A 72,089-nucleotide genomic window follows, 5' to 3' on the forward strand; every position below is an offset into this window, starting at 1 on the left:
AATAAAGTTAGCATTGACAGACAATAATACTCAGATCAAATATGACAGTCAGACGTTAATGTCTTACTATTGAAGTTAAATAATCCATCCTTTCTATTTTCAGTCAGTAAGCTAACTTCTCAAGGAACAGACATTATAGTGATTGTCTAATGGTTGATTGTCAAAAATCTGTGATGTTAAAACAAACAGCAGCAAAATTTTAAAGTTCAACCACTAATGATTCATTTCTTTGATGTTAAAGATTTTCTATTCTTCTAAAAAATATGGTAGTTTCTTTAAACTGCTGGGAGTTAACTTTTAGGTAAACTTTTATTTTGGAATGAGTGATAACCATCTCAAAACCATATAACTGGGGGAAGTAGGAAGGAAGAAGTAAGGGTATTGAGTCTCTGTAAACATGAAAACTCTTTGAAAGTTGCTTTATTTTATTTTACCATTATTCTAACTCTGTCAAGAGCAATAACAGCAAGTTCCTGAGTCATTTCCATAGACGAGCTAGCTTAGCTGAAGTAACAAGGCATTCTGAGAGAACATGTGCCAGGCAGCTCAAAACACAGTCACTACTTCAGTTACCATCTCCCCTCATTCTCTAGGACAGTGTTGGCAAACCTTTTAGAGATCACATGCCCAAACTGCAGCTTCAATCTGCCTGTGAGCCCCCTGCATTACCCCAGACAGTGGAGGGAGGAAATGCTCACACTGGGCTGCTGAGTGGAGAGGCAGGACATATGAACACTGTCCCTAGGCATGATGGAGAGGGGCAATGGAGCAGCTCTCTCTGGCACTCCAGGGCAGGTGTGCCATGTCTTCACCAACATGGCTCTAGGACCTGGCACCCAAGAGTCCTTGGTAAAACAGTATCCCCACCCCACCCCACCCTAGGTTATTTGCCTTGTTTCTAGCCTGACCCTTGTAGATGTCATCTAGTGGAACAACCTCTGAAGAAGGGGCCCTTTATCTTTGTCACCACCAACTCCAGTTGCCACTAATGGGCAAGAAAGCCCAGGAACTTAGGAATAGAGAGTAGTGCCGGTTTCACTATGGGAAGAATATGTGGTTAATGGCACTCTTTGGTCCCATGTCCCAATATTACTAGGAAAGGGGGCAATAGGAGGGCTATGTAACCTGGATCTTAAGAAATAAGAGTATGTACTATCAGGTAGCCACATAATTGGATTTTTTACCTAACCTAAACAGCATCAGGATCCTAGGATTTAGAGTTGGAAGAGACCTTGGAGATCATTTAGTCCAATACCACATAATTGCTTGTAGATCCAGAATTCTTGGGCCTTCCTTATAAATAAACAAGGGTGCATATTACCAGTTTTTAGCAGAGCATCCATTTGCAAACATAGGTGTTAGCCTGAGTATGAGCTATGCTAAACTCTGGGATGAAGGTGTTTTGGTTGTGATTTTTTTGGTCGTTGGGATATAGCTCTTCTTCCTATTAGCAGTGCATAAGGACTCTTGATATGATTTCATTTCCCATGACACTTGGGATTGAGTGTCCTCATTTCTAAAATGAAGGGGTTAGACAAGGTGATGACTAAGGTCCCTTCCAGGTCCAGGTCAATGATCCTACAAGAGCATCTTCTAGATGACTGTGTTTGAGCTCACAGCGTGTAAATCACCAAGTGAAAACTCCACTTGGGGAGAGGGTCCACGAAGTAGGGCATTTAATAAATGGTGCTGTGATAGCTACAGGGAGTGAGTGGACAAAATAGCAAAAGTTGGACCTACAGATGTATTAAAGAAAGGGGAAGACACTACATGGGGAAGAAATAGTGACTTGTTAAATCTTGTCATCTCCTTTGGCCATAAAGACTAATATAGTCCTTATCCAAGCACTTTCAGTTATTCTTTGCTTTGAGGGACTTCTGGGAAAAATTCCAAGAAGAAGACAGCCTCATGCTCTCAGTTTCTACCATCTAGAGTATGTTTGCAAAATCTTGTGCCCTCCTGCTGCTTAGAGGGATTGAAGGAGAATTAAGTTGTAACTCCTCTGGAGGATATATGCACCAACTTGAATATGTATTCATAAAATATTTTGCCATTGATTCCGTTTTTGTTTGGCCTTCATGTTTATTTATTTGTTTGTTTTCACTTTAATTTTGAATATTTTCCCATAATTACATGTTTCATGTTCTTTCCCTCTCCCCCAAACCCCCACCCCCACTCCTCCATAGCAGATGCACAATTCCACTGGGTTTTACATGTATCATTAAGACCTAATTCCATATTATTGATAGTTGGACTAGAATTATGATTCAGTGTCTACATCCCCAATAATATTCCCATCAGGCCATGTGATCAAGCAGTTGTTCTTCTTCTGTTTTTCCTACTACTCTTGTTTTTCTACTCCCACAGTTCTTCCTCTGAATGTGGCTACTTTTCTTTCTCATAAGTCACTCGGTCTTGCTCTGGATCATTGCATTGCTGCTAGTAGAGAAGTCCGTTATGTTCGATTGTGCCACAGTGTATTCATCTCTGTGTACAATGTTCTCCTGGATCTGCTCCTTTCACTCTGCATTTCCATTTGGATTTGCACATCCAATTCCTGGAGGTCATTCCAGTTCACATGGAATTCCTCCAGTTCATTATTCCTTTGAGCACAATAGTATTCCATCACCAACAGATACCACAATTTGTTCAGCCATTTCCCAATCGAAGGACATTCCCTCATTTTCCAATTGGCCTTCCTGTTTAAATGAAATGCTTTGCTATTGGATTTATATATTTAGGGTCATAATTAGGAATTCCAGCACCTGGGGCAATTCAGTTGGTTTAAGAGGATATTCATGGTGCCCTAAGGACAGTATGTGTCCCTTATGACATGGGTCCCTAAGCCAGGTGTTTGCATGGACAATTTACCCCAGTCTAGTTCTGGCACATGATAGAATGCCATCCTGGGATGAATCTGAGGCCACCATATTTCATTAGCACTGATGATTCTGTCACTGATACTGGGCATCCTATAGAGCATAAGTCCCTGGTCCAGGCAGTAAACCAACCATTCATTCCAGTAGGATGCAGTCACATCAGTGCTATGGTAGGAGAAGGTAGGCCCTGGATACATTTCCAGAAGTACATGCTCATTCTCCGTGGTAGATTTGACCATGTTTCATGGAATTTGGCCATGCTCCACACTAGCTACCATGATTACAATGGGAAAGAAATCTCCCCTCTCTTCCCCACAATAGCATGCTAACGTCCTGAAACCAAGCACCAGTGGCCTTACTCTAGTTACAGTTCTCACTGGATGCTTACCAATAGAGTGATCCATGGGTTGGAGGTGAAAGCTGGAGGTAAATGCTATTACTACCAAAACAACCATGTTGAACTTGGAGTACTGTAAAACTAAAACTATAGAAAGAATATACAATAGCATCAAATTCAGAACTGGGAGTCAAGTCCCAGCTCTGCCGCCAACTTATGAGGCCTTGGGTGAGTCATTTCTTCCATGAGTCTTTGTTTCCACACAGGTAAAATGATTTCACTGCAAACATTCTATGAGTGTTGGTCTACTACTGAGTTCAGCCAAGCAGTCAGGAGCTAGCTATTCAATTAGGTTTCCCGTAATGGTGCTGAGCTGTGAAAAAATTTATGATTCCCACCCCACCACACACACCCCCTCTGCTTGCAGCTTCCCCCTCAGCAGAATCTCTCCCTGCTCACATAAGAGAATCTACAAGGGTGTGAGCTACCTGCTGATGCGTGGAGCAGCTTTAGAATATCAGATTTCTCTGTGGCAAGGGATGGATAAAGAAGCTAAGGAGGAGTCAGAGAACAATATCCCAGTTTGCTGTAGTTCAGACCCTCACCCTCTCTGAAGCTTTGCCTGTTGTCTTGCCAGCCCTGCCTTTCATTGATACTCTCAGTTTTTCCCTATGCTGGTATCCAATGAATGTGTAATTTGAGTGCAGGCAGTGCTGGTGGGATTGAAATTGGCAGCTAAATCTCTATGTGAGTTCCTTAGCTTTGCCTTTTGTCTGAAGTAGCTGGGTGGTCTAATGGGATAGTGTCAGATTTGAAGTCAAGAAGCTCTGAATTCAAATCTTACCTTAGAAACTTGCTACGTGATCTGTGGCAATTTTCTTATTTTCTCCATCTGTAAAATGAAAATAATAATAACAACAAGAATAATAATGGCATCCAACTCACAGAGTTCTGGTGAGAATCAAAGAAAACTCTCCACCTTCCATCTGCAGTTCTGCCTGATTTGGACTCCTTAGAATATAATGTTTCCATGCTTGGATACCTTCTGGCATACCTTCCCCTTTTCTAGCTTTCTTTTGTGTGTTGTCTACCCCAATTAGACTGTAAACTCCTTGAGGGTAGAGATTGCCTTTCTTTTTCTTATTTGTAACATTGGGATTTAGTCCAGTGTTTGCCGCATAGAAGCACTAAATAAATATTTATTGAATTGAACTGGAAAGGGCTTTGCAGGCCTAAAGCATGATAGAAGTGCTAGTTATTATTATTTTATGGATACAGATTACACCCTGAACTCGAGCTAATGGGACGTCCAAAAGGGTGCCTTTTAATTCAACATTTCAACTCAGCTCCCATGGATTAAGTTCCTTAGGCACTGTACCCCAGGTGATAAGTGGAACCAGGCAGAGAATCTTGCATGTTCAGCACAAATGCAGATCCTACCAGCCTGGAAACAAGAAGTCAGGGTATTTCATACTGATGGAGTTAGTAGCATCATCTCTGTATACAATGGGGAGTGTTTTCACACAGTTTTGATGTGCAGTAAGTAGCCCTTCTGTAAGACTGAAAATTTATGAGACTATTTTTGGAGCATCGTGTCCAGTTTGGGTGCCTGTCATTTATAAAGAACGTGAAGAAATTGGAGTGGTTCCACAAATGAACAATAAACATGATTAAAGATGTCGGCTAAGAGGAAAGACTAATAGAACTGGGGATATTTAGTCTAAGAGATGACTGAGGGGTAATTTCAAGTATATAAAGTGTTATTATAAGGGGGATGTTCACCAGCTGTTTTGTTTCCTCAGAACAAAAAACCAGAAAGGAAATGTGCTTAAATTGTAATGATACAGTAATATTAATAACTAACATTTATATAGCATTTTGAAATTTGCAAATTATTCCCCTCCCAGTTATGCTTCTGACGCTTTGGGCTTTGCCACTATGACTCAGCTGTCTTTTCATCCTGGAAATTCCCTCCATGTCTGGGGCCTTCTCAACTTGGAACTTTCCACCTCCATGCTTGGGGAATTCATTTGGATGAAAGGTCCAGGTCATCCATGCTTTATTCTTCTCCTAGCTGTGTTACCGACGCTCCAGACCACTCGTGTGTGTGTGTGTGTGTGTGTGTGTGTGTGTGTGTGTGTGTGTGTGTGTGTGTGTTTGTACACATGTGCACATGGTGCCATACTTTTTCCATCCATTCACCTCACTTTTTATGTGTTGTCTTATCTATTAGAATGTAAACTCCTGGAGCAGCTGGGTGGCTCAGTGGATTAAGAGCCAGGCCTAGAGATGGGAAGTTGTGAGAAGTTGTGGGAAGTTGTGGGTTCAAATCTGACCTCAGACACTATCTAGCTGTGTGACCCTGGGCAAGTCACTTAACTGCCATTGCCTAACCCCTACTACTCTTCTGCCTTGATACCAATACATGGTATTGATTCTAAGACAGAAGTTAAAGGTTTTTTAAAAAAAAAAAGAATGTAAACTACTTGGAAGCAGGACTGTGTTGTTGTTTTTTTGGGGGGTGGGGGAGTTGTTGCTTATATCTGTATCCTTGTCCTTAGCACAGTGCCTATATCTATATAAAAAGCATTCATCTGCATCTGGAGACTGACTGGGAAGAATTTAGAGGTAAGCCAGAAATTTAGGTCTAGGACAGACTTAATGACACCTTTATCTTGTCATTTGCTAATTTAACGTCCCATTAAGGATAGGGTTTCTCATTCAAATTTCCAATAAGCTATGGCTACATTGATAGTAGCCATCTGTAGAGGAGTGGGCTCCTTCTATCCAGCAAAATATTTCCCAGATCCCCAAAATGAAACTAGTCTTCTTCATTTCTAAGGGCTCTAGGGGCAGTGACTAGTAGAGAAAACAGGAAATATCTGTCTTCTCTGGTCCTAAATCTGTGCTTTGAGATCTTTGTTGAGGAGGCACAGGAGAAAAAAAAATAAAGGGAGAAGAGTCCATCCCACACCATGATGGATTCTGCAAATGTATTAAACTTGTTTTCATTTTTGGGATCTGGGAAATATTTTGCTGGATAGAAGGAGCCCACTCCTCTACAGATGACTACTATCAATGTATTGGTTGCAAACTGACTTAGAGAACCACAAATTAACACCATCTTTGTGCTATTATATTATTTATTTATTTTGATGAATATTTCCCAATTATATTTAATCTGGTTCAAGCCTTACTAGGGAATGCTGTGGGTTTACATGTATTGTATATTTGACACCTTTGTACTAGATCATTCCCTATTATCTACAAACATGCCCAGATCTTTCCTATATTAAAAAATCCTTCACTTTATCCTACCATCCCTTCAGGATGTCTTCCTCTGTCTTCCTCTTCAGAGTCAAATTTCTCAGGAAAAGCTGTCAGTAATCAGTTCTATTTCTTTCATCCCACTCACTTCTCAATCCCTTGTGGTCTGGCTTCCAAACTCATCACACAACTGAAAATTCCTTCTCGAAGGTTACCAGTGACTTCTAGTTTGCCAAATCCAGTGACCTTTTCTCTATCATCCTTCCTTTTTATCTCTACCACAATTGATATTATTGAGCATCCTCTCATCCTAGATCAAGGATCACCTTTTTGTATCATGGATTTTTTTGGCAGACCCCTTCTCAGAACCGTGTTTTTATTTATCTGTTTTAATTTTTATTATATCTTTCTTTTCCAGATTATATGCATAAATAATTTTTAATAATAATTTTCTGACATTTTATAATCCATGTTCCCTCCCCAAGACAGCAGTTAATAATACCATATAGGTTATACATGTGTTATCAATTTCTGTTTGTTATGTTGTGAAAGAAGAGAAGGAAAAAAATCATGAAAAAAAGAAAATGAAAAATGGTGTGTTTCAATCTGCATTCATACTCCATCAGTTTCTTCTGTGGTAGTGGGTAGCCTTTTTTTAGCATGAGTCTCTTGCATAGTCTGGCTCCAGACTACTATTCTAATCTTATACATTGCACCCTTCTTCACACTTTATCATCTGGCTAAACTGACCCACTCACTGCACCTTATGTAGGTTCCTCCATTTCTTGTGTTCCTGAACTCACAGACTGCTCTCCCCATGCCTGGAATTGTTTCCTCCTCAGCTCTGCCTCTTAGAATCCTTACATTCCTTCAAAGCCCAATTCAAATGCCATCTTCTACTTTGAGGCCTTTCTCAGAAGCTTATGCTTTCCACCCTCTGAAATGTCATTTATTTATTTATTTACTTATTCATTCATTCATTTATTTATTTGTTTATTTTAAACCCTTACCTTCAGTCTTGGAGTCAATACTGTATATTGGCTCTAAGGCAGAAGAGTGGTAAGGGTAGGCAATGGGGGTTAAGTGACTTGCCCAGGGTCACACAGCTGGGAGTGTCTGAGGTCAGATTTGAACCTGGGACCTCCCATCTCTAGGTCTGGCTCTCTATCCACTAAGCCACCCAGTTGCCCTCTGAAATGTTATTTATAAAATGTCCGCAGTGCATTTTCCCAATAGAATGTAAGCTCCTAAAAAGGCAGTTTGTCTTTGAACCCTGACCTGGCACCAACCCTGGGACTAGTAGGTGCTTAATAAATGCTAGTTAATTGATTGATTAAAAGATTCAGTTTAGAAGTGGATATGCATAGGTATTCTTCTCTCCCTTTCCTTTTCCTTCTTGATTGGGGGACCATTTTCATTAGCCTATATAGAAACAGCCTAGAGGAATCTGACTTTCAGTGCTTGCTCTTGGGATATTCAAAAACAAAGACTTGTTATCTCCTGATCATAGGAGACTTTAACTGAAAGAGTAGAGGGAATACAGGGTGTGTGTCATCTCTTCCCTTCAAATGCTATGGGATGCTTTGTTCGGCCTGTTTCTTTTTCTGGTTATCCAGAAAGAACTGCCACAAGTTGGATTCTGAAGAACTGAAAGAAGGTAGGAGAGTCCAGTAAAGCATGAACTGCTCTGAGGTCAGAGGATGTGGGTTTGAATTCTCCCTCTGACCTTTACTAACTGGGTTATCTGAAGCAAATCACTTAACCTCTCTGTGCCTGTTTCCTCATTTATCAAAATAAGGAGTTGGACTAGATGGTCTCTGGGTTCCCCTCTGACTCTCAGTCTATGAGCCTGAGTGGAAAAGAAATGGAAGGGTATGCCAAAGCACAAAATTCAGAGTACAAGCCTGACTCTTCCTTTTGTGGACACTTTTATTGGGAACAAACCTTTACTAAGCAACTACTATCTGCCAGGCACTTTACAAACCTTCAAACCACACTGAGAGATAAGCATTATTATCTCTCTTTTACAGTTAAGGAAGCTGAGGTTAAGTGACCTGCTTAAGAGTCACATAGCTAAGAAGTATCTGAGGCCAGATTTGAATCCAATTTTTCCTGACTCCAGGTCCAGCCCTCTATCTTTGGTACCACCTAGCTGTCCTTTTGGGTCACAACACGAAAACCCCAGTTTTTCTCCCCTCTCTCCTTAGTGCCTTGTTATCTCAAGATCATAAGTTAAAGTTTGGCCTGAGTCATGAATCAGAGTTGCTTAGGAAGGAAAAGTTTGAGGGGTTGAGATGCTTCATTCTCATTTTTCCAAATTACTTTGTGTTTATTAATTTGGATATATGTTTCCCCCTTCTCAATCCTAGGCTTGAATACAGGGACTGCATAATTTTTTTCTTTGCATCTCCATTGCTTAATTTAGCACCTGAACATATCACATGAGCTTAATAAATTCTCAATAAATTTAATGGAGACAGAAGCAGGAAAGGGGAATCAGAATAGGGTTCAAGAGATCAAGAGGCCTGCTACCTAATGTATTGGGGAAAAGAATATTGATCTGTGCAATATTCCTCCTTAAATGTCTTATCACCATAATGAGCATTCCCCACCTGCACAATACTTTGATTGACCGGTCCTTGTCCACTGTTATCTAGTGACATAGTAATAGAAGATGGTCATGGGACAGTTCCATAGTTTCCTACTCTACCCTTTTCCCTTTCACTTTCCTCTCAATTTCACAATCCAAGAACTATACCTGAATTCCCTACTTGAGCACCTCTAGTGAAGGGAGCTTGCTATCATTTTTTCCAGGCTGGTCATTTTTTCCTGAGGTATTTTAGATTTTCTTCTATTTTTTCATTTTTTAGATTTTGTTCTATTGTTTTTTTTTTTTTTAAATTTTTTTTTTTTTTTAAACCCTTGTACTTCGGTGTATTGTCTCATAGGTGGAAGATTGGTAAGGGTGGGCAATGGGGGTCAAGTGACTTGCCCAGGGTCACACAGCTGGGAAGTGGCTGAGGCCGGGTTTGAACCTAGGACCTCCTGTCTCTAGGCCTGACTCTCACTCCACTGAGCTACCCAGCTGCCCCGTTCTATTGTTTTTTGATGTCTTATGTTTTTTTTTTAAACTCCTATTTGTCCAATTCTAGTTTTTAGAATATTATTTTCTTCCTTGAGTTTTTGAGTTCTTTAAAGAATTGTTTTCTTCTGTGGTTTTTGTTTGTTTGTTTTTTGGCCTACATTTCCATTTGGTCCATTCTATCCCTTCAGGAGTTGTTTTCTTCAAAATATTTTTGTGTCTCATTTTCCTTTCTACCTATTCTAATTTTTAGGAAGTTCTTCAGTGAATCCTGCCACCACCTCGCCCAGCTATTGAATTTTTCTCTCAATTCTATTATTATTATTTTTTAAACTTCTTTTCAAGTTCTTCCAGGGGTTTTTTCAGGCCTGACATCCTTTCACACTTTCCTTTGAGACTTTACATGCTTCATTTTGACACTATTATACTCTTCTGAGTTTGTATTTTGGTCTTCCCTTTTACTAAAGTAACTTTCTAAGGTCAGGTTTTATTTTGCCTTTTGGTCATTTTTCCAGATTTATTTTTCTGGTTACCTTATCTATTTGTTGAGGTTCTTCTCTGTTCCTGGGGTAGAGGGCTCACTGCTCCAAGCTTACAGAGTACTCTTCTCTTATACTAGGGGAAGACCCCACTGTTCTTGTTAGTCTCAGTCTTTCTGCTGAGGAGGTGACCCTGCTGGCTTGCTCTGGGGAGGTTTGCAGCTATATGAACCCTGTGCTACCAATTCCACTGTTGTTTTGTGGGCTGCCTCCAACCCGACCCTACTTTGCTATTTCTCTCCCCTTGCCAAGTGGCCTGGCCTTGGCAAGTCCCTTACTCTGGGCTCCACCTCTGCTGCCATGAAGGAGTGTGTAGGTTATTGTAGTTCCAGATGCCCTTCTCTGTTGCCTTGTACCCCCTGTACTCTGCTGCTATGTGGATGTGAAAACAGAGGTTCTAGTTCTCCTTCTCTGCTACCTTTTGGCCTCAGGGCTCCATATGAAAGTTTATGTGTTCTATGCCTGTGTGGAATGGCTCACGTTGGGCGCATTCTGTTCTGCAGCTTTGTTGCCTCTGGTAGAGTTGCCATTTGTGGGGCTGCTCCAAATTTTGCTGATTCTTACAGATGCTATGCTGCCTGGGATGTTCTCTCCTCTTACCCCAGTGAGACATATTTCTCCAGCTTTCCTTTGTCTTCAGGCGATTTATTTTCTTTGTGTGTGACTGTGTGTAGAAATTGGGGGGCGGGGCAGAGCATCCTTTAGTGTGCCATCCTAGCTCCTAGCATATAACTATGAGAAGCTTACCATCTTTTAAGTGGCGATGGGAAAGGCACAATAATTTTTTAATTGAATATTATGTAACAGGCACTGTGTTAAGCACATTTAAAATATCTCATTTGATCCCCACAACAACCCTGGGAGGTAGACACTATTTTTTGTCTCCATTTAACAGTTAAGAAAACTAAGTCAAGCAGAGATTAAGTGACTTGTCAGGGTCCATTCAATCTTTTGATTTTCCTTGATCTTCTATTATTTGCACTTATTTTGGCACTCTGAGTCCATTTGAACAAGTCTAATCCTTCTTTTATATGATGGACCTTCAAAGACTTGAAGTCAACTAGTTGGAGATAGGATTTTTAGGGGGACAGTGGTAAGCTGTGGAAGCCTCCACCAGGTGGCAGCAAAAATAGGGCCCTACCACGATTTAATTAAAAACAAACTGGGGAACTAGTAAAGAGATATATGGGGGGGGGGAGGGGAGAGAGGAAAGAGGAGTCAGATTGCCTGTGACCTTTAGGGCTAGTGTTTTAAATTTAGGTAGAAGAGGCAATCACCAGGGAAGGTGGAAAGGATTGTTCCCCTCTTCTCAGATGTCCTACAGTGATTCCCCAGATTACACTATCAGGAATTTATTTGTTTGAATAAAAAAAAAAAACATTTAAGCCTTCTTTTAAAAAAAACAAATATTGGGGGCAGCTGGGTGGCTAAGTGGATTGAGAGCCAGGCCTAGAGATGGGAGGTCTTAGGTTCAAATTTGGCTTCAGACACTTCCCAGCTGTGTGACCCTGGGCAAGTCACTTGACCCCCATTGCCTACCCTTACCACTCTTCTGCCTTGGAACCAATACACAGTATTTACTCCAAGACGGAAGGTAAGAGTTAAAAAAAAAAAAAAAGTACACACCTACTCACCAATACATGAGTGAGACTGGGTTATATGGAGTTTTTGTCCTCCAAGAGAAATAAGACAGGGACAGGGAATTAAGGCTAATAAAAACTTTGGTTTAGAGCAGTGATTCCCAAAGTGGGCGCCACCGCCCCCTGGTGGGTGCTGCAGCGACACAGGTACATTTGAGGGCAGTGAATAACTGTAAGGGGGTGGTGATAGTATGTGACAGGGGGCGCTAAGTAATATTTTTTTCTGGAAAGGGGGCGGTAGGCCAAAAAAGTTTGGGAATCACTGGTTTAGAGAAAAGAAGAAATGAGAAGTTTCAGGAGTCTCTGAAGATCCATTTTGCCTAGAGTTGGCCTGATGACCTTGAACCTGAGGCATGAGAGTTGGCAGTTTCTTGCCCTTGAGAAATAACAGTGGGTAATCTCAGAAGCCAGACCCTGAACATAGTTAGGAAATTGAAAATGGAACTCGACTGGGCATCCCTGTACCTCTCGGTCTGAGCTCTTGTGAAAGCAGGAAATTAAATAGAGGGAAAGCAGACAGCATAATAACTCTGTGGTTTGAGTCAGGAAAACAATGACCCCTAGGTCAGGTGGGGACGTGAACAGCCTCCAATTGTGACGCTCCCTGAGTCATGCCTCAGAGAGAAAAACCATAAGAACAAGGAAGGAGCAGAAATCACTACTAGTTGAAGCCTCCTGCATCTAAGAATTGACAGAAGGATGAGCTCAGACCTACGAAGTCTTAAAAGCTTCATGACCCGGTAAGAATCAGGAAGGTCAGATGGTGGATGTTTTTGGAAGCCGAGGATCGGGTTAGGGGGAGGGTGCCTGCAGCAACCCTCTGTCCGTCACTGTAGGAGACAGATGCCAGCATCGATTTTTTCTCAAAAACCTCTGACGAAGTCTTACAATTCTAAATGAACAGAACTGGGCATCATAGCCTGCACAATTTGCTAGTCACTGTTTCTAATGTTCCTTTTTTTCTCACTTCTTTCCTTTAAAGCCTTATAAAGGGGGGCAGCTGGGTAGCTCAGTGGATTGAGAGCCAGGCCTAGAGATGGGAGGTCCTGGGTTCAAGTCTGACCTCAGACACTTCCCAGCTGTATGACCCTGGGCAAGTCCCTTGACTCCTATTGCCTAGCCCTTACTGCTCTTCTGCCTTGGAACCAATACACCGTATTGACTCCAAGATGGAAGGTAAGGATTTAAAAAAAAAAGCCTTATAAATCCTTTCTTCTAAGACGTGTTGGTTTTTTCAGATTCTTATGAGAAATATACTGTGGCAATAGTAGTACTTTCTGGTCAACTGCTCAACATTTTACCTGGTTCTATTGTGTGAGCTCAGAGCTGCGTCTCAAGGTTCAGGGGGGGTGGGGTTAAAACTGATTGAATCGAATGCCTTTAATTGAAAATGAATGCTTTAGCAGTTTATGTACTCAAGAAAATGTTGTTATGCCATTCACTGAGAGTCAGATAGCTGGTATTGTTGCCCGTCTTCTGACTAGATCTACCATCTCTTCCTACTTGTTTCTTTCAGTGTATTTTTTACAAAAAGCATTATGAAGGGTGGGATTCTTGGAGAACAAGAAAGGCAGGGAGCATGAATGAGTACGGTAAAGTACCAGTTTTGGAATGTCTGGTTTTGACGCTGTCACTTTAACTGTTAACACCCTAAATAGGAGGGATTAGAGTACCTTCTCAAGTTACACTGTCTACAAAGTTACTCCTTTTCCCTTGCTTGAATTTCTAGACCAGAATTCTCCCGTCCTCCTCTTTTATGACCACTTTGTCTAACCTTATAAGGCCTGGGGATTCTTTTTTTTTTAAACCTTTATCTTCCATCTTAGAATCAATCTGTGTATTGGTTCCAAGGCAGAAGAGTGGTAAGGGCTAGGCAGTGGGGGTCAAGTGACTTGCCCAGGATCACACAGCTGGGAAGTGTCTGAGGTCAGACTTGAACCCAGGACCTGGCTCTCAATCCACTGAGCTACCCAGCTGATTCTTAATCCAACTTCCACCCATACTATGAGTTGGGTGCCCCATGGAAGGTGATAACTTGTAAATAAATACAGAACTACCAAATAGTCAGAAAAACCACTCTTCAATCAGGAAAAAGGAACAGGCTCATCATTTTGGCTACCATAGAGAGCTCTGGGAGAAAGCACTGTGCTAAGTCCTAACTCTTCTCAGAGAAGACACAGCTCTTAATACCAACTCTGAAGAGATACTGAACCCAATGAGTCTCTTTATGCCTTTTGGGAAGCCTACAAAGACTAACCACATATAGGTGTGTGTAGACCGCCTAACATTTAGCAGCTATGGTATTAGGGAACAGTCAGCTGTCACAAATTAAATCCAAAGGTCAAACTGGGCTTCCTGAGAAGAAACTTTAACCCAATAGAGAAGCCTCAAAAGCAAACAAAAGTACTTAACATTTCATTTTTTACAAAACAGGGTTGTCTGGCACTGGGGGTTTTTCAAAAGTAAGGTAAGGGTAAACTGAGTCATCGAAAAATCCACATTGACAAAGGTTTTCCCCATTGTGTCCCAATGGTATCTCTGAGGGGTTTGGAGTATCTTTATTGCTAGTGATTCAAGTCCCTATTCTATTCTCACTAATATCAATTACCAGTAATTAGTGTCCCAGCATCATTTAGCCGATTGACATCAGCTGGTTTTTACAAAGGGCTATTTGCTGAGAAAATACAGCAGAACAGAAGTAAATGCATTTTTCTCCCCAGCACCCAGAGATGCACACTCCCCTATACTACCATGGTCCTTATGGTGAGTGGGCTCAAAACTTAAGGCAGTTTTTTGTTTATATTAAATATATACATATGTATTTGATATTTCCCCAGTTTAATGTAAAAACAGTTTTTAACATTTGAATTTTTAAGTTGATTCCTAAATTTTCTCTCTCCCTTCCTTCCCCTTTTGCTGAGACAGTGAGTAATCTGATATAGCTTTTACACGTGTAATCACACATTTTTCCATATTTTCCTTTTGTGGAAGAAAACTTAAACAAAAATATGAAGAAAGAAAGTGAAATATAGTATGCTTTGGTCTGGATTCAGACTCCATCATTTTTGTCTCTGGAAGTAGATGCTTTTTTTTTTTTTTTTATCATGAGTCCTTTGGGATTATCTTGAATCATTATCTCGCTGAGAATAGCTAAATTATGCACAGTTGTGTATCGTATAATATTGTTGTTATTTCTGTGTACAATGTTCTCCTGGTTCTGCTTACTTCAATCTGCATCAGTTCATCTAAGTCTAAGCAGGTTGTTTTTTTTTTAAATCCCCCTGATCATTTTAGCACAATGGTATTCCATTACAATCATATATCACAACTTACTTAACCATTCCCCAGTTAGTGAATATCTCCTCACTTTCCAATTCTTTGCCACCTCAAAAAGAGTTGCTATGAATTTTTTCTTGCATATAGGTCCTTTTCCTTTTTTGTTTTTAAGTCTTTGGACTATAGATGTAGTAATAGTATATTTCTGGGTCAAAGGGTATGTATGGTTTTATAGCCCTTTGGGCATAAATCCAAATTGTTCTCCAGAATGATTGAATCAGTTCACAACTCAATTTTCCCACATTCCCTCTGATTTTTGTCATGTTCTTTTTCTGTCATACTAGCTAATCTGATAGATGTGAGGTGATACCTCAGAATTGTTTTTATTGGGCATTTCTCTAATTAATATTGATTTAAAGTCCTTTCCATATGACCATAAATAGCTTTAATTAACTCCGTCTGAGAACTGCCCATTCATATCCATCACCATTTTTCAACTGGTCAATTACTTATATTCCTATACATTTAACTAATTTCTCTATGTATTTGAGAATAAAGCCTTTATTAGAGACTTGTAAATTTTTTTCCATCATTATGATTACTGAATATTACCCTCAGTCCTATTTCCTCCCACATTTACTTTAATCTCTCTCCTTAATCCTGCTTATCCTCAAAAGTGTTTTGCTTTACCTCCCTCAATGTACCCTTTCTTCCATCAGTCCTCTACCCACCTAACTTATTCCCTTCCTCTCCTGCTTTACTGTTTTTTTTTTTGTTTTTGTTTTTGTTTTTTTTTTATCCTGGGACTCCATTCTAGGAGCATAGGGCCACAACCAGTAGGCAATAGGTCACACAGTTGCTCGGGGTCACCCAGCTGGGAAGTGTCTGAGCCCGGATTTGAACCTAGGACCTTTCGTCTCTAGGCCAGGCTCTCAATCCACTGAGCTAGCCCAGCTGCCCCTACTTTGGGTTGCAGTTTCTTTAGCAGATGTAGTTTTTACAGGGTGGGGTTGCTAGCCCCACGCCCAACCCTCCTCCTTTTTCATCTGGGCTAGGGACAGTCTTTGGCCCAGGAGTGGTAAGGGTGGGCAATAGGGGTCAAGTGACTTGCCCAAGGTCACACAGCTGGAAGTGTCCGAGACCGAACTTGAACCTAGGACCTCCAGTCTCTAGGCCTGGCTCTCAATCCACTGAGCCACCCAGCTGCTTTACTGTAGGGTAAGATAAATTTCTATACCTAATTGAGTGTGTAAGTCAGTGGTTCCCAAACTTTTTTGGCCTACCGCCCCCTTTCCAGAAAAAATATTACTTAGCCTCCTGGAAATTAATTTTTTTAAATTTTATAGCAATTAATAGGAAAGATAAATGCACCTCTGGCCATCACCCCACCCTGGATCGCTGCAGCACCCACTAGGAGGTGGTAGTGCCCACTTTGGGAATCACTGGTGTAAGTTCTTCCCTCGTTGAGCCAGATCTGATGAGTGAGGTTCAAACACTTCTCTCATCCCCCCCATCTTTACCTCTAACTATAAAAGCTCTTTCATACCTTTTTTAGGTGAGATAATTTACCCCATTCTACCTCTTTCTTCCTCTTTCTCCCAATGCATTCTTTTCTCATCCCTTAATTTTATTTTTTTTAGATGTCATGTCATCATATTCAACTTATATCCTTGCCCTTTATCTATGTATATTCTTTCTAATTGTCCTAATAATAAAACATTTCTTAGGAGTTACAAGTATCATCTTCCTATGTGGGAGTACAAACAATATGACCTTACTGAATCCTTTAGAATTTCTCTCTCCTGTTTATCTTTTTCTGCTTCCCTTAAGTCTTGTATTTGAATGTCAAATTTTCTATTCAGCTCTGGTCTTTTCATGAGGAATGCTTGAAAGTCCTCCATTTCATCGGATGCTCATTCTTCCCTTTATTATACTCAGTTTTGCTAGGTAGGTGATTCTTGGTTGTAGTCCTAACTCCTTTGCCCTCTGGAATATTATATTCAAGGCCCTTAAATTCTTTAATGTAGAAGCTTCTAAATGTTATGTTATACTGACTCTGGGTACATGGTATTCAAGTTGTTTCTTTTTGGCTGTTTACAATATTTTTTCCTTCACCTGGGAATTTGGAATTTAGCTATAATGTTCCTAGGAGTTTGTATTTAGGGAATTCTTTCAGCAGTTTCCCCCAAGCATTTGCCCCACCAAGTTCACTTCTGAATTTGTCATAGTTGGTCAATAGAGTCATTCCCTAGTTTGTCGTATTTAGCATCTTAGAATTGGGGACTCACTCAGTACTGAGTTGTGCTGATAGCCTCAAGCTTGGTTAGTCCCACAGTCTAGCTTGGATTTTGGCCCTTGGACCTCTGATGGCTCACCATTTTGACTTTTTAAAGATCAGAAGGTTGGAGCCTTTGAAGCCTTGGAACTATCTTCAATTCTCTTTTATCTAGAAAAACAAATACAAAGAAAAAAAGAATGGAGACCAACATTTATGGGCCACATTTTGATTCTCCCCCTTCCCCCCAATTCCCACACTCTCCCTATTCCCAGAGAGGAAGGGAGGAGTGAGTCTTCCCATTTAGAAGATTATAGCATGTTTCTCTTACTCAAATGCAATCAGGCTGGGCTCATCACATTTGTTTGGTAGGCATGACAAATATTTTTTTCCTCTTTTTGCAGATGAGGAAAATGAAGCTGAGAGGTTAGGCCAAGCAGCAGTGTAGTATAGGAGAAAAAGCACTGACTCTTGAATCAGAGGATCTGGGTTCAAATCCAACCTCTTGAATTTATTCCATGGGCAATCTTAGACTTCATTTTCCTGAAGTGTAAACTTAAATGGTTGGACTGGATGGCTTTTGGAGGCCCTTCCAACTTCCATAATAAATGCCTACTAATTAAATTTCCTATTAACATGAAAATATTATTTTCTTAGATATTCATTCTTTTCATTTAAATTTTCTATTTTGTTGGTACATTATTGGGAAAAATAGTTTCTAATTTTATTTATTCTTCATTTCTGGTGACTATTCCTTTTTTACTTTTGATACTGGCAATTTACTTTTCCTTTTCTCTTTAGTCAGAGGAGCTAGTTTATCCATTTTACTTTTTTTTTTTAAACTGCTTTTGGGTTTATTTATCAATTAAGTGGATATTTTTGCTTTTGATTTTGTTAATCTGTCAGAATTTATATTTTGACATTTAGTTGAGTTTTTAAAATTTACTGTTTTTTTTTTAAGGTTTTTAGTTCTATGCTCAATTCATTGATCTAGTCTGTCTCTTTTTCATTAATGAAAATGTTTTGATATATTAAAATTTCCCTTAAAATATCTTTGACTGCATTTCATTCATTTGGCAAAGTTGTCTCATTAATATAATTTTCTTTAATGATGTTCTTTATTATTTCTATAATTTGTTCTTTGACCACCAATTTTTTAGAGTTGTCTTTTTCTTTTTAGTTCATTTACTTCTCTCTTTCTGTCTCTCCGTTTCTGTCTGTCTCTTTATTTATTGAGACTGGGTCTTCCTATCTTGGCCAGGCTGTAAATGTAGCGGCTATACATTATTTCAGTCCCAATACTGATCGTCCTGGAAGCTTTAACTTACTCTGTTTTTCCAGCCTGGGCCTATTCATTCCTCCTTAGAGTGGCCTGGTGGCCCTTTGCTCCTGAAGGAAGAGAGTTAAGATTTATTAAATGTCTATGACTACTTTGTGCCAGGCTCTGTGCTAAGTGCTTTACAAATTTTATCTCGCCAAATTGGTGCCAGATCCAATATGTAGAGACTCAATAGGCCCTAGTCCTACTAAAGCTCAAAATTCCTGAACTCAGTAGATCCATCCGCCTCAGATGACTTAGCAATAGGGACTAATTCTTAATTCTTTCTTCAAAGTTTCGTTATTGATCTTTTAAAGGTCCTAATAGGATTTTTGTTACACCATAGTCAATAAAGAATATGTTTAATATTTCTGCTTTTTTCTGTATTCATTTGTGAGGTTTTTATGCTGAAATACATGGAAAATCTTTGGAAAGGTGCCACGCACAGCTGAGAAACATATATTCTTTTTTTTGTTACAATTCAATTATCACCAGAGATCTAATCTAGCTTTTCTAAAAATTCTACTCTGGGCTTTAATTTCTTTCTTCTCTTTAAAATATTTAGGTGCATGTCACTTAGCATATACATATGTGTACCTTTTATATACCATATACATATGTGTACATATATCACATATAATATTAATTACCTAAAGTGTGTAATCTGAGATCATGATTACTACCCATGATTCCTTTAATTCAGCTGAAGCATAATAGAGTTTACGCCAATCCCTTATTTTAACTCAAAGATATGAATCTTTCTGTTTTCAAGTGTGTTTTTTGTAAAAAAAATATATATATATATATGTTATTAGATTCTGCTATCTAATTCATACTGTTAGCCTCTGTTTTATGGGTGTGTTCATCCCATCCATAAATAATAGATCCTAAGGTATTTTTGCCTTAGAAGCTTCTCCCATCGTTACCACATCCCCCTTTGGGGGATTGAACTCAGCACCTTCAGCTTATGAGACTGATGAGTGACTCTTTAGCACAGTCTCTTAAACTGAAGGTCCTGAGTTTGATCCTCAAAAGGAGGGTGTGATACAGTGGGAGAGGCTTCTGGAGACAAGAAGTCAATTGGCTTGGGCTTGGCCCCACCTGAAGGGTCTTTACCTTAGGGTCCATTATTCAGTCTGAAACTTCTAGCCTGAGATTCCCTTCAGGGTGTATTCTCACAGGAACAGGGAACAAGTACAAGCTTCGGGGCCTCCAACTTAGAAGCTAGTCCTAAAACTTGGGGTTCATCAGATCTTACTAGGCTACAAGTTTGGGGTTTCTAGATTCCATGTTGACAAGAGAAGATGTGCTCAACACTTCTCATATATATTTTATCCAATCTGATTCCAGTTCACTATTCCTCTTTTTGCCCAGTTTCTGATCATGGGTTCTTTCCTTTGACTTTTCCCTTCAAACTCTACCTTCCATAGGTGGACTTTGTGACTTCTCTAAAGCCACCCTTTTTAGTCTCCCCCTCTCTCCACCTGATTTCCTTTTTCAGTTGAATGTATTTCTACATCAAACTTAGTATGTATATATATTCAACCTTCCTTTGTTCAGTTAAGATGGAAATAAGGTTCATGAGTAGCTCATTTCCCTCAATCTTTTTTCTATGTGTATATAGTCTTTTTTCATACCCTAGTTACATGAGATAATAAATTCCTCCCTTCATCTTTCTTCTTTTGTAAATTCCTTTTTCTTCTTTTCTCCTAAAGTAATCAAAATAGAGCAAAATTGTTCCCAGGTGCTTTGTCTTATTTGCTCCCTCTAAGACCCCTGAATACATTAGAGATCCAAGGGAAAACTTGTTTCTTAACTCCTACTAGAATATATATATATAATTATATATATACTTTATAATCACATAACTCCTTCCAGTTACTCATATGTAAATCAAATCTTTTTGTTTTTCTCTTGACTTCTTTGTTTTCATTTTAGTTTCTACTCAGCTCTGGTCTCATCAGGAATATTTGAGAGTTCTCTGTTTCCCTAAAGATCTATTCCCAGCCACTTGCCAACCGCACCCCCTTCATTCTCCTCCTCCGTTCCCCCCCACCATCCCCTCTAAGATTTTACTCAGGGTTGTCAAGTAAGTCGTTTTTGGTTTTGAGCCTTTATGTTTTTCTTTCTGAAATATATTGCAAGCTCTCCTCATCTTTATTATTTAGCTGCCAGGTCTTGTTCAAACCTACTGTCCTTGTTACTTGACTTCTTTCTTTTTAAATCTTTCAGTAGTTTTCTTTTTGACTTGAAAAGTTTTGTATTTTAGCTATTACAATCCCCAGTGTTTTCACTTTGGGGCTTCTTTCAGAGGGTAATGAGTACCTTTTTTTTTCTATTTTCACTTTACTCACTAGTTCTAATAGGTCCAGGAGGTTTTCATTTGCAATTGTTTGAAATAAATATTTAGGCTTTTTTGTTATCAAGGTCTTTGGGAAATCCAATGATTCTTAGACTATCTCTCCTTGAATCATTTTCCAAATCTGTCATTTTTGGTAGGAAATATCTTACATTTCTGGTATTTTTTCAGAGTTTTCGTTTTTTTTCTAAAAATTTTTATGGATTCGTTGATCTTTATCAATTCGATCTGATTTTCAAGAAGTCTATTTATTACTTGAGTGAGATTTTGTACCTCCTATACCAAGCTATTCCTTCTCCTTTCAAATTTTTCTCATAGAACTCTCATTTCCTTTCCCATTTTTTCCTCTAGCTCTCTCATTTTAATTATATGATTGCTTTTAAATTCTTGCTTAATTTTTTTTCTGGAAATCTCAAGAGAGCATGGAGTAAATTTGTAATTTTCTCTGCTTTAAGACCCCAAATCCTAGAAGTACTTCAGGTCAAACTGTAAGCAGGAAAATTCCTTTCCTTCCTTGTTATTCTTGTAATGCTGAGGAAAAGGTGACTTTGGGCCTCAGAGACTCATGATAAGAAAAGACCCCCTGAGAGGAATCTTCTCCTTGGATTCTCCCCTAGATTTTGAGTTGGACACAAGATACACCTCCAGGCCATGTTTTGATACCATCAGGTTGTAATTAAGACATCTACTCATCCCCTAAACTATGATGGTCACTCTGGGACACAAACCTCAGTCAGATAACAAACATCCCCCAATCCTGCCTAACCTCATTCCATTACTTCTTCCTTTGGCATGTAGCCCCCTGGTATTGTAAGACAATAAAAAGTCCAGAACACGTCTCCAATAGGAGAGGCAATATCCCATTTTTGTTGTCTTCTCTGTCATTTCAACATGAATTCCAAATTAATAAATTTCTCTTTTTATTTCTAAGCTAAGTTATGGAGCCTTGCATTCTTGCAAAGGGTACCTGTCCCAAATCCCAGGGATTCACTTCAAGCCCCCCCACAACAATATGATAGAATTTGTCTATGTATCTTTAGCATTCCTGGTTCTATTATATTTCTTTATTGTTGGTGTTTTTTTTATATTTACTAATTTTTTTTCAGCCTTACATCCTAAATGAGGATTTTTGCATTGGGGCCAGACTCTGTGTACTTCTAGAAGGAATAGCAGGCCTTCTTTGGTGTTGATACAGATGATCTGAGTAATAAGGTTTCCTTCTTAAAGTACCCTAGAAGCAATTGGCCAACTCAGGTGGTAAATGTGGGGTAAGGTGGCCTACATTGGAGTAGTCTGACCCAGGTCATGTCCTAATAGTAAAAAAAAAAAAAGTCAATAAACATGAATTAAACATTTAAATTAAATGTTGGTGCTACAAATACAAAAAAGACAGTCTCTGCCCTCAAGCAGCTCACAATCAAACCCTTCCCATCTGATTCAGTGACTCGGACTGGTCTGATTTCCCATCTCCTTGCCTCTGGTCTAGAGCTTTAATCTTTAGATTTCAGCTAAAAGGTTTCCATGAGCTAAAGTCCCCCAGCTGGGTGGACTTTATGTGGACCCAGCCTGGTAAAATGCATGGATGTCTTGATCATTTCTTAGTATCAAATGCATTTTTTTTCTTTAATTCTTGCTCAAATAGTTATGAGAGAGCTGAGGCTGCTCTGCTTTCACTCACTTCACCTTCTTTTTTTTTTTTTATTTTTTAAACCCTTAACTTCTGTGTATTGGCTCCTAGGTGGAAGAGTGGTAAGAGTGGGCAATGGGGGTCAAGTGACTTGCCCAGGGTCACACAGCTGGGAAGAGTCTGAGGCTGGATTTGAACCTAGGACCTCCAGTCTCTAGGCCTGGCTCTCAATCCACTGAGCTATCCAGCTGCCCCTCACTTCACCTTCTTGATGAAAGTCATTTGATTAAGGAGCTTTCTCCTTAAAAATTCTCCTTAAAATTGTTAGTTTTCAACAGAACCCTGTTAAAATAAATGTGTTCTTCAAATACAAACATGTTACCAAGACAGTAATCCATTAGCACCATTAGATAAATTTAACGCATGAACGAGAAGTAGTTTATGAGTGGAGCTCGGGGCCTTCTGAGTGGTACTGAGGCTAGGTAGGTTTTAATGGGGAAAGGGGTCAGGAAAGGCTAAGGGCATGGAGTGCTTCTGGAAGCAGAATGGTTTAGCTGGAGAACTGGAGTGGGGAGGGATGGGAGAGTAATACCTTGAGTTTGGAGTATAACAGGAATGACAATAATAGCTAGTGTGTATTAGAGTACTTAAATATTTACAAGGTTATATATGCGTGTATGTATGTGCGTAGATATAATTTGTACATGTATATGTGTATGTATATAATTTTTGTTTATTTTTAGTCATTTCACTTGTGTCTGACTCTTCATGACCCCATTTGGAGTTTTGGCAAAACTACTAGAGTGGTTTGTCATTTCATTCTCCAACTCATTTGACAGATGAGGAAACTGATGCCAACAGGGTGAAGTGACTTGTCCAGGGCCACACAACAAGTCTGAGGTCAGAGTTGAATTCAGAAAAACAAGTCTTTCTGAGACCAGGCTTGGTGCTCTATCTATTGTGCCACCAGCTGCCCCATATGTGTATATGTACATATATACACATATAGATTAATATGTATATACATATTCTATATATGTATAGATACATTTATAGATATACATAGATTCATGTATATGTATTCTATATGTATATATGTATAAAATTTCACTTGATCCTTATAGCAATCTTATGAAGAGATGCTATGATTATCCTCATTTTAAGCATGAGGAAACTGAGGCTGTGAAATTATTTGGCTAATGTCACAGAGCTAGCAAATACCAACGGCAGGATCTGAACTTGTCTTCTAAAGTATGTGAATTCTACCTACTCTTTTAAACTGCTTTTCAAGCAATATGGGATTTTAAAGTCAGAGAGGAAGTCAAAGTCATAATAATAATATTGGCAGGGGTCGGCTGGGTGGCTCAGTGGATTGAGAGCCAGGCCTAGAGATGGGAGGTCTTGGGTTCAAATTTGACCTCAGACACTTCCCAGCTGTGTGACCCTGGGCTAGTCACTTAACCCCCATTGTCTGTCCCTTACTACTCTTCTGCCTTAGAACCAACACTTAGTATTGATTCTAAGAGGGATGGTAAAGGTTTAAAAATAATAATAATATTGATTATAATAGCTGACATTTATATAGAGCTTGTTATGTGCCAGATACTGTGCTAAAAGCTTTTCAATCATTATCTCATTTGATCCTCATGACAATCCTGGGAGGTAGGTTTCCTTGTTACAGATAAGGAAACTGAGGCAGATAGAGGTTATGTGACTTGCCAAAGGTCACAAAGCTAGTAAGTGTCTAAGGTTGTTTTTTAACTCAAGTCTTCCTGTCTCCAGGAAGTAAAAGATAAATTTTACCATTTCAGCCTCCTCTAGCATGTCAAAGTTTTTGTTCTAAACAAATATTTACTTATTAAAATGCCCATTCCTGAAATACTGTAATTTCATGACTGGAAGTTATGTTCCTTGAGATCTGAATGACATCATAAACTTCAGGAGAAAGAAAATGAGCCTTCCTGACTCCTATGGGGTTTGTTTCCCCCAAATTGGAAGGTTTTGACATGTTCCATCTATTTGGGAAAACTGTGGTCAGGCTGATTTTGGGAGCTCCATCTGAGTCCTTCCCTAGGAATGTGACATCAACTCTCTCAGGGCTGCTCCAGGAAATAGATTCCTGATGTGTTCCAAAGGCACGAAGGCCTCAAGTGGACAACCATGGACCAGGGGAGATGTCTGTGCACAAATAAAAGAATGGAGGGTCTGGAGCAGGAGGTGGGGGAAGGCTGGGCAGAGATCTCATTTCTAGCTTCCCGCTTCTCTCCACTTTCAAACCAGGAACTTCTCTCTAGGCCCAGCTTTTCTGGCAAAGTCTGGTCTCCTGGAAATGCTTGGACAAAGGCTTATGCTGAAGCAAACTTCTCACCCTCCACCCATCCAGCTGGGCCCTGTCCTAGGGATTGAGCCAATAAATTTCCTCTCCTCAATGTGATTCCAAGCAGTTCCCTTATCTATAAAACAGGAATGGTAACCCTTTCCTGGTCATCTTCACTGGGATAATAATATGAGGCTCAAATGAGAAGGACTTTGGAATTGTGAAAGTTCCCAGTAAATTGGAACTATTAGTAGCAGTAAAACAACTGGGAGGTAAAAGCCTCAGAAACCACAGATGAGGTCTTGTCAGAGACCTGAGGTTCCCCAGGCTGGATAATCTGGAGCCATAACTGCCAATATTATGACATGAATTGCTGCCTTTTTAAGGAAGAGGCCCCGGGTAAACACCAAAAGCATTTTTAAAAAAGTTTTTTATTTTATTGATTTTTATTAAAAATTTTAGTTTTTAATTGTCATCCAATATCTCCATATTTCCCCTCTATTCCCCCAGTGTTGACTTGAGATTTTAGAGGTGTGCATGGCTCTCAATGACAAAACAACAACAACAATAACAAAAACCCACTTAAGTTTATAGACCTCAGAATGCTGACAATTTTTTGATACTATTGTTTATCCTCAGTCCTTCTTTGGACACACTCCTTACCCAGAGTTCCCAGTATGGCCTTTCTTCTGACCTATTGGAATCACAGGATTTTAGCGCTAGAAGCCACCTTTTAGGGATGCTTGGAGGAAATGACTGGTGAGTCCAACCCCTTTATTTTCTAGATGCAGAAACTGAGGCACAGAGGGGATATCTTTCAGATATTTCCCAGTCAGTGGCATAGCTGGATTTCCTGATTCTCACTCGGGAGCATTCTTAGGAAATGTGTTGTTGAAAGAAGCACCACTCCCTCAGCTTTTCCCACTAAGCCAGAAAACCTTTATTTATAAATTAATATGCTGCAATCTCTGTAGGCTCCCTAAGACTTTGTGCTTATCACAGTCATTGAAGTGCTTCCAAGGTAATTCTTGTTCTTTAGGGATGCCACCATTACCGCTTAGGGGCATCTAATAGGGACCCTTCTGCAGTCTTTTGCCCCTAGGGGAGAGGCTGGAAAGGATCTTTCTTCCTCCTGCCACTGTTTTGCATACTCTTCTCTGGAAAGAGGCCCTCAGGGTTCAGAGGAGTAACAACACACTTAGGGAAACATTGGGGGTTGGTGGCCCTCATAGCTCAGGTGTGGCCAACTTCTCTTTGGGTGGGCCAGAGAGTTCAGCCTCTCCCAATTTCAAACCATTTAAAAAGCTGCCTGATCTGCAGCAGATACAAGAGGAGAATAAGCTGGCCGGGGATTCTTGGCAAAAACAATTGTTCTTTTTCTTAAAGGGACCAAGAGGTCAGACTTATTAAGGAGAGAGGCTTCAGTAGTGGAGAAATTGTACATGTGTGTGAGAGAAAATGGACATTTATGAGACGCTAATAATTCCCCATTATGGAATCGATAAAATTTTAGGTTTTTAATTGCCATCCAACACATCCCTATTCTCCCCGCCCTCCCCCCCCCCCCCAAGTGTTGACTTGGGATTTCAGAGGTATACATGGCTCTCACCGATTAATACAATTCAACCAAGCCCTAAGTCTTAGGGTGCCTGGTCTGCAACTTAAATAAAGTCAGTGAGCTGCCTGGGGTCATGGAGAAGTTAAATGTGTCGCTAGGGGCGTGGGTTAGAGATGGACTCAACCCAAGGTCTTGCTGACCCTGAGGCCTGCCTTTTGAGTCTGCTTTTCCATAGTAACGGGTGACCTTCTCTAAGAGAACCAAGAACAAGTGGTGTGGGCTTCCCCAACGCCCCGCACCCGCCATTGCGGGGGGCTTTGCAGGTAGAGTTGACCGGACCGCGGGCGGGGTGCCTTCCCGTTATTAACCCTCCTTTGATGAAGGAAGGCTAGCAAGGAGAGCTAGGTGCGAGCCCTGACCAGCTTTGGCTCCAGGTTCTGCCTAGCAACAAAACGACCAATCACAGGGCGACCAGGGGTTTCCTGGGGCCCAGAGCAGGGCCAAGGGGGTATATTAAGGGAAAGGGAGGCAACCACTTGGCTCCGTGAGGTGAGGTTTCTCCTGGGTTCGGTTTTCCAACTCTTGGTCTGCGTTTTAGGGGCTGAGATCAATGAATAGGTAGGTGACGTTGGGCCCTGAGGAGAGTGGGTCAGGTGGACTGCCGTGGGGGCCAGCCTTTGTCGGCTAATGAGAACTTCATGACTTATGAGGTGGGGGCGGGGCGGGGCCGGATAGCTTAGGAGCCGCAGGGGTGATTGGGGCTGAAAACTTTCTTGTACAGAAAGGGAAACTAAGGCAAGAATGCGCATCTGATTAGCCCGTAGTAAAATGGAGCCCCAAATAGAAAATTAGATATCCAAAATAAAATATAGGGGCAGCTAACTTATTCAGTGTGGAGGCCTTAATTAAGATGTGGGTGTGTGACCCTGGACAAGTCACTAACCCCATTTGCCTCGGTTTCCTCATCTGCAAAACGAGCTGGAGAAGGACAACCAAATTTGGTATTTATTTTGGTATATATTTGGTATATATTTTTGAAACCCTTACTTTCTGTCTTAGAATCAATAATACTGTGTATCGGTTCTATGGCAGAAGACTGGTAAGGCAGTGGGGGTTAAGTGGCTAGGCAGTGGGGGTTAAGTGACTTGCCCAGGTCACACAGGAAATATCTGAGGTCAAATTTGAACCCAGGACCTCTCATCTCTAGGCCAGGCTCTCAATCCACCGAGCCACCCAGCTGCCCCAAAATTCAGTATCTTTGCCAAGAAAACCTCACATGAGGTCACAAAGTCAGATGTGACTGACAAAAAAATATTTATTTACATATAACATATCTTGTATACATTTATTACATATGTGTGTGTGCATATATTTCTGTCTCTATATTTTATTGACAAATCCCAGCATTCCAGTAGATTCTGTTTCTTTACCCATGAAAGTAGAGATTGGACAAAATCTCTCACACACAATTATTTTGTCTAACTTATACATTTTGTATATGAAGAAAATGACATCCATGGAGAATGTTGGGACTTCCTTTGTTTTTGTGTATGTATGTGTGTGTGTATACATATATATGTATGTGTGTGTGTGTGTGTGTGTGTGTGTGTGTGTATTAAACTGATCGGTGGCCTGGACAGGTGTAGGGGAGATGGGGACAGGTGAACAATGCATCCGACCAGAAAGACTATGAACTTTGATTCTCCCTTCTTCCCCCTACTTGTCAGAGCCTTTGAAGTGGCTTTTACCAGAGGAATATTGATTACTGAGCATCTGCTGTACCCTTTCATATTATTCATAAGACCACAGATTTAAGACTGGAAGGGACTTTAGAGGTTACCAACTCTGTTCACCCTGTAACATTGGAAAGTTACTTAATGGCCTGTAAAATTGAGAGAGTTGGGCTAAGATCTCCAAGGTCCTCTTCCACTTTGATTCTGCGATTCTAGAATTTAGAGTCTGAAGGGACTTTCTCTGGATCATTTTGTTCAATCCTCTTATTATACAGAGGAGGAAGTAAGATCCACAGAGAATGTTAGGACTTGCCACTGATTTACTTTGGCAAAGCCAGCTAGAAAGAATATTCTATCCTTGCCCTCAAGGAGTTCGGAATCTAGTGCAGGAAGCAGAACAAGACAGGACAGTGAGCCCTAGCTCCCACTCCCACTCCCTTTTGCTGCAGTGTCTTTTCTAGGTAATAGCTGGGTCACCCTTACTTCCTCAAATCATTTTCTGTTAAAATTGTACCTTGAGGGGAAGGAAAGGAGGCATTTTAGGAAAACTCTTTTGCATCCCTTTAGTTAGAGCACAGGAGCTAGGAGGAAAGACCCTGCCAAGCCATGGCCCACAAAGTCTCTGGAGAGGTCCCAGAACACTTCACTAGTAGGATCTAAAGCCCTCAGTTTGGCCAGTGATTTGGTTTCCCACCCTGTTGGTCTAGGAAGGCATTCCCTTGTTCCAGAAAAATAGCCAGTGGGAAACACAAACTCATGAGGTAGGAAAAAAGGTCTCTACTAGGCACAGACCCAGGGGTGTGATTTCTCCTCCTTACACTGGGCCCTAAACATTGGTGGTATAGGCATTGTATAGCATTAGGTACATAACATCACTTGTTTTCCTGGTTTATCATGAGCAATAATACACCTGGTTGTCTGAATCTTCTATCTATCTCTGATCTTGGCTGACTGGAACCAGGGAGTGAGGAATAGTCAGACCTTGAGCTTCACCTGGAGGTCTGGGGTGATGGTCAGACCTTGAAGGGAGATGGCTGAATCTCATATCAGTCTGGAATAACAGTCAGATCTTGAGCTGCACCAGGCTGTCTGGGGGTGACAGTCAGACCTTCAGCAGAGGGGAGAGACTGAATTTCTTCATCACCATTTTAAGAATTATAATTTTCCAGAGCAGGTAATTCATTTTACTGAGAAAATGAAAAGTGTATGGGTGATGGTCTGTGATAGAGATGGGAAGTATGGAATTGTTTGGAAGATTCTGAGACCTTGCTAGGACAGCCTTTCCTGCACTCCAGATTAGGGAGGATGGTATGTTTTACAGGGAAAATTCTTTGCTGGTAGGCTCCTCAACTTGGAGGTTTGTGTTACAAAGGAGCTCTTAGCATTTTCTAAAATCCCTGGGGGCAGAGAGAACACATCCTGCTAAATGACCAGGGCTGAGGGGCTTTGGGCAGGAGATGTTAAGAAAATGAAGGTCTGTCACCTTAAGGTTCTGTGCTTCTGTGTGGGTGTCTTCTGTGTTGATTACAGACTAAAGGACCATTTTTTTTCCCCTTGCTTTCCTTTCTCCGCCTTCTTCCCTCTTTCCCTTTCCCTGGCCCCGTCCCTTCTCTGCTCACTCATTCGAAACGCACACTAGGAACCCTCCATTTGGCCAGGCATTAGAGGGGGACAAAACCCCAGCTTCTGCTTACAAGATGATGGACAATGAAGTCTTTGTGAACTTCCTCCTCTACAGCACCATGCTAGTCATTAAGATGTATTTGGTGGCCGTTATCACCGGGCAAGTGAGGCTTCGTAAGAAAGTAAGTTTTCGGTCCCTCTGGACCCTCCATCCTTCCCTCTTCCACTTCTGGTTTTGTTCTGTTATCTCTGCAGATAGTTAAAGGGGGTAAATAAAATTTAGTGTATGTTTACACTCTGGCAGAGACTTAGAAGTGAATTGGATGCTAAATATTTTCTTATGATTGCTTGAGTTTCTCTTTCCCTCTATTCTTTCCCTCCCAACCCCAATCTGTTTCAACAGGATCTGGTTATTTCATCTTTTGCATGTAAAGAACATTTTTCTCATTTGACATGACATGCAGGTGAGTGTTCTGGAAGAATATGTGTGTGCTAATCTCTTCTTGGTATCCGGAAAGAAAATCAGATTTCTTTTAAACCAGCAGTTCTGGAATAGTACAACTCTGACAGCCTTGGAGCATTGTATCTTTTTCTTAGGAAAACTTGTATTTTGAGGGTGGAGTAGAGTTGGTTAAAACAGGGACATAGAGATCATTAAATGGAAATTCCCCAAGCCTTAGGGTGATTATTGTCCAGGGCCATCAAGATCTTCTGAGTCAAGGTTTTAGCTGGAAATAATCAGGATTCAGGTTCTGGCACAGTTTATGTGAAAGAATCCTCCTCCCCGCCCCCCCCCCCCAACATGTTTTAGTCCCTTAACAATTGGAGGAAAAATACAGTGAGAATGTAAGCAAAGAATAAGGATAAGTAAAAACTGTTCAAGATGGGGATGCATTTTTAACTGGATGGTATCAGACAAATAAGTGTGTGTGTGAGCCAGCAGGATGGGCCTGTTTTATATTATGTAAAATTGCAAGAGAATGTGTACTTGCAGGATTGTAGCCCCAAGTGTTCACCTGGAGTTTTCACTCATTTCCAATTTTTCCATATGATCTCCCTGCTGATATACTTTTCTAATTAATCATCCTTCCTGTTTCTGTCCTCTGCCCTTCTGAGCACTGGACTTAGACTCAAAAGATCTGGGTTTCAATCCCAAGGAATCCTGCCATTTATGAGCTGCTTGACTTCAGGCAAGTCACTTGGCTTCTCTGTTACTTTATTTATGAAAAGGGGATGATAATAGCTGTGACATGTACCTCATCAGCTGAGATAACCAATGTGAAATATACGTTTTAGATGAATTCAGCAAACATTTCTTAAACACCTAAAGCACCTTACAAGTGTCATTTAGTTTTGTTCTCTCCCACTTCTGAGGAAGATGGTTGCATTTCAGAAGTAAGTAAAGTTTCAGCATAGAGCCTGAATCTTGTTCAGAAACTGGAGATGGGAGGAAGGAGAGAAGTAGGGAAGCAGTCTATCAAGAATCACTGGCAGTGGGGCAGCTGGGTAGTTCAGTGGATTGAGAGCTAGACCTAGAGATAGGAGGGCCTGGGTTCAAATCTGGCCTCAGACACTTCCCAGCTGTGTGACCCTGGGCAAATCACTTGACCCCCATTGTCTACCCTTACCACTCTTCTGCCTTGGAGCCAATACACAGTATTGACTCCAAGATGGAAGGTAAGGTTAAAAAAAAAATCACTGTCAGGTTTTTTTTGTTTTTGTTTTTGTTTTTTTTGAAACCCTTACCTTCTATCTTATAAATACTGTGTATTGGTTCCAAGTCAGAAGGGTCGTAAAGGCTAGGCAGTGGGGTCAAGTGACTTGGCCAGGGTCACCCAGCTAGGAAGTGTCTAAGACCACATTTGTATCCAGGGCATCCCAATTCCAGGCTTGGCTCTATATGCACAGAGTTACCTAGCTGTCTCCATCATTGGCAGATCAAAGGAAACATGTTTGCCCCAGGCTTAGAAATGTGTCAGATCATAGACTTATTTCTGGAAGATACTTGAGAACTCACCTAGGCCAAAGCCCTAGTTTTCAATAGGAGGAAACTGAGATCCAGCTAGGTTAAAAGTCATTTGTTCAAAGTCACATAGTAAGTACCAATAGGAACTACATCTAGAATGTGGGCGAGCCATTGGCTTGTCACTAACTCTAGTTCTAATGACATTTGAAGAAGTAAGAGGAGTGTCCATGCTTGTACAAGGGTGTTTGTACATATTTGAGGGTAATGCTGGAGAAGAGAACTCCTCAGACTAGGATGATCTTGCTCCTTTGTCCCTTGCTTTGCCATTTCTTAAAATTTTTGCATTGCAGCCCCATACATGGGGTAGCTTATGCATCTCTTAAACTATGGTCTGGTCACCCTCCTAGAGGTAGTGGAGTTCTTGTTGAAATAAGGTAGAAAGCAGGAGGTTTTTCCTAGGAATATCTTACTTTCAATTCTATTTATCACTCTGTTGATTTTCAGGATTTCCAATTTGGTGTTTTATTGGAGATTTTTAATTTATTCCCTTTCTAGTTTTTTAAATTGCATGTCTAATTCATTGATCTGCTTTTTTTCTGTTTTACAGATGTAAGCATTTAGTGCTATAAATTTCCCTCTTAAGTACAGCTTTAGCTGCTTTCATAAATTTTGATATGTTGTCATTCTTTTTAATGAAATCAGCGATTGTTTCTTTGATTTGTTCTTTGACCCATTCATTCTTTAGGATATGATTATTTAGTTTCCAATTAATTTTTAGTCTGTCTGCTGCCCTTTGTTGAATATAATTTTTATTGCATTGTGGTCTAAGAAGGATGTATTTAATATTTCTGCTTTTCTTCATTTGGTTGTGAGGTCTTTGTGCCCTTTTATATAGTCAATTTTTGTGAAGGTATCCGGTAAGACTTAAATACAGAAAGGATCACATTGCTTCTGGCTGAAGTCTATAATATGACAATGAGTTGGGGACCTAGAACTTCATTTCACATCTTGGCTTTACTTTCAACCCTTACCCTTCTGTCTTAGAATTGATAATAAATGTTGGTTTCAAGGGCTATGAAGTTGGGATTAAGGGACTTGTGAAGGGTCACACAGCTAAGAAGTACTTGAGACCAGATTTGAATCCAGGATTTCTGGTATCCAGGCCCAGCTCTCTATCCACTGAGCCACCTAGCTGCCCCTTGGCTTCACTATTTAACTTGACCTCTGACAAGTTCTTTAACATCTATGGGCCTCAGTTTCTGCCTCTGATAAATGAAGATGACTTCTATGATACTATAAACTTAGTGTCTGAACCACTTATTTACCTTGTTTGTGGATGTAGTGTACCTCAACAACTGACTTATAAGCTCTAAAAGGTCAGGGATGGTGTCTTAAACATTTTTGGAATCCTCTGTGACTAGTAGAGTGAGGTCTTGCACGTATCTTGGTATTTAAGAGTGGTAGGAATGTATTAGGGGTTTTGGAAACAAGGCAGCATAAGTAGTATTTTTGAAAAAATGAAGGGCTAGGATAATTTCATGCTTCAAGAAACATGCCTGCAGCTCTGCTGGCTAAAAATGGGGTCCTAGAAATTGGGCCTTGCTTGCTTTAGAAGTTAACAGAAAAGAATCCATTGTGCTGATCCCAGTTCCAATTAACTCACCAGATAATCTGGGGCAAATAACATAAATTCCTAGTTCCTTCTCTATCTGTCTCTATAATGGGAAGAGTTAAGTGTTACTCTTGCAAAATAAGCTAGATATGAGAACTGGTAATGATCCAGTGGGGATCCTGGGATTAGGATTCCTGGAGCTGAAAGCCTATTTACGTTAGCCATTTCATTTTGTAGGAGAGCAAACAGGCCTAGAGAGATGGAGTAATTTGTCCAAACTCACAAGTGATGAATGGCAGAGCTGAGATTTGAACCCAGGTCCTCTGACTAAATTTACCCTTCCCCTTGTACCATGTGGCCTCCTAGAGCTGAAAACATTTAGTTTTCTTTTTTTTAAATTAAGTTTATTTAATTTAGAATATTTTTCCATGATTCCATGATTCATATTCTTTCCCTACCCTCCTCCCATAGCCAATGAGTAATTCCACTGGTTTTACATGTGGCATTGATCAAGACTTATTTCCATATTATTAATATTTGCTCTAGAGTGATCGCTTAGAGTCTACGTCTCCAATCATATCCCCATCGAACCATGTGATCAAGCAGTTGTTTTTCTTCTGTGTTTCTGCTCCCACAGTTCTTTCTCTGGATGTGGATAGTTTTCTTTCTCATATGTCCCTCAGAATTGTCCTGTATCATTGCATTGCTGCTAGTACAGAAGTCCGTTACATTTGACTGTGCCACAGTGTATCAGTCTCTGTGTACAACGTTCTCCTGGTTCTCCTTTCACTCTACATCACTTCCTGGAGTTCTTTCCAGTTCACAAAACATTTAGTTTTCTAAATGTACTTATCCTAGTTCTGTTGTCAGCAAAACTTTGTTTCTTTGTTTAACTCCTAGCATCAGTTAATCAACAAACATTTATTAAGCTATTTAGACAGTTAGAGGATATAGTGCTGGTTATAAATTCAGGAAGACCTGAGTTCAAATCCTCTCTCAGTCACTTGCTAACTGGACAAGCCATTTCATCTCTCTCAACCTTAGTGTCTTCGTCTGTAAAGTGTATTACCTCCCTCCCAGGGTTGTTTTGAGTAAGTACATAATGAGATAATGTGAATAAAGGGCATTACCAACATTTAAATTCTATATAAAACTAGTTCTTATTACTTAGCATCTACTCTGTGCCAAACACTGTACTGGAAGATAGGGGTATAAAATACCAAAAATAAAACTTTCCCTGCTTGAGAGGTCCTTACATTCTAATGGAAAAGCAGCAGCTGGGTGAGAGTACCGTTGGTGCCTTTGTGACCTTAATTTAGTCAGTAAGAGCTGGCAGTAAGATCCAGGCATTGTGCTAAATGCTGAGAATACATATAAGTAAAAGAAAGACAGTTGCTGCCCTCCAACAGCTGACCTTTCTGATGGGGAAAGGTTTGATAAAGAGAAGCTGAATAGGGTGGTGCATGACAAAGGAGTCTGGATGGCTTGCCTGGGCACTTGTCTTTTTTTTTTTTTTTTTTTTTTTAACTGCTTACCTTTTGACTGAGAACTGATACTAGGAATCTGTTCCAAGGCAGAAGAACAGTAAGGGGTAGGCAGTCAGGGTTAAGGTACTTGCCCAGGGTCACATACCTAGGAAGTGTCTGGGGTCAGATTTGAACCCAGGACCTCCCATCTCTAGGCCTGGCTCTCTCTTTATCCACTGCTGGGCACTCTTCTTAAGTGGAGGTATTGGGAGGGGCCACAGGGGCTAGGGAGTAAATTCAAGGACTGAAGTGTTCTTGGCTAAAGAGGGAAAGGGAGGAAGGAAAAGGACAAGCATTTCAAGTGCTTGTCTTGTACTGTGTGACACTGTGCTAAGTGCTTCACAATTATTATCTCATTTGATCCTCACAACATCTGTATGGTAGGTGCTATTATCATCCCCATTTACAGTTGACAAAACTTGAGGCCAACATAATGACTTGCCCAGGGTCACACAGCTAGTAACTGTCCAAGGTTAGATTTGAACTTGAGTCTTCTTGACAGCAGGCTCAGCTCTCTATCTACCATACCTCCTAGGGCATGATAAAGGAGTCTAAATTGCAGTCTGCTGAGGAAGGAAGAGATGACTGGCCTGGGTAACCTCTTTAAATGGAGGTTCTTGCAATGAAAAATCCCTGAGACCGACTTGTAGTCACACAGTAGTAATTCTCTGTGAATATCTTTTAGGCTTTTGCTAATCCAGAAGATGCCGTGAAGCATGGAGGCCTCCAGTATTGCCGGACAGACCCAGATGTGGAGCGATGCCGAAGGCAAGTGTCTGCCTTCTGTCCCTGTGTGTACCTCATTCAGCCTCTCTTTGCTGTCCTGTGTGCTGGGACTGTTAATGCTCTTTTGGGGGGGGGTGGCTGCTGGGCTGTGGAGGAGAGCTGGGGGTGCCTTGGATTTCTTCTTTCCCTTCTGCCTGTTTTTGAGGTAGGGCAGGGAGGGTGGATTTGGTGGGAACAGTGGTAGAGAAAGAATCCTTGTGGGTGGGTGGTAGATCACAGAACTGGTTGGGACAAGGGACAAAACTCTCCTGTGCCCTAAACAAATGAATGGGTGTGCCATCTCAGACTAGAAAACATGAGTACTTGGCACAGTTAGAAAGCTCTCTTTATTTATTTATTAATTTGATTATTTCATTCACCACAAGCCTATCCCCCATGCCTGGAATGTAGTCCCTCTTCTACTCTCTGCTTCTTTGAATCCTCAGCTGCATTGAAGGCTTGGTTCAAGTGCCACCCTTTACAAGAAGCCTTTCTTGATCTTCTCCCTTTTCCTCCAGCTGGTGTTTTCTCCCTCTTCACATCGTCTTGTATTTATTTGGATATGTGTCTTACCACTCATTGGAAGCACAGTGCTTTGTAGGTAATGGACATTTCTTAAGAGTTTGTGATCTGACTGTAAGTCTCCAAAGGATTAAAAATAAGTACCATACAAGTTAGTCTAGAGGTGCATGGTAGGGGTAAGCATATAACATAATCACATGAAAATGAGGAACTTTGAAGAACTGGAGTGAAATATGTCATCAAAGATATGAGCATTAAATAAGAATATGGGCAGGAGCCAGCTTGAACTGATTCCCCAGAGCCAATTGTTAAAATTTTGGAAATCAACAAACTACAAATCAGAGTTTAACATTGCTTTGTTGATGGTCAAGACTTAAGAAATAATAGAGAAAATATTAATAATGCAGATTATTAATTTTGCCCTCCCCTCCCCCTTCTACACCCTATGGTTATTAAGTATTTACAAGCACATCATTGGCTGGTCACATGGTAAGAACAAAGACTGTTAGGTAGCTGGCCTGTGTGTTCCACTGGGTTTCTCCAGATGTTAGAAAATGATAGGGAAGACACCCCCCTACTGTATCCCTAGCACTTTGAGTGGGCCCTTGGGGTGAACTCTTTGGGAAAACATGGAAAAGAAAGAGTTAGGGAGAGTAGGCAAGAAAGGATAGATTAGAATCTGAATCATTGAAGGGCTTATACAAATGGATAAGATCATTACTGTTCCCTTTGAGACAAACCTGTAACCTAGATAATAGAAGTCACATTTTAGGATTGCGGCACAGAGAGAGGTAGGTCACTTGTCCATAGTCATGTGGTGGAAGCAAAACTTGAACTCTCATCTTTGATTTCAAGTTCCACACTTCCTGGCAGTGCCATACTTCAATCTTGAAATGCTAGGACCCAACTAATGAGGAATTACCAGGGCACTTGGCAACTTCTCCTTGGCTTGGCAAGTTATTGCAGGGTATGGAACAAACAGAGGTATTCGTTTTTTCAGAGTTTTGAAGAATGTATAGCCCAAGGAAGAAATCTCATCAACCTGCGGAGACTGGAGTAGTTAAATATTAGGCCAAGGCTGATGGAGCTGTTACTCAATAGCTTGGCTTTTCAACTGTAAAAAGCATTTGCATTTTTTTTAGAGCAGTAAAGACATGCCATAGATGGGCCCAGAGTTTAAAAAATTAGGCTGGACCTGGGGTAGGCTGGAGAGGGGAGGCAGAGAATTCTTTACAACTACATTTAAATTCTGCCTTTTTAGATGGCCTGGAAATGGTAGCCTAGGAAATGGGATGGAATGGTAAGATCATGTCTGCACATAACACATAATTGGAAGCCATTCATGTGGTTTAGTAGCAAAAGGAGAAATATCCTTCCTTTGATATGTGCAGGCAAAACCCAAGGGATAGAGCAATAAGGGCAGATACTTGTATTTCTTTTGAGCAAGAATTTGGGACCAAGAGGAAAGTTTAGATATGGGTCTGATGGGAGAAGGGGGCATTGCTAGATGTAATTAAAAGAGCATTAGATCTGGGATAGTCCTAGCTTTGGTATTTAACTAGCTTATCATGAAAGGTGGTATAAGGGGAACCTGGATTCAAATTCTAGTTCTGCCCCTTAGCCTTTTGTAATCACCTATAGACATTCCTGGGCTCATTTTTATCTTTTACAAAATGAGTGATATTGGACTAGCTAGTATCTTGGGTCCCTTCTAGCTCTAGTAGTCTGTGACCATAGCTGGGTAACCTTGGTCAAACTGCATTTTTTCCTTTAGGCCTTGGTTTCCTCATTTTCAGAATTGGGATAATGGGATAACCCGTCTTTTTATTTTTTTCCCTCCAAATCCAAAGTTAATATAATCCAAGCATCTTGTAAACCCTAGAGTGCTATGGAAATAGGCATTGTTATTTATGAATGAATGAAATCTTAGGGAGGATCAGTCTAGCTCAGTCTAATGAAGCTCATCACCATTTGGCCACAAATTACTTGTTTTTCAGTCATGGAAACAAACCAAAAAAAAACAAACCTGTCTGCTATTGTGATTTGCATTAGTGGAGGGAGCACCTTCTTGGATGAAAACACAGTTCCTCCAGGTCTAAGTATGATTGTCACCATATTTGGAGAATGCCCAGGGCAAGGTCCAAAATAAAGTTTTCTTTATCTGTTTCTAGTTGAGTTTGACACCACTAGTCCAGTTTTTACGTTTGTAGATGATATGGAGCTAATTACATCAAGTTTCAGAATATTATAGAGCCTTTTAAATGGGATCCATAAACATGCCTAAGAGTTAGCTTAACTGTCCACATGGAAAACTCAAGGGGATGAAGAATGTGTATTGCCCAGACCGTAACATGCACTTATATGATCCATAGATCTGGCCAATTAGTATTTATATCTTAGAAGGACATTTGGACCCAGGAGCAAAGAGCAAACTGGATAGATAACCTCTGGAAAATTGTGCCCTGAAGCTTCTCCCTGAAACAAAAGCCAATTTTAAAAAACATTCTGAGGCTGCAGCAGCAGCAGCATGATTGTTAAGACATAGAGAAACCTCATCTCTGAAGAATGAAAGTTGTAGGCCATTCTAAAGAATATTTCTGAGGAAGGGTTGTGTGGGAGAGGCTGCATCAAGGATGAACCACCATTGAGATGTGGCCAGGGAGGAGGTGGGCAGGTTATAGATCCTAAGACCATAGATCCAGAGCTGAGAAGGACCTGAGCAGCCAAACTCCCTCATTTTATGGATGAGGAAACTGAGGAAAGAAATGATTAATGGATAGTATGTGTTCCATCACATTCATTTATTAAATGAGTAAATATATGTTAAGCAGATTTAAAAGTACCATATAGATATTAGCTGCTGTTATTATTCATGTAATGTTAGGAAGTTTTGAGAAAGATTTCCAGCACAGTAGAAACTACAAGAGCATTTATAGTAGGAAATAGACAAGAAGGTATGGATGAGTTAGGGACTGTACAATTGAAGGGAAAATCTATACTTTCCTTTCCCCAGCTCCCATTAATAGGCCTTTGAAATGCTTTCAAAATAATGTTTTACTTTCATGGTCCAGCTTATTAAACATTGAAGGGGCTACATTCAAGGCATTGGAGTGGATGCTGAGATACTTGAAATTCATTAATTTGTGGGATATTTTACAAATATGATTTCCTATTTTTATTTCTCATAGTTTGTGATGCCAGTGGAGCCCAGTGCTTCCCTTTTCTTTAAATCAGAGGTTTTCAAACTGTTTGGTCTCAGGACTCCTTTACACTCTTAAATTTTTTTACACTCTTAAAAAAAAGACCTACCACCATTTCCAATGAGCTTTTTTGTTTGCCAGTTGTTAAATTAAAAAAGAAAAACTTTAAGTTTAATTAACTTAGAATATTTTTCCATGGTTCCATGATTCATGTTCTTTCCCTTGCCTCCTCTCACCCCCCTCCCATAGCCAATGAGCAATTCCACTGGGTTTTACGTGTGTCATTGATCAAGACTTATTTCCATATTATTAGTATTTGCACTAGGGTGATCCTTTAGAATCTACATCCCCAATCATATCCCCATCGAACCATGTGACAGTTGTTAAATTTTTAGTGAGAGTATTTACTCCTTGGAAATCAGTAAGTGCTATGCAAATCAGAACTTTATTTTATTGATTGTCTAGCCTTAAGAAAGTGAGAGTATTAATAATACAGATTAAATTTTAAAGTGTCTCAATGTACATTTTTATTTTCCTGGAGGACTAGTGGTTAACCGCTTATCAGCACCCCCCTGTTTGTATCTATTAATATTTGTTCAGTTCAGTCATTTCCTGCTTTTTTTGATCCCATTTGGAGTTTTCTCGACAAAGATACTGGAGTGGCTTACTGGTTCCTTTTCCAGTTCCTTTTCCAGATAAGGAAACTGAGGCAAACAGTTAAATGATTTGCCTAGTATTTGAAGCCCAATTTGAACTCAGGTCTTCCTGAGTCCAAGCCCAGCCCTATGCCACTTAGCTGCTGCATTGATATTTACTGTATTTGAAAGTAAAACATCTTAGTATTATGATGAAAAATGATTTTGACATTGTAGACCCCCTGAAAAGATCTTGAGCATTCCCCCATGGATGCCTGGACCACACTTTGAGAGCTGCTACTCTAAATGAACGAAATTTAACTGTGCTTTGTACCAGTTACAGAAATGAGATGAGATTAGTTACCTTAAGGTGAAAGGAAAATTGTAGAGGCAGTGGGAGGAAAATGACCTACCCCCTGGATTGCCAGGACGTGACTCCTAGCAGCTGCTTTCCCTGTGGGGACGGGGCCTGGGGGAAAGCATCACTTCTAAAAGACGGCTATCAAATTTCCAAACTGCTGTAATGACATAGTAAAAGTCAGGCTGATGTCGCAATAACTCAGCAGAGAGGCAGGATATTGCAGTTTAGGGAAGCTACTGCCAGTGGGGAGCAAGTCTGGTCTGGAGTGAATTTGTTTTGGATGACTTTTGCCTTTAAGTGGTCATTATTAGGAGTGACACACCTCAGTCCATCCCTCTGTTGACTGAATGGATTTTTATTTTTTTCTTTTTGGGTTAGATTCAGAAGATGTGAAAGTCTCCTTATAATAGATCTTTGTGTTTTCCCTTTGTTCCTTCACCTCCAACCTGGGGAGTGTTCTTAGTGACTATTTGGAATATTTTTTATAGGATTCTAGCTATGGAGTGAGGAGTGACCTTTAAAGATTATCTAGTCCAATTCCCTTTTGAAGAAAAAAAGTTCATTTATGCCTTTGGTTTTTACATATATGCCTTCTGCCTCCCCCACCCCCCTTTCAAGTGAACCTTTTCTTGTAACAGAAAAACAGTAATATGTAATTGCAAAAACAAGCAATACGGTGACTCACAATGTGAGCAACATGCTGCCGTTGTAGCCCCCTTGTCTCTCTGCTGAGGTGAAGGAGAATATAGTTCATTATCTGTTCTTTGAGCCAGTCCTTTAATTTTACCAGTGATGAAATTGAATCCCAGAAAGTTTAAGGACTTGTCCAAGGTCACACAAAGTCAGGATTTGAACCTAGGTATTCTGAGTACTGTGTTGCGTTTTAGTGACTTTGATTGCATGGGCCTAATTATGTATACAGTTGTGAGGAATAGGAATACCATACACAGCTCTGGTTTCTGCTAGTAGAGTCTCTGTTTAGGACTCTTATTCCTGGGGAGAGCGTCCTCCAGTAATGAATATTTTGTCAAAATGCTGAGAACTCCCAGGCCGAGAGAGCCTTCCAGGGAGAGAGACTTGGGTTTATTTACCTTTCTTGCTTATACCTGTACAAACTTGGGAAAGTCACCTAATCTTTCTGGATCTTAAGTGGAACAAGATGACTACTAAGGGGCCCTTCCAACTCCTATGTATGTGGTCCTCTAAATGCTAAAGTAGAGAGCATGAATGTCACAAAATCCCAGAATGATAGGACCTAGAGGGACCCTCCCTAAAGCTTGAGCTTCAGAGAAGCAAAAGGAAAGTCCACGCTTCATAGCAAGTAGCAAATAGATTCTTGGGCAATTTGCCTCAAAACTAGTAAAATGAGGGAGTTAGGCTAGATGGCCCTTTCAAGGCAGGGGTTGGCAAACTGGCTTGTGGGCCAAATATAACATGCTCACTCTTTTTATATGGCTTGCAAGCTAAAATTACTTTTCTCTTTTTTTTTAATTAATTGATTTGTTTGTTGGCTACATAAAAATTCCCAGGTTATCTCCCTCCCTCCTATAACTTGAAAAAAATTTTTATATGTGTATGTCTTTGTATCTATAAACTGTCTTTTATGTTTCTCTTTATCAATTTTTTAAGTGGATGTAGACATTCACAAGTTATTTTTCAAATATTAGTTCTGTAGTTGTGTATAACATTCTTTTAGTTCTACTCATTTCACTTTTCATAATTTCATACAGGTCTTCCCATGGTTTTCTTAAATTAACCTGCTCATCATTTCGTATGGTATAGCAGTATGTCATATGTCACAGCTTGTTTATTCCTTCCCCAAATGATAAGCCTCCCTTCAAATTCTAGTTCTTTGCCACCACAAAGAGAACTACTATAAATATTTCAGAATATAGAGATTCTTTCTTTTTCCCTGATCTCCTTAGGAAACAAACCCAACAGTGGTCTGAGTGTATACTGTGGTGAAAATTATTAATCAGCAGAAACACTAATAAGAGAAACAGTGTCTCCAAGCCAAAAAGAAATAGGTTTATCGAGAGAGGGCTGGTCTCACAATAAAGCTGGACTCTGGTCAAGACCAAAACCAAAGACTCTGCGTCTTAGGAGAATGCCTCTTTTATATCTAGAAAGTTGATGATACAATGTCAGATTAAAGATAATATACAGTTAAAATTAAAATAGAATGAACACAAATCTTCCTCATGGGCAGGTCTTAATTAATGCTGCAAGTGCTGAATAAGCTGGAAAATACAGAAATTATCATATGAGTGGTAACTAATATCTGTTATTAGGACTGACTTTTCCAAGGCCTCTGCAATAAGGGGACAGGGTCTGATTTTTGCTGACAATTCTTATCCCTATCTGGAATCAGTCACCTCCTGTACTCTGACCTTAGCTGCTAAGGATGACTGAGCTCTTGCCCCTAGAATATGGGCATCCTATACTTCTAACTGAATGCCTTATGTCAGGCACTTAAAGGTAGCCCTCCACCTCCTGACTGCCTTATGTCATACATGCATAAGGTTGTGGTAAGAACATTTGAGTTACAAGCTTAAAGTCAAGGAGTCTGTCAGCAAGATTTAATACCATTCTAAGCTATATTTTTCCTAGCTAATGCTTATAATTCAAAAAGCTAACTATATTATCTAACTATTAACTCAAAACTAATGATTTAATGATTGTGTTATAAAATAATCATAAAAGCTAATACTATTATAATTATATAAAAAGGGGTAGGAGATTTCACATTCACAATACATGATTTAATAGCTCTCTGGCCATAATTCCAGATTGCTCTCTAAAATGATTGCATCATTTCACAGTTCCACCAACAGTGTATTGATGTCCCCATTTTTCTGTATCCCCTCCAACATTGATCATTTTAGTCAGTCTGAAAGGTGTGAAATGATTTGCATTTCTCTTATCAGTAATCATTAAGAACATTTTTTATGTGCCTGTATATATACTTTGATTTTTTTCATCCCAAAACTATACATATCTTTTGACCATTTATCAGCTGGGGAAGAACTCATATTTTTATGAGAAAGTCTATAAAATATTTCTCAATTTTCTTTCTAATCTTGGCTATGCTAGTTTTATTTGTAAAAAAATTCAATTTAATGTCATAAAAATTATCCTTTTTACACCTCAGTGTTCTCTGACTCCTGTTTATTCATAAATTCTATCCAGAAATCTGATAGGTAATATGTTCCCCATTCTAATTTGCTTTTATCTCCCTTTATGTATAGGTCATGTATCCATTTTGAGCTTATTTTAGTAAATATACCTAATTTTTGCCAAATTGTTTTCCAATTGTCCCAGTAATTTTTACTGAATAATGAATTCTTAGCCCCAAAACTTTGGTCTTTACTTTTGTCAAATGCAAGATTTCTATAATCTTTTACTACTGTTTGTTGTATGTCTGTTCTGTTCCACTGATCTCCTTTCCTTTTGCTAAGAATGGTTTTTATATTGGCCAGTTTTGGCTCATTATAGTTTAGAAGTCTTGCTCTAGGGTTTTTTTTTTTTGCCAGCTCTAGTGTCATACAGTCTATATTTATGGACTTTATTGCAAGAAATTATACAACAGAAAGGCAGCAAGATCCTGTGGGGACAAACCCTGGCTTGGAGTCAGAAAGACCTGGGCTCAACTCCTTCTTAAGATGTTTACCATTGGTGACTCCAGGGAAGTTATTTAACCCTGTGGGCTCTCCATTTCACCATCTGTAAAATGGGGACAAAAATAGCACCTGCTTCACTTTAAAAAGAAAACACATGTAAAACACTATATTAAGTGAGTTAATAATAACTGAACCCCAGTCAGTGACTTATGGAAGACAGAGATTTATGAAGACAAGATCCCAATTTTCTGAAGTTGATTTTTGAGTAAGGCAATTGCATTTTTCTGTAAGATGATCCTCAGGGCCTGTGCCTGAGATAGCATCCAGAAACAGGCTAAATCATAATTTTTCCTTGCAATCTTTTTACCTCTGCCATTATCCTTCCATGTCCTCCTATTTCTATTATTTCTAATTTTTTGATTATATGTAGAAACAATTTTTGATGATCGTTTTCTGACATTTGAATATTCAGATTTTTTCCCTCTCTACCCCTGTCCCAAGTGGTGAAGAGTCTGATATAGGTTATATCTGAACTTTCATATAGTACATTTCCATATTGTCATGTGATAGAAGACATATATTGCACATTTAATAGAAATCTCATGAAGGAAATATATTGGAAGATGGCATGCTTTAATATGCATTCATACTCCAATAGTTCTTTCGCTATGGATAGCATTTTCATCAAGAATCCTTTGTGATTCTATTATTTTTAATGATGAATTCTCAATCAACTTCAGCACCCTCTGCTCCCCATCTTGACCCCCTATCCTAGACTCTTTGACTTTCTCCTAAAAGAGTGCCATTGCGGAACAGCTCAGAGTACCCAGAGTACCATTGGCTCTAGAATAGTGATGATAAACCTATAGCATGGGTGCCAAGATGGCACACGGAGCACTCTCTGTGGGCACACAGCCACACTGCCCCCCCCCTTTCATTACTAGAAAGGCAGAAGAACTTGGGTGGAGCTGCTCCCCTCCCCCTCTCCACTGTGCTTGATGATATTGTTTCACATGCCCCACCCCTCTGCCCAGCAGCCAGTGGGATTACATAGTGAGTAAGGTGGGCAGCACACTGGTGGTAGAGCTGGAGGGGAGCAGAGCACTCAGGCCACTCCCCCCTCTCTGCATTTGACATTCTTTACTTCAGCCAACCCTCTTTCCAACAGCCCAATGGGAGTGCTTTCTCCCTCCCTTGTGTGGGGTAAAGTAAGGGGTGGGGCATACTCAGCCTGTGGTGGGGGCAGGCATGCACTCAATCTAGGGAGTGGGGTAGGGGCTGGGTCTGGTATTCCATCTCTAAAAGGTTTGCCATCAGTGCTCTAGAATCTTGTACCTCTTCCTGCCCAATCCACAGGTTTTCTGGGGATCAACATAGTTGCTTGACATGCTCTTTTATCTTTTTGGTCTACAAACAAACTTTTCCCCCTAAATCAAATCATTTAAAATATAGTAGAGGAGCCAGATGAAAGACTCCTGTCAGAGATCCTTTCATAAAGTGAAAAACCCTTTGGTAAAATGATAATGATTTCTTCTCTGCCTCCTGTATAAATCATCCCTTACTCTGTCAGGTTTATGTAAAGAACAGTACAACTGCACTGTAACAATCATGTTGAGAGATTTCTTCAGAGGTAGTGAAGGAGCTGAGAGTCATGGGTCCACCAAATTTCCAAGCTTGAAGGGATTGGAGACCATCCAGCATTGCATCTCAGCAGAAATGTTGCTCCTTTTCAAACTGTACAGATCAGTGCGTCTGACTCAAAATTTAGTTCTGGGGTAGGAAAATCCTTATATTCAATTTAGAAATCTATTTTCAAAGTTAAAAACATAGATCAAATCTTATTTTAACTCACCAGGATGGAAACCAATCATGGTAGGTTTAACAGTTTAAACCCTTTTAAAGGTTATGGTTAACACTATGATTCTTTTAAAATTAGATCTAAGGATTTCTAGCTTTTAATTCATTCAACCATTTTATTCAGTTAAATCTCAAAAAATGCCTAACAGTACTGTTTCTTTTAATTAAAATGGGTCTGGCCATAGGTTAATGGATTTATTATGAATTATGGATAGGAGAGGGAAAGGAAGGACAGAAAGAGAAGTAATTTCCTAATCTAATTTCCCCATTTCAGCTGCTACTGCAGAGAGAGAGACAGACAGACAGACATTTGCAGCACCAGAGTGGGAGGGTAAATTTCCTTCACACAGTCCTATAGGTATAATACATTACATCATGTTTCATACATTTAAAAACCTTTATTTGGGAAGAAATGACAGAAATTTCAAAGACTTTACCTTTCATCTGACTTTTTACCATTTATTTGAAAATACAGAAATAATCATTTCTCTATCAGGTGTTTCATTCATGTTACAATTTCTACCATATGAAGAAACATTTCAATCTCTTTATGGATCAGATTCATATGCTTTTTCCTACTGTTTCCTTTATCAGATTGATAAAGTGTATATTAAAATAAATAAAGAGTAAATAGGGGCATAATGTATCTATGGTCAAGCTAGAAAATTTGCAATAGTTAAAGTGACTATAACACTGCAGTATACACTAATTCACAAGTTCAATACAAGGTTAAGATAAGATGATTTAATTAATCCTCCGGAACTATCATATTTACTTAAGTCAAAGTAATCTGTCTTGGTCATAATATTTTGGGGAGCTTACAGTTGGTAGAAATTTTCTATGGATCAAGCAATACCTGGGCATGCCAAGGTTGTTTTCATATGATCTCATCAGGTCAGCTGTACACTCTCCACTCCCAGTGAACCCACCTCCTGCATGAGTTTCAGTTTTCCTAGATAACTAAACAGATCTAAAGTTTTTATTCCTCCAACAAAAGCTTAGAATTTAGTTAGTTGCTGTAATATTCTAATATACCAAACTATATCCTTTCTAATATTATGGTTGATATTCTATTATAATTGATATCTTATACACAGCTAACTGGGTCTAACTTTTTCTAAAAATCATAGTTGTAGTTATCTAAAGATTATATGTGATCACTTGGTTTATGATCAGTAATATAAAAACAGTATTTCCTTTCATAGAGAGGGCCATCTGCTGGAGAAAATGGGAGAAGGAGTACGTGTGAAGGGGGAAGCTGTCTGAGTGACATGAGATGAGAAGAAGGTGTTGTCTGGAAATAGCCTCAGTTTTTTTCTTGAAGTTTGAGACGTAAGGAGGGATAAGGTGGTTTGAACTAGCTGCTGTGATGAGTGGGATAGGGAATCAGTCACATGTAGTACTTTCATAGAGTTGAAGCATTGATTCTCATTTTGGTGTAGCTGATAAAGTGGCTAGAGTGTTGGGCCTGGAGTCAAGAAGTCTCTTTTTCCTGAGTTCAAATCTGGCCTCAGATATTACCTGTATGACTCCGGGCAAGTCACCTAACTCTGTTGGCCTCAATTTCCTCATCTGTCAAATGAGCCAGAGAAGGAAATAGTAAGCTACTCCAGTATCTTTGCCAAGAAAACCCCAAATGGGGTTACACAGAGTGGGACATGACTGAAAAATGATGAGCAACAATAAATAGAAAGATAGGAAAGGTTTCTTTGGCCCTTACGCCTACTCTCTGGTTTCCAGGGTTTTGAGAATCTTACTACAGATTGTGGCTGTTTACCCAAGAGAGGAAGTAGTGGATGGGTTTCCACAGAGACCCTGTGTGTATGCCCAGCAAAGCTCGTGCTCAGACAAATCCTGAGAAGAAACAGCTGGATAGTAGTGTGCAGCTGTCTCCTGTCAGCCACCAGCCCATGTCAGCAGCAACAGGATCCAAAAATTAGGGGCAAACTTTTGCTGGCCTGAGGACTGGGTTTTATCCATGCTGATATTGGCCACTGAATTTTTAGAGCTGGAACAGGCCTACAAGGCTATCTAGTCCCATTCCTTTTATTCTTACAGAGAAGAAAAATGAGACACAGAGAGAGGAGGTGCCTTGCTTGGGGGTCACTCAGGTGGAGCTGGGATTTAATTCTAGGGCTTCTTGTCCAAGATAGCAAACAGATGAGTGATGCTGGCTATCAGAGATCTCTAAGCACTTGCCACTACTGACTCCTGTTTCCTGGGACCTATCTAGAAGTCAATAAAGTTGTCATCTTGCTAAGGTATTTGGTATTATTGTTGTTAATTATAATAGCAGTAGAACGTTTACAAATGCTTTCCTCACAACTCTGTAAAGAGAGATACTGTAGACACCAATATTCCCATTTTATGAATAGGGAAACAAGATGAAAAAAGGAAAAGTGACTTTTGCTCAGTCTTATACTATTAGAAAGTGCTGGGCTTTTGTAGTTCTATAAATTTAGAACAGGGAGGATCCTCAGGGGCTATCTAATCCAACCATACCTCTTTTTTTTTTTTTTTAACCCTTACCTTCTGTCTTGGAACCAATACTAGTAAAGGCTAGACAGTGGGGGTTAAGTGACTTGCCCAGGGTCACACAGCTGGGAGGTGTCTGAGGCCACATTTGAACCCAGGACCTCCCATCTCTAGACCTAGCTCTCAATCCACTTAGCTACCCCCCCATACCTCTTTTTATAGATAAGGAAATAGGCCCAGGAAGTTAAGTGATTTGCCTGAGGGTGATCACCCATAATAAGTGTCAGGTGGGATTTGAATCCAAGGACTCCAGTACTCTTTCTATCCAATTGGGCACTTTTGGCACTGTATAGCCCAGGGCAGATTTTTATAAATGTGATCCTAAAATCAGAATCCACCTGAGTATGACCCATCTGAACAAATGTTGGGCAGGGGTCCCCTCTCTTCTTCCTCTAAGATCTTTACCCAGAAACATTTTGTGATGTTAAACATCAGCCCCTTTTAGCTTTCTCTTTTTAAAATGAATTAAGTATTCCTGGTAAGGTTGACATAAAGGTCAAAATTCCTTAGTGTGGGCAAGAAGCAATGAGTGGTTAATGGAGAGTCTCCCTAAAGACGTCACAGTTTGCCAAGGGCCAGTTTTGGGTAGGGGTGGGAATGGAAGGGAATTAATTTAAGGGAAGCACCAAATCTTAGAAGGGGCACTGATTAGAAATCATGTTTGGAAAAGTCAGGGATAATGTTTTCCCCTTTTAAGCAGAGTGAAGGAGGGTCATGAGAAGAGCTTCTTCTTCTTCCTCTTCCCTTACTTTCCATCTTAGAATCAATATTATGTATTTAGTTCCTAGGCAGAAGAATGTCAAGGGCTAAGCAGTGAGGGTTAAGTGACTTGCCTAGGGTCACACAACCAGGAAGTATCTGAGGCCAGATTTGAACCCAGGACCTCCCATCTCTAGACCTGGCTCTACTGAGCCACCTACCTGTTCCCTGAGAAGCTACATCCAAATTGAGAAGAAGTGAGATTGGTCTAGGGATTAGAAGGTTTAAGTAAGGCTAGATCACTGCAGGGACCATTTAGCAGCCATAGTGCATCTCTACAAGCAAACTTCTTCACATATCTACTTCACAAGACATAGATTTAGACACCAGTCCTTTTGGGCACAAATTCTAGGAATGAAGATGGAATGTGGTTGGTCCCCTTGTATAAAGGCAGAAAGTTCGCTGGGGTTGGGTTGCTGAACTGAGTTCTTCAGTCCTCTGTCTCTCCTAGTTCTCTGTTTGGGTAACAGTTTTTCAGGTTGGACAAGTATGAATTGCTTCTTGCCAAAGAAGCAAATTTCTCACTTTGAGAATGGGGAAGTCATTTTGTTGAAAGAATTGAAGTGGAGCATTCCAGCTGGATAAAATCAAATGAATCTTGCCCTTGTTGTACTGCTGGTGAGCTTGGGAGGAAGGGGGTCTTGGGAATGGGAGCAGGAAGGGTGCTACTCTGAGAGGCCTATCTCTTCCATCTATCAGCTTTGTAAACTTGGGCAAGTCCCTTCCCCCTTCCAAAGTCTCAACTTCCTTGTCTCTCAAAAATAATAAAATAAGGTGCAGGAATTAGATTATCTCGAAGGTCCATTTCAGGTCCAGGTATTCAATTCTATAGGAGCAGATTCGGGAATCTATGGATTTGTGTATGTGATGAAGGAAAAGAGAGAATCAAGGGTTAAAGAATTGGTGGGGAGAGACTCAGAGTAAGGGACTTGGAATACTTTTGGAGTTTGTTTCATACCCAATTTTAATGGGCACTTTTTGTGATCTGTGATTTCCTTATAAATACTCCCCTTCATTGATAGAGATCCCAGCCTAGATATTTATCCTGTTGGAATAATCTGAAATTTATCTGTGTTTACCCCCATAAATCCTCTTCCCCACCCCCAACCCCAAGCACTTCCTCTTAGTACTTAGGGGCACAAATAGACCAAACCAGCTGGCCTACCATCTGCCCTATTTCATTCTTGTTCTGTGATATGACCACTCCCAAATTCTTTCCCAATCATACATTTCTTGGTTGTGTGCACATACAGATTATTGAAATTCCCAACCTGTGAGTTTAAGCCACTCATTTAAATCACTAATTTATGACAATCTGGAATCTGTGTACTACCAAACTCAGGGAAGTCAAAGGTTAGCTAATGCCTCATGGAAAATGTTAATCAGTTCCAATTCGATTGAAGCAAATTGGCTTTCTCCCACGTCATTAATTTATGTGTAGGTATGGATGATTTCCCTCCTTTCTCAGCCTTTATAATAAAAGGCATTTCATCAAAAAGCATAGTCAGGGAGCCTACAGTTACTTGGTGATTCTTGTTCCTCAGGTGTGGTAGTGATGTGTGAGAGGCAGCATGCCACACACAGTCATGTCAAAAAGACATGAACTCAAGACCAGTCTTTTGTCACATACTGGCTCTGTGGCTGTGGCATATGCCCCGGGCTGCTCTGGCATACCAGACAATGCAGAACAGTTACTTAACAAAACTGTCTTATTTCTTAACTTTTCTTTAGCTTTCTGATATAGAAAGTAGTGAACTGACTTGCCTTTCAGTTCTGGAAGTATTAGGGATTATGGGTAGAGTGTGTGTATGTTATATACCTTTACAAGAAGCAAGCACACATGTATTTATACACACCGACATATTGGCATTGTGCATAGAGAGCTAGCCTGGAAGCAGGAAAACCTGGATTCTTGGACAGGTCATTTCCCTTCTTTGTGTTCTAGGTGACTTTAGATTGCTGTGAAGGTACCAACCTATATGAGTAGAGGGATTTCCTCACCCAGGAGATCCTTACACCATTGAAATCCCAAGTCAAGTCCCTAGTCTTTTATATTTGCTTGAGAACTCTATAAAACTTTCTTCCCTCTGGGAACAAGAGGGTCTAGCTTAATTGTCTAAACTTGTGTTTTATTTGGTGTAAGAAATTCCCAAGAGAGAATCTCCTCTCTACCAAGGAAGATCAGCAACTATTCTATATCTTATCAGTTTTAGGGGTTAAAGACCTTCCCAGGGTCATACAGCCTTAGGTGGACTCTTCTTGACTCTGAGGGAAGTTACACTAAGCTGTGTCTCTGCAGTCTCTGTCTTTTATTTCATACATATTTGTGTATATGCACCATAATAATAAACTATCCATTTTCCAGTGCTTCATGAATAGTAGTATAATGGTGGTCAATCTGGAGAGCCTCTGATTAATGAGATTCTTCCCTTCTCCTTAGTAAACTGGAGTACTAGGCAAGAAAGAGGTTGCCTCTGGCCCAGGCTTCTGGACAACCTCCTCAGACTTCCTCACCTGCCATCTCAATACAAAATTTATGGATGAGTCAGCTTCTGATCTTTGTTGCAAGGCTTTGTGGGCAGAGGTTCTTTTTTTCTTTCTCTCTTTTTTTTTAAGATATTTTATTTTCCCAATTACATGTAATAACAATTTTCAACATGTTTTCTGAAATTATAAGATCCAAATTGTCTCCCTCTCTCCTTTCACTCCCCCTTCTCAGCAACAGTAAGTAATTTGATCTGGGTTGTATATATATATTATCATACAAAACATATTTCCATGTTGGTCATTGTTGTAAAGAGAACACTCATATGAAACCAAAATCCCAAAGTAAAACCATAAATAAACTAATGAGAGAAAAATATGCTTTGGTCTGCATTCTGGCTACAGTAGTTCTTTCTCTGGATGTGGATATCATTCTTTGTCATAATTATTCAGGGATCATTGTATTGCTGAGAGTAACTAAGTCTTTAATCATTCCACACTGTGTACAGTGTTTTCCTGGCTCAGTTTATTTCACTGCTTCAGTTCATATAGTTCTTTCCAGCTTTTTCTAAAATCATCTCGCTTATCAGTATTCAATCAACAACATATACCATAATTTGGTAAGTGTGAGTAGAGGTTCTTAACCTTTTTTGTGTCTTGGACCCTTCTGGCAGTCTGGTGAAACCCATGGACTCCTTTTTAGAATAATGTTTTTTTAAATAAACAACAAAATACTATAGGAGTACAAAGGAAACCAAGTATTAAAAATTATTAAAATCTATATTTTTTAAAAATTTAATTTACAGATCCCAGGTTAAGAACATTTATTCTATGGTCTCCCCATGTTCCACATCCATTACAACATGCCTATTATGCCACGAAGTCAATTCTATTGTTTCCTCAAAACAATAGAGATTACTCCTTTAGTCCATCCTTACTATACAATCAATAGAAAAAGGAAGTGCTCCTTCATTATGGTCTAGGTGTCATTAAATAGATGTGGAGCACTGGCATGTCCACAGTGGTAAGGCCTCAGCCAATCCTGAGCTGGGATCCCTTGGCTTGTTTAGCCTGTCTCTGGTTCCTTAGGCTCTTTGGGTTTTCAAAGCCCACACTTTTGTTGTGAAGCTAAGTTCTTGTCTTCCTGAGGCCATGGTAATGCTTACATCCTTGATCCTTTCAAATGGGGTGCTTATTCTGTCCCTGTTTTTGACATTGTGCCTTGTTTGTGGAATATCCTTGTTATAGTTAAGGGCCTGTTGGCTCACAATAGGCCAGTCAAGAGGAGGTGAGAAAATACCTGAAAAGGATTCTTCTATTAGCCAAATTGAATATTCTAATGTTATAAACCCAGAAACAGAAAAATATATATGATAAACTGTTAATTTATTTATTCTGTACATATAGGTGTGCTAGGAGAGGAGAGAGCACCAGGGGTTCTGTCTTAGACCTTATAGAGAAGCACTGCTTTTGGTGACAGTCACTGGGATTTATAGAGTAACATACTTTATCTGAACTTTAATGCAACTAAAAGGAATATATCATGGATAACTGCCTTCTTAGGCTTTTCAAACATCTCCTGATCTCCCCCGCTGTGCTGCTAGTGCTGACCCACTACCTGTGAATTTTTTTTATCTTGTATTTTTTGTATATACATTTTTTCTCAATATGTTTCTCATTTTTTCTCAGTTGCCTCTGATAGAATATATAAGCTCCTTCTGGATGACTTATTTTATTTTTGTCTTTGTATTTTTAGCATTTGACTCAGTGTCTGACATGCAGAAGAGTTTTCTCTCTTGTGATATAAGCCTGTCCAGGCCTATCCCTACTCCTAGACACACACAAACATATAAATACCCTTTATAGGTTAAAATGTGAGAACATCAATTTTTATCAATTGTGAAAACTGCAATATTATTAACAGGTAGCTAAAATTTATATAGACTTAAAAATTTGTAAAATGCCTTACACATTTTATCTCATTGTTTTCCTCTTACAACCCTGGGAGGCAAGTGCCATAATTATCATCCCCATTTTGCAAATAAGGAGACTGAGGCTAGATGACATTCAGTGACTTGCCTCAGCTCACGTAGCTAGTGAGTGACTGAGGCTGATTTTGAACTTGGTCTCTTCCTGACTCCCAAGTCCAGCTGCTTTATTTACTGTGCCACCTGGCTGCTTGTTGACTCAAAATTACTTATTAACGATATAGATCACTCTTTGTTCCCAACTTTCTACCCCTTGGAAGGGAGAAATGATCATCAAGTTCTCAGTCCCCTATAGTTCTCTATCCTGTCACTCAGTTTCTCACATCTTATTCCCCTAACTCTATTGTAAGCCCCTGGAGGGGCTGAATCAATCAATCAATAAAATGTTTTTGTTTTGTTTTGTTTTTTTTATGGCCTGTGCAAATAAGAGTTGTTTAGGAATCCAGGAAGGAACCAAGGGTAGAATAAGAGGGACTTGGAGTAGATTGGATACTTTTGGCCTGTGTGTGGAAGTGCCCCCTTCCAGCTCTTGATCTGTGATCTGCAATTGACTGAATTCTTCTCTTTCTGTTCCAGAGCCCATGGGAATGACCTGGAGAACATCTTACCATTCCTGTTCTTGGGATCCATCTATTCCTTCCTGAACCCAGACCCCTTCATAGCCTGGCTTCATTTTTTCATCTTCTTTATAGGGAGGATAACTCATACCGTCGCCTACCTGGTGAAACTGAGAGCTCCCATTCGCTCGGTGGCCTACACCATAGCTCAGTTCCCTTGTGTTTCCATGGCTCTGCAGATCCTCTGGGAGGTCATAAAGCTGTAGCTAGTCATCTATAGCAGTCAGATATGGTGCCATCTTCCCACAGAGAAAGGGTAATGAATGCAGATTTTCCAGAACTCCATCTCCTCTCCATTTTTACCTCTCTTCTTTTCTCACTTTGCTTCCCTGTATGACTGATCCAAGCACCTGGTTGGCTGGACACTTATAGAATGTATGTATGTACTCTTTAATTTCATGGAATCTAGTAAAGTTGCTGATTACATATGATTACATGGCATATGGAGGAGACCAGTCAGATCCCAAATTCTTCAAGTTTGCTCCAATAGCACAATTTAGAACATATTAGTCCAGTATGCATGTCTTTGCTCTTCTTATTCTCTTTGGCTCTCTCTGTCTTTGTCTGTCTGTCTCTCAGGGGATGGTGTTTGAGTCCATTTGAGTTTTAAGACCCTGGAAATGGAAATACCTCTTTTTGTTAAATATTTTTGTAGTTGAAGTTGAATGAGACTAGGGCCATAAGAACAATCTATTGTGACCCCAGCATAGGTTGGCATTATTTGGTATGCTCTCTCGTCTATTGCATTTTTTCCCATAAGAGATCACTTTGGAGTAGACAAAGGGCTACCTTTTCTAGTAATGATGAAACAGGTCCACTAGTTAGATGTTGGTTTAGAGATAAGCAATGGAGTCCAACTCCCTGAGGGAAGGGGGACAGATTGAATACTAATAGCTATACATTAGGAAGAGCATAAATGAGATAAATAAAAACTGAAACCTAAGATTGTAGACATCTGGAAATTTATTTGCAAGAACATACTTTTTTCTTGTTCTGTCAAGTGTTTATTGTTATTAAATTGAATTGTTTGAGAATTTGGCTCATTGCATTTGACTTTATCTCTTTTTTTTAAATCCAAACCAGGTGCTCTCTGGTGGTCTTACTTAGCCATACTCTTGACTGTGATGTTTAAAAGATAGGGATTCCCAGTGAAGAAGGCCAAACTCAGGATCTAACTCACCCTTAAAATGTAGATCTTACTTTCTACCTGTGGGGCATGTTATATAGGGGATTCCTTTTGGAAGTAGGTTGGACTAGATTGCTACCGAAATCCTTTCCAACTGTGAAATCCTGCTGTCTGGGTCCATCCTGACCAATGCTTGACAGAAACATTAAGGATTTGTGATAGGCAGAAGCTGAGGTCTTTAGCAATTGGCTGCTGATCCTCATGGGAAAGAAAGTGGTAGGGACAGTGAGGAGGGAACAAGCATTTAGTAAGTGCCTACTTTCTGCCAGGCATTAAGCAAAGTGCTTTACAAATACTATCTCATTTGAAGAGATATAACTCCAGAAACTAAAAACAAGCTAGACTTCTGGCTAATAATGCCTCTTGACCTGTTTTAGAATCACAAATCAAAGGATGTAAAAATAGGAAGAGACCAAGAATCCTCTACAGCCATGTTGGCAGACCTATGGCACATCTCCATGTTCACCTGAGGACATTTTTCACATGGCCCATTCCTTTGCCCAACAGCCCAATGGGAATGCTTCCTCCTTCCCCTGTCTGGGGTAAGAGGGTGGGGGCTCACATGTGGCCTGAGGGTTGTTGTTTGGGCACTTGGTTGCTAAAAGATTTGCCATCACTGTGCTACAGTTTCCCTGGCTGGTGGTCATTCAACTTTTTTGAAGACCCCACTATCTTTTTTCCTCCCTATCTCTTGAGACAGTTCCTATGAAAACTCTCTGAGATCTCTTCTCATTGTTTCCCATTCTATCTTTGGACCAAATAGACCAAATCCAATAGCTCTCTTTTTTTTTAATCCTTATTTTCCACCTTAGAATCAATATTGTGAATTAGTTCCAAGGCAGAAGAGTGGTAAGGGCTAGGCAATGGGGTTTGAGTGACTTGCCCAGGGTCACATAGCAAGGAAGTGTCTGAGGCCAGATTTGAACCTAGGACCTCCTGTCTCTAGGTCTGGCTCTCAATCCATTAAGCCACTCAGCTGCCTCAAAATCCATTACCTCTTCTTACATGGAACAACCCATCAGATCAAAGGCAGTTATTGTTTATTTTCTACCTCAGTCTTCTATCTAAATAGTGCCAGTATTTTTTACCAATGCACATTGAGTTTAATTGACATCAATAGGAACAGGTTTTTCTCAATGTTTCCTAGATCCCAGATTACACTTTTGTAGAGCGTTGAGCTAGCTCAATTTCCCTCAGTTTCCCCCATTTAGGGGGCCTGCTCTCCAAATGGAGATAGAGATTGCAGTGGAGAGGACAATTTTCAACCTTTAGCTTCCCTTCAGAAGTTAAATGAAAGGTCTGATTCAGAGTCCTCAGGGAAGAAACTAGGTGTGTGGGAATGAGCGGAGATGCTGGGTAACCAGCACAGGTAGGCTGCCATTACTTTTGGGGAAGGGGTAGTCACCAAGGGGATCCTTCTGGAATGGAGCTGCTGAATGAGGACAAGCTTCCGGGTTGAAAACTGACTTTGACTTGCCTTCGGAGCTGGTTCTGACCATTAAGGAGGCTGCAATCACTTGTTAGAGTGCCAGGCTTGGAGTTTAGGGGACCTTGGTTCACATGTGGCCTCAGATACTTCCTAATTGTGAGACCCTGGGCAAATCATGTCATGGGCAAATTTGCCTTCCCCTTATGGCTCTTCTATCTTAGAACTGATATTAAGTTTGAAGGAAAGGGAAAGAAAGAAAGAGAGGAAGGAAGGAAGGGAGAAGGAAAGAAAAGAAAAAAGGCCAGCTAGCTTGACTCAAGGCAAAGCGAAGAAGATAGGTGGCTTTATTGCTAGAATTTAGGTGTGAGATTAAGAAGATAGGCTCATAGGATCATATGTTTAGACCTGGGGCCAAATCTCAAGAGGTTAAGTCCAACTCATTTTCAGTGAAGAAACATCTAGAGAGGTGGTGACATCTAAAGTCTCATAGCTTAATAACAGAATTCAAACTCATGCCCCCAGATTTCAAAACCAATGTCCTAAACCTTGCTGGGTTTAGATGAATCACCCAAAAGGATATGGGCACTTTGCCTGCCAATAAAGCCAGGGTATTGCAACCTTGGAATTCCTTGTGGTTGTTACAATAAAGAGGCTAATTTGATCTCTGAAGCAAAGGTCCTTTCCCCTTCCTCACTCAGTGTCAGAGCTATCTTGAGTGGAATTGTGGTACCATTTAACCGAGTCTCTGCAAACATCGGACCTTTGCTTTGGGTCTCAGAAGTAGGAGGCTGTTGGGTGGAGGTGGGAAATATAGTATGAGAACTCTGGGGACTGTTCATTTAGATGGGACTTGATGCCCAGTGACCTCAAGATGGCAGTATTGCCCAGTCACAAAGATGCCTGATAGCACTAGGGAGCAGTATGGACCCCAGGAATCCATCAGGCAGAGCTGGAGAGAGCACTTGGGAGTCTGGGGGACATCACTCTTTTGCTATCCCTCAGGTGAAAGGACTTAGAGCTGGAAGAGGACCCACATCCCCCATTTAGTAATGCCATCTTGGCTATTAAGCATGTTGCCGTATTAGAATTTAGAGTCAAAAGAGGATGACTCACTTGGCTTTTTAGTAGAAATACAAACGATAGAGCTTTGCCAGAAATTGGTGAACTTTGATGGGAAGCGAGACTAGGGAAACCAATCGCCGTGGTCAGGTTTCTGCTGCCCTTCGAAATCTGAATGGCAAGTACAATTCTTGGTTTGATCCCTCCCAGAGATGGGAGGGGGGAATAGTCTCTACCTTCTTTGTCCCATCATCCTGAAGGTTAGGAATAGACAATTTTTCAGCCTGATAGTGATGAATACAGTGTTGAACCTTGCCCCCAAAAGTGAAAATGAGGACACTGGCAAAGTTTGTTTCTCAGTAATGGCCATTTGTCCTCCCTTTGGTTATCCCACATCTCTTCCATGATTTTGCCAAACTGATAACTTGCCAAAGCTAAGCTATCAGTCAATAAGTATTCATTAAGCATTTGCATTATTTTTTTAAAAATTTTTTTTATTTTAAACCCTTAACTTCTGTGTATTGACTTATAGGTGGAAGAGTGGTAAGGGTAGGCAATGGGGGTCAAGTGACTTGCCCAGGGTCACACAGCTGGGAAGTGTCTGAGGCCGGATTTGAACCTAGGACCTCCCGTCTCTAGGCCTGGCTCTCAATCCACTTGAGCTACCCAGCTGCCCCATTTGCATTATTTTTTATTTTATTTTTTAAGCAAACAGGGTTAAGTGATTTGCCCATAGTCACCCAGCTAGTAAGGGGCTGAGGCTACATTTGAACTCAAGTCTTACCTGATCCCAAGACCAGCACTCTATCCACTGTGCCGTCTAGCTGCCCCTTATTAAGCACTTCCATGTACACGTGTACATGTACTTGGCACTGTACTGGAGAATGGAGATGCAGATTCAAAGGGGAGACAGTCCTTGTCTTCAGTGTTTATATTCTTCAAGGGTGTGTGGTACCTCCCATGTTGGGGAGAACTGGGTGGGGAAGTGGGCTTTGTGGATGGACCACATGGCAGTAGTTTCTTTTGCCCATTCTAGAAACAATGGTATATTGCTTTGACTATTATTTTTAGAGCAAGAGGTCAGAAATAGATTGGGAAAATCAAGGAAGTAGTGATAAGCATGTAAGTGCCTACTATGTACTGGATGTCAAGATGACACGATCAGAATCTGAGAGTTGGGAGGAAACTCAACAGCCATTTAATTTTATCCCTACCTGAAAGAAATCCTTGGGGAAGCTAGGCACATGGTAGATAGAGTACCAGGCCTGGAGTCTGGAAGACTTGGGTTGAAATCTGTCCTCATATACTTTTCTATCTACGGACCCTGGACAAGTCATGGAACCACAGTGAAGGAAAGGGGTGGGGGGTGGGGGGAGAGATAGAGAAGGAAAGAAAAAGAAAAAAAGAAAGGAAGGAAGAAAGAAATCTATCCTCACTATAGCATACCTGACAAGTCATTCATTGTCTAACCTCTGATGACTTCCAGAGAGAGGCAACCCACTACTTGAAGGAGCCCATTACCTTTTAGACTAAGGAAGTTGTCCTATGCTGTCCATGCCTTAGCTGCATGGAATAAAGAAACATGGTCTTAGGGTTTGGGACCTTGGATCTGTTTGGTATAGATGGCAGAGGTGGGATTGACTCAGCCTCCAATCTGGACAGTTTGTCCCATAGAGATTCCCCAAACAGTAGATTACTCCCTGGGATGATGGAGGCAGAGTCTCTGTAGTCTGGGCAGAGAGTCACTATTCCTGGTATGGAGAGACAGGCAGCAGCAAACAGAGAGGAATATATCCACATTGGCTAGGTTCTGGTGTCCTGATAGGTGGCTGGATGGGATGAAACATGGTCTGGAGCTAATGTAATGGGGTTTTATGGCCTGAGGTAGAATCTTTGAACTTCAAAGACCCTCAGCTTCCTTGGTGAGGATATCCTTTCAGCCAATGAGAATAGCTCCTCCATGTTTTTATTTTTATGAGCTAGTGAAGCTCGTGGAATATATTATCTAGTGACCAAACTTGATGCCAATCCTTTCTTCACTTTTTCAATATGGTAGACTCTGTCAGCACCTATGCTCCATTTCTTTCTTTTTTTTTTTTTAAATCCTTACCTTCTGTCTTGGAGCCAATACTGTGTATTGGTGCCAAGGCAGAAGAGTGGTAAGGGTAGGCAATGGAGGTCAAGTGACTTGCCCAGGGTCACATAGCTGGGAAGTGTCTGAGGCCAGATTTGAACCTAGGAACTACCATCTCTAGGCCTAGTATGCTTCATTTCTATAGTCAATGGGACCCAGGGCCATGATAAAACAGCAGGACCAAAGTATAGTATTTCCTTTTAAAAGTGGATCCTTGAAACCTCAGAAGACTCTTAAGGAGTGAAGCTATAATAATGGAATGGCAGGTATTGGAATTAATATTTGAGGATAGGGGAACAATAGATATTGTCCAGTATCTGTTCTCAGATGATGCCATGACTAACTCAGTCATCAAATAATAAGTGTTGATCATCTCTCCAGCATTATATGAGGCCCCATAAAGGATGGAAACTTAAGACTTAGTCACTGCCCTCAATAAATTTGCAATCTTTTTGGATTACTAACATTTGTAAGGCTGAACTTGATAATGTTTAAAATGTTTGCTATAGGACTAGAAGCAAGGGAAATGGGAAGTAAAATAATTCTGTGCTCTTCTAGAGAATTCTGGAGTCATTCTGGAACAACTACTAGGAATTGGGGGGAAACACTGGTTCTGAAGTTCTTGGTTTATTTATTTATTTTAAAAACTCTTACCTTCCATCTTAGAATTAATTTTGGGTATTGGTTCTAAGGCAGAAGAGTGATAAGGGCTAGGCAATGGGGGTTAAATGACTTGCCCAGGGTCACACAGCTAGGAAGAGTCTGAGACCAGCTTTGAACCCAGGACCTCTCATCTCTGGGCCTGGCTCTCAATCCATTGAGCCACCCAGCTGCCCCCTAAAGTTCTTGGTTTAGATCTAAACTTGGGAAGTTGGATAGAGTCTTTGTAAGCTTTAGTAGCAGGGTCGGTATGGTCTTCTGCTCTGGAGTATCTCCTCCTTGGGAGTGATATCTGAGAAGTTAGACTACATTATCATACATTATCCAGTTTTCCAAAGGGCAACTAGGTGGCATAGTGGATAGAGAGCCAGGCCTGAAGTCAGGAAGATATATCTTTCTAAGTTCAAATTTAGCCTCAGACTGTAAAGAAGTAACTTAACCCTATTAGCCTCAGTTTCCTCATCTGGAAAATGAGCTGGAGGAGGAAATAGCAAACCACTCCAGTGTCTCTGCCAAGAAAACCCCAAATGGGGTCACATAGAATTATATAAAAACTGAAAACAACTGAACAATAAGAATCCAGTTTTCTCAATAATTATTGAATTCTATTAAATTCCTTTCCTCGCTGTTTCTTAAGTAATGGGTTTATCAATAGTTTTATATTCATTTAGTTCCATTTCTGGAATCTATATTTTTTCCATTGACCTATTTTCCTCTTCAAGTCTAGTATCAGATCATTTCTATAATTACCATTTAAAAGTTTAATTTGAAATACTGCAGAATGAGTCCTCTTTGTAAAGTTTTTATTGTTTCTCTTGCTATCCTTGCCCATCATTTAAAGCTCCATATGAATTACGTTATAGTTTTATTAATGTTAGTAACGCATTGGCATTGTGTGCAATCTAAATTAACTTGGGAGTTTTTTAACATATTGGCTCAATCTAACCATTTGCACTTCTTCCTAATTTTTGTCAAAATAATGTTGGTATGTGTTTTAATAAATCTCATGATTGTCTTGGTTTTTCCTTCTTTCCCTCCTATCTTCAAAAAAGCTCATTTCCCTTAGTAATAATTAAAGTCACTTCATATTAGATAGTTTCCAACTTTCCTCTTTCCTGGAGTCACTTTCTTAGGATTGCCTGGGAACACTTAGGGTGGGGAGATGAGACTAGGCATCCAGTGTGAGATCTTTCAGAAGATTCTGGTTATCCATATTTGGAAACAGATTTATTCTATAAGGCAGAGTCATGCCCAAATAGTAAAGAACAAAAATGTGTGTAAATCACTCACATTAATAAATATTGGCCTAGTTGAGCTGATGTTGAATCACCAATCCAGATCTCTCTTGGTACTCCAGACCCACATTTCCCATTGTCTTTATCACCATCTGTGTGTGCCACAAACACTTCAAACTCAACTATCCCAAACAGAGGTCTTCTTTCTCATTCCACTATTTTGATCCATGGCATTTTCCTATACAGAGTCTCCCATATTTGCAACCTTCAAGTTATAGTTAACTCTTACCTCTCTTTCACCTTTTGTATCCATTCATTATTAAGTTCTATGAAATCTACCTCATTGTTCATACCACTGCCAGAATAACCTTTCATGAGAAAATAATGACATTTATTTTGTGCCTTAAAAATTACAGAGCAGGGGCAGCTGGGTGGCTCAGTGGATTAAGGGAAAGACTTAGAGCTGAGAGATCCTAGCTTCAAATCTGGCCTCAGACACTTCCTTAGCTATGTGACCCTGGGCAAGTCACTTAAACCCCATTGCCTAGCCTTTACCACTCTTCTGCCTTGGAACCAATACACAGTATTGATTCTAAAAGAAGGTAAGGGTTAAAAAAAATTACAGAGCATTTTTGCCTTATTATATAGCCTTTAAGTTGATCTGCTCGCCAATGGGTTATCCCTTCTAGTCTATCCTTTAGACAGTTGCCAAAATTATCTTCCTTCTGCTTAAAACCCTTAGAGGCTCTCTGTTGTTTCTTGCATAAAACACAAACTCCTTAAGAGGGCAGCTAAGTGGCTTAGTGGATTGAGAGATAGGAAATCCTGGGTTCAAATTTGATCTTAGACACCTCCTAGCTGTGTGATCCTGGGCAAGTCACTTGGCCCCCATTGCCTAGCCCTTACCACTCTTCTGCCTTAGAACCAATACACAGTATTAATTCTAAGATGGAAGGTAAGGATTTAAAAAAAAAGAAAGAAAGATGAGGAAGGAATACTGGAAACCCTTGTGGTAGGGTGAAAGGAGCATCAGGCCATCAGAGACCGCATGTGAGGCATGCAATGAGCATTGTACTAATAGATCTGATTTAGGACACCCAGCAGGAGATGGACAGCTGTGCTGAGAGACAGAAACTGGGAGAGAAACTGAGAAACTCAAGAAAAGTAAAACAGTCAACAGAAAACCATTAGATACATGATGATCTTACTGTGTGGTTCAAGGCCTTGCAAGGAGGTCTGGTCAATGGATAGATTTCAGGGAGGAGAAGATGAGTAAACCGGGATGGGAAAAATGATCTCTTTGTTTTTGTCAACATTTGGCTTCCTTTATAATCCTATATATTTTGTGCATTTAAAAGGGTTACTCAGGGGTAGCTAGGTGACACAGTGGATCAAGAGCCAGACCCAGAGACAGGAGATCCTGGGTTCAAATATGGCCTCAGATATTTCCTCACTGTGTGACCCTGGGCACATCACTTAGCCCCTATTGCCTAGCCCTTACTGCTCTTCTGCTTTAGAACCAATACACAGTATTGATTCCAAGATGGAAGGTAAGGGTTTAAAAAAAGAGTTACTCTGAGAAGCAGCTCACATGTTTCATCATAGTGCCAGAGTCCATGACACAAAAAAAATTAAGAACCACTGAACCAGAGACTGAGGAAGAGGGTGATAAGCCCACAGAGACTCAGGACCCATGATTTCATTGATATCACTGAGACCCAAGTGTGGCATTCTGTGAGTTTGCAAGGACTGTGACTGAATCTCTCGGGGTGAGGGAAACTGAGCTGAATAGATTGAAGGCAGGGGGCTTTGCTAAAGGGGCTTTGGATACCAGCCCCTTCTCTGTTCTCTACATTCCATTAATAAAACTGCCTGATGTTTATTGTTGAGGAAGTCTGATGCTCTTACAGGGGAGCTGGGAGTGCCTTTGAATAACATGAGCCAGAATCTAATGTTCCCAGGGGACATTTGTGGGTGGGGGGAAATGTCTTAGAAATTATGATAGAAGAAATGCTCCCAAGATTGAATGAGTCTTTCTGTCAAAGGAAAGGGGTTTAGGGGTCCCATTGGACACTCAAATTATACTTCTCTGTGTCCATTTCATAACTGTCCCCAGGAGGATGTAAGCTCCTTGATTGTTAGCTATAGGTGTAAGGCTAATGGTGTTAGCCTTAGTTATCGGTGTAGGTTTTTCTTTACATAATAGCACGTTCCATGTGGATAGGGACGGGGACTTCTCTATAATCTTGTCCCTCTTCCATTAAGAACCAGTGATGTTCTCTATTTTCTTAGAACTATATTGACCAGAGCCCACAAGCTTCCCCTTACTTTTTTTTAAGCTGAGGGAGATATGTGGAAGACATGACTGTGAGGTTGATCAAGCCTGCTCTCCATCTTCCCTTCTCTCTGTACTACAAGCTTAGAAAGGTCTTACAGAATCACAGAAGGATCCTTCAAAGCCAGTTTATCCAACTCTCTGATTTTACATGTGAAGAAACAAAGCCAAGAGAGGTTAGGCAATTTGCCCAGGGTCATACAGATGGTAAATCTCAGAGGCAGGACATGAAACCCAGGTTTCCCTTTGTCAGAGGTATATTCCTAAAACCCACACCTCTACAGCAAGGGCTGGGTCACCCATTCCCATCATTCCCATTTGGCATGAATTAATTTATTAAATGATTGATTTCCTTCTTGACATCGTGGATGAAGCAGCATAAGAGGGCATAGTCAATAGAATTCTGGACTTGGAGTCAAGAAACCCAATAGCCTGAATGTAACCCAAAGGGAGGAAGCCATCATGATGGGATTCTGGATACCACTGACCTGGAGTGGGACATGGAACACTGGTTTTGAATGGGAGCCAGCTCTTCCTCTAATCACAAAACATTTCCACTCCAATTCTCTTTGATTTTTCTCTGCTTTTATGGTTGTTGTTGTTCAGTAATGTCTGACTCTTTGTGACCTGGTTTTGGGGTTTTCTTGGCAAAGATACTGATTTTCCATTTTCATCTTCAGCTCATTTTATAGATGAGGAACTGAGGGAAACAAGATCAAGTGACTCACCCAGGGTCACACAGCTAGTAAGTGTCTGGCACTAGATTTGAACTCATAAAGATGAATCTTTGTGATTCCAAGCCCAGTGCTATATTCATTTTTCCACTTAGCTGCCCTTTTCTCTGCTACCTTCACTGATCTTCTCTTGCTCAAATAACTCAGTGAAGGAGTTAGTTGTCAATGGTGAGCCAACCCAAGGTTATGCATGTGATGATTCTGCCTTCCTTTGCTCTGGAGAGTAAACTAGATTAGCTTTGGGTTTTTGCAATGACTTCATGTGTGCATTTAAAATGCTTTTTTTGGTTTGTTTTTGTTCTTTGCTTTTGTGTTAAGTAACAGGTGTGAGATGGGCCTGAGCTGGATGACCTCTCATCATCCAGGGAGGGGCTTTTGATGTCAGAATCCTCCTTGACAATTTTTGGGCCACTTCCCCCTTCCCTTGACTCCCATCAACCCTCTGCCTATAAAAAATGATTAGAATTTCAGGAGCTGGGTCAGTCATACAATCGTGGAATGTGATCAGTAGATTTCAGAATTAGATGAGACCTCAGAAATTGTTTAATCCAGAGATTCTCAAACTTTTTGGTCTCAGAAACTACATTCTTAAAAACTGAGAATCCTGGGGGGCAGCTGGGTAGCTCAATGGATTGAGAGCCAGGCCTAGAGATGGGAGTTCAAATGTGACCTCAGACACTTCCTAGCTGTGTGACTGGGCAAGTCTAGGCCTTACTGCTCTTCTGCCTTGGAACCAAAACATAGTATTGATTCTAAGGTGGAAGGTAAGAGTTTAAAAAAACAAAACAAAACTGCGTATCCCAAAAGAACTTTTGTATATACGGGTTATAATTATCACTGTTTGCCATATTAAAAATACAAATAATTTTCATTTTGTGGACTCTTTTTAACAGGGTCATGGCTCTTACTTGAGAACCACTGGTTTAATCTACTATCATTAAAAACAAAACAAAACAAAACCCTTACCTTTCTGTCTTGGAATCAATATATGTATTAGTTCTAAGGCGAAAGAAAGATAAGGGGTAGGCAGTTGGGATGAAGTAACTTGCCCAAGGTCACACAGCTAGGAAATGTCTTGGGCCAGATATGAACCCAGAATCTCCCATCTCTAAGCCTGGCTCTCTCCCACCCCCAAGTATCATTCTATAGATGAGAAAACTCAAAAGAGGACCCTCTAGGATTACACAGGTTGTGCTACTGGTCTTGTCAGGATTCAAATCCATATCTCCTGACTCCAAAACCTCCCTTTATCCTCCTCCTCTTGGCCCATCAGGAACTTGAGCATGAGAATAATAATACCTCCCCAAACTGGGAACCTTTGCCAGGAGAAGGGAAGCCAAATTTACTTATGTCTCTTTTGTGACTAGGATGGCTGGAGACCAGTGTTTGGCCCTCCCTGAATCTCCAGTCATCTCTTCTCTCTTCCACTTCCCTTCCCACAGCTCTCCTGAGGGCTCTCCTGTGGTGAAGGCCGGCTTTTACAACAGACCAGCTCAGCCTCTAAGGAAGTTCTCTTTAGCCTCTGGGAGAGCCGTAGTCCCAGAAAAGGTAATGACAATCTTGAGACATCCCTGAATTTCTCCTTTAGGATCATCATCTCTTAATAGACAGAATCTGGCCCCCAACCTATATAAATGCAGTCAAATATATATCTTTTACATTGCTTTGCCAACAGCCGAGCCTTTCTTTCTTTTTTTCTTTAATACTTTGGGGTTTTTCTTTGTTTTGTTTGTTAACAAAAGTTCCTTCATATTAAAAAAAATTTGAAAGGGACATTTGAAAACCCCCATCAATCCTGCTTATGAGTCACTGAAACAGACAAAGGGAAGGGAGACAGGGTGAGGGGAAAGAACTACAGAGGAAAAAATTTGAATTCACTGCAACACTCAGCTGGGCAATTTGTATCTTGTCTCAGTGAAGCCTTTATCTCAAGTGACAGACTCTGAATAAGCTGCCAAAACATCACAGCAATTAAGGGCTACGATATCAAGAGCAAATGTTTTAATTCATTTTGTTTTTCTTTTTTAAAAAGGGGGGAGGGAGGAGAGAAAGAGAGAGAGAGAGAGAGAGATCCTTATTCTCTCCCTTTTGGGTTTCCAGAGAGGCATCTGTAAACTATTAAACTGGTTTATTTTCATTAGTGCACTCACGGCGGAAGTGACATTTATATCCTTGTGGTATGACTGAGAGCCAGGAGCTTTCCATGGGAATCGAGCCCCCACGGCTTTTTCCAAAGCTGATGGAGGTTCTCATGAATACAAGTTTCGTGTTCAGAGAGGATTCCAGGCCCTCACAAAACATGCCTCTGCCACCGATTCCATCTAACTGGCCCCTAGCAGTGCCAGAAAGGCCTTTATTTTCTCCACCAAAAAAAAAAAAAAAAAAGGGAAAAAAGAGCAAAGAAAACATCCTTCTTTTGCCTGCACTGCACCCATTCCTAAACTCAGAGACCTTACCACCGCCTGGGATACCTGGGCGGACCCTCATCTAGTAGCTTTTCTGTTCCCATGGGGAAAGGAGGTTTAAATTGCAATCTGTTCAAGCCCCCTTTGGGTGTTCTGTTGGGCCATCTGCTGGCCACCTGGGGGCAGTGCAGGCAGGTGGTAAAGTTAACCTTCCTTTCCTAGAGTGGTTGGTCCAAACTCTGCGTGAAGGCTGGGTTGATGAGCCCCAAGACAGCCTGTCTTTGAAGAAGTAGCTGTGGGTCCCCCTTGCTAAGACTCTCTCTGCAGGGGCCATGTTTCATGTAAGCTGTGATTAAGGTGCCTGGGGGCTGTCCCACAGCCTGGTCTCATATTCTTTCCTCTACCTCCAAATCCTTGAGCAAAGTTATTGAGTCCTTAAAAGTTCTTTAGTATTCTTCCTTCTTTTCTTCCTTTAAACTCCTCACCTCCCTTTTTGTCCCAGCTCCAAGCCCTCAGAGGGCTTGGATTTCCCCATCCTTCAGGCCAAGGAAGGAAGCTTCTGATAAACTAATTTACAACCAGGTACTTGTTACTTAATATTTGGTCCCAGGCCTCTTAGGGTTATTTGCATCTTAAGAGGAGTCCGGAGAGAGCCAGGTTTAACCCAAAGGGACAGAGTACCAATGGTGGGATTTCAGATAGAGAGCCCTGACCCTGGGCCTGGGGACAATGCTTTTGAGGAATTCCTGTTATCCTCAGAGACTCTTCCAAGTAGATGACCTCCTGCTTTGTCCGCTTTTCCCTGTTCTTTGATGGGATGAATGCCTCCGAGGATATTTCAGGCTTGCTATTATTGAACAGTGTGGGGCTCTCCTGACTCTGCCCTCCTTTGTCTCCACATAGTAAACCATTTGAGCTCTGTGTGTAATGTGGCAGCATCTATAGAAAAATAGATGTGTTTTATACAATTAAAAAAAACAACCAAACCTCTGCTTTTGTATGCAAGAACAGATGTGGGGTGGGTCTGGGCTGGGTGGTCTCTCTAGGGCTGGTTGTTAGGGAGAGGTTGTTTAGATTCGGAACCCCCATATACAGTTTTCCATGGCCCCCTACTGCCTTGGCTGGCAGGCAAAAGTTCTATAGCTGAATTTTAGTCTCCTCTCCCCCTCCCCTCAATCTTCTCTTCTCTTTTCATGAGCGATCCGCAGAGATATTTTTGGTCAGTGCCCCTTAGGTCTCACTTCATATATGACCACCCATCTAAAATTCCAGACCTGCCAGTCGTTTGGCATTTCCTGTTTTCTGGAGAGATGATGCTATCAGAATGGATTTTTGCCCAAGTTGTATACAGCATATTTCCATGCAGGTTTTTGAGGAAATTCACTGAGATGCCTGAAGTTTTATGTTCCTGAAAATGAGGTTCTTTCAAACTACCCTGTTATGTTCTACCTCACCGTCCCCAGCTGAACCATCTGAAAGGGACAGAGCTTCTAGTCTCCTGGCCCAAGACTTAGACCCCAGAATCTTAAAGAACTCGTTAGGAGGAGCTTTAGACATCACCCCATTTTATAGATGGAAATGCTGAAGACCAGACAAGGAGAGCTCCTCAGCCAAAGTCATTCAAGTATGAAGTGGCAGAGGCAGGGTTGGAACCAGACCTCCTGGTCCCTGGTTTAGTGCTTTTCTACTAAGTCCCCAGAAAAGATCCTGGCCTAGGTCCCACTCCCATCCAGTCCTTCTTCCTTCAAATCATTGACTAATGAGGGTTGAGAGGGAAGTAAAGGCCATACATAGGAGGAAGAGAGGTTTCTGGGTATGAGAGAAATGACCCTGCTCTTTCTGTGCCTCTCCTCCCCTCATGGCCACTGCTGGTTTGTCAAATTAATGAAGGGTAATGTTGGTTGGCAGAAGGAAGGATTGGCCCAGCTGTCATCTGGAAGACTGGAGATATGGGGGGGAAAGTGTGTGAGGGCAAAGGAGAAACACCAATAGTCCCAGATACACAGTGAGCATCTGTGTGGCTGAGCCGCCTATATTCATGGAGGACTTCTGGTCTTGGAGCTAGAAGGCAATCTTGGATTTATCTGGTCCAGCCTGCCCTTAAGCAGGAAAAGAAGTAATCCAGCCAAGGGGGTTGTGACAATGGTTCATGGTGACACAGCTCAAATGGTAGTGTGGTGACAAGGGAACCAGAACCACTGTTACCCTATCACATAACTTCTGACATCCTTGCCTTAGAAAATCTGCTGGAACCCTGGGAGAGCTCCCCTGGGAAAAAGTCTGAGTCCAACTCTTCTCTTGACTTCCACCATCACCACTAGGTACTTTTATACTAGGAGTGCACATTGTTGTCCAGGGCCCAAACCATGGAGTTGGATTCTACCATTTGTCCTGTGGAAACAGGCAAACTTCAGCCTGTGTATAGATCAAGGCATGCCAGCTGGCATAATGATGTCATAGAGGGGCATGGCTATGGCCACTGGTTCATGCTGACTTTGGCTGCTGGACATTTGATGCCAAAATCCCATCTAGTTTCAGGAACCAAAATGGATCTTGAATAGCATCAGCTGGTACCAGTTCATATTCTGCATCTCAAATGAAACATCTTTGGTTCTGTTTGGTTCTATTTATAGCCTTTTTGCTTTTTTTTTCCATTCATTTCCATATTATTTTTTATTTAAGAACTCAAGCTTTTGGATTTTCAAACAGAAACTCTGTTCACATAAGTCCCCTCCTCCTTCCTGGCCTGACAGCATCAGATGCTCATGAGTGAGGCTAATAGAGACAGAGGGTGGAAGGGGCTGGGCCTGAGCCCTGCTGTCCTCAGCAGTCAAATGTGAGGAGTTTGGGTTGGAGAGAGTGTCCTTGGATGTCTCTGAAGGCTCCTTTCTTAACAAGCCTTTCTGTTGAGGGTAGGCACAGCCATTCTGGCACTGTGGAGAGGGGAGTGGGGGTTCATTTTCTATTCCTTCCCTCCTCCCTTTTTTCTCATTTTTTTCTTTTAAAAACATTTTTGTGTTTTTTTTCTTTCTTTAATTTTTTTTTTTTTTTTTTTTTTAAGAAAAAGGTAGCTTAGTCCTGGCTGAGGGCTGCTGGGAATCGTTCAGTTCACTGTGGGCACCTGGTTCTGATGCAGGCTGAACTCTTTGGCTTTGAGACGGAGGCTGGCGATGCTGTTGGCCATGTTGACCCCCTGAGGGGGAGTGGCTGTCCCCCCGGGGCTGTAGGATGGCACCGTGCTGGAGTGAGGGAAGGAGGAGACATAAGATAAATGAGTCATTCACAGCCTTGACCCAACCACATCCTGACTCTGGTGATTTCCCATTCTTGTTCTCTCTGTTCACTTTCCTACCTTGGCTTTCTCTTTAAATCAGATGGGATTTCACATCTGCTCCTTCCCTTTCAGAAGTGCCAGGAGGTTGGCAAGACTTGGGGAGGAGTTAGAAGCACCTTTCAGTGTTGGGGTTGGGTAACCTTTGAAGTCTTACAAATATGGAATTTCAGAGCTGGAAGGGATTCTAGAGTTCATCTCTGGTAGTTAAGACCCCCAGGAAAACTTTAGTTCCCCACCTCCCCTGCCATCTCAGGTAAGAGTGAGGAAGGAGGAGGAGGAGGAGGTGGTGTAGGGGGAGCCCTAAACAAACATTCTAACTCCCTGCTCTCCCCATGCCCCACTTCCTCTCTTCCCTTCTTCCCCTTCACACCGGCAAGCCCATCTCGATGTTCTGTACAGGCGTGGAGCTGCCCCCGCAACTGGCTCTGGAGCCCCCATCAGCCGGTGCATCTCTGGCAGGAGGGTGTGATTGCCCAGAGCTGCCAGCAGCTGAGCTGAAATTGAGATTAGAGAATGATCAGAACCTATGGGCTGGGCTATCCAGAGGGGAGCCTAGACACCAGAGCAGGCACTTCCCTAGACAATTGGCCTCAGGAGCCATTTGGAATCCCCCTGACTCTCCATCTTAGCTCCCTTTCTATCCTAGGAGATACTGGGATACTGGGCTTTTCTGAAATCCTTTTCCTGAACAGATTCTCCTAAAAGCAAGCCATCTGATAAGTCTCTCTCTCTCTCTGTCCTTCCTTTTTTTTTCTTTATCTCTGTCTCCCTCCCTCTCCCCCATCTCTGTCTCCATCTCTCTCCCCCCTTTCTGTCTCTCTCTGTGTGTCTCTCTCTCCCTCTCCACACCCTCTTCATCTCTCTCCATCTCTGTCTCCCATTCTCTTTCTCTCCCTTCTTATTTTTCCTCTCCTCATTTCTTTACCTTTCCCATTTCCTCCCCCCCACTTCTGCCCTTTCCTACTGTCGGTGCCCAAGCAGGTAGAGCCTGGCTAACGTGTTCTGGGGTAGGGGGTTCCCACTGGTTTAGCCTTTGGGACACCCAAACTCCAGGGATTCCTTAATCTCTATTTCTGTGCCTCTTAAACACAAAGGAGTCCTTAGTTGTCTCTCACTATGCCACCCAAGGAATCCAACAAAATTGTCTGGAGCATTCACTTTGACAATTGTTGAGCCCTTTTCCCCTTTCCCTTCTGGGGGTCCTTTCTGCCCACTCTTTCCCAGACTTCAAGAGGCCTTGTTTGTCCTTCCTTTGCTCTCTAGCTGCCCCACAGCCACAATGCCCCTGGAGGGTGGGTGGG

The 72,089-nt window shown here is 40.8% G+C and overlaps 2 protein-coding genes across 3 annotated transcripts in view; one reads left to right on the forward strand and one right to left on the reverse strand.

Annotated features, from left to right (window-relative positions):
* Positions 1–12,473: 12,473 nt before the first annotated feature.
* On the forward strand, positions 12,474–55,325 carry PTGES (prostaglandin E synthase). The gene is made up of 4 exons (XM_044661331.1): positions 12,474–12,484; positions 29,847–30,012; positions 35,620–35,702; positions 54,237–55,325. The coding sequence occupies exons 1-4, from the start codon at positions 12,477–12,479 to the stop codon at positions 54,481–54,483; spliced, it is 504 nt and encodes a 167-aa protein (XP_044517266.1). The 5' UTR covers positions 12,474–12,476; the 3' UTR covers positions 54,484–55,325.
* A 14,506-nt stretch (positions 55,326–69,831) lies between these two features.
* The window catches only part of PRRX2 (paired related homeobox 2), a 70,874-nt gene continuing 68,616 nt past the window's right edge, over positions 69,832–72,089 (reverse strand). The window contains exons 4-5 of one of the 2 annotated variants that reach the window (XM_044661332.1): positions 71,159–71,282; positions 69,832–70,693 (exon numbers count right to left, since the gene is read on the reverse strand). In XM_044661332.1, the coding sequence (XP_044517267.1) occupies positions 70,511–70,693; positions 71,159–71,282 (307 nt within the window). In that variant the 3' untranslated portion in view covers positions 69,832–70,510. The remainder of the gene's footprint in view (positions 70,694–71,158; positions 71,283–72,089) is intronic. The other variant, XM_044661333.1, reaches the window with a different exon arrangement.

Source organism: Gracilinanus agilis, chromosome 2, assembly GCF_016433145.1.
Source record: "Gracilinanus agilis isolate LMUSP501 chromosome 2, AgileGrace, whole genome shotgun sequence".
NCBI classification, from domain to species: Eukaryota; Metazoa; Chordata; class Mammalia; order Didelphimorphia; family Didelphidae; genus Gracilinanus; species Gracilinanus agilis.

Bases quoted from the DNA above. Each gene is read 5' to 3' on its own strand.
- PTGES (XM_044661331.1), top strand. The intron at 30,013-35,619 runs GTAAGTTTTCGG...AATATCTTTTAG, and splicing joins AAGTGAGGCTTCGTAAGAAA to GCTTTTGCTAATCCAGAAGA. The intron at 35,703-54,236 runs GCAAGTGTCTGC...TTTCTGTTCCAG, and splicing joins GATGTGGAGCGATGCCGAAG to AGCCCATGGGAATGACCTGG.